At 42.4% G+C, this 72089-nt stretch overlaps 1 protein-coding gene across 2 annotated transcripts; it reads right to left on the minus strand.

Annotated features, from left to right (window-relative positions):
- Window positions 1–15328: 15328 nt before the first annotated feature.
- On the minus strand, window positions 15329–37159 carry CDC42EP3 (CDC42 effector protein 3). 2 transcript variants are annotated; one of them, XM_090280216.1, is made up of 3 exons: window positions 36872–37159; window positions 18060–18144; window positions 15329–17350 (listed from the first exon to the last, which is right to left on the minus strand). In XM_090280216.1, the coding sequence occupies exon 3, from the start codon at window positions 17109–17111 to the stop codon at window positions 16347–16349; it is 765 nt and encodes a 254-aa protein (XP_090136342.1). In that variant the 5' UTR covers window positions 17112–17350; window positions 18060–18144; window positions 36872–37159; the 3' UTR covers window positions 15329–16346. The 2 variants fall into 2 exon arrangements, with proteins under 2 accessions (XP_090136342.1, XP_090136341.1); XM_090280215.1 differs by lacking the exon at window positions 18060–18144.
- Between the last annotated feature and the right edge of the window lie 34930 nt (window positions 37160–72089).

Below are 72089 nucleotides of genomic sequence, written 5' to 3' on the forward strand. Positions count from 1 at the left end.
CTGCTCGATAGCTTGGCAGACTACAGCTAGCCTTGACCATAGCTTGCTAATTTTCTGGGTCAGGTGTGGCCGTGGTGGTAATGAGCTTCAGCCAGATAGGACCCTCTAATTCTGCTCCCTTTCTCCTTCCTCAGAGGCACTAATTATGAGGTGTGACAGAGATTTCTGCCTTTCTTCATGTCACAGAGGAAAGGACGGGAGCACAATGAGCTTCAAAGATCCAAGATCCCAGTCTCCAGAGCTAGTTTTTAGAACAGGAAGCTGAAATTTCATGACTAACAACTTCTTTTTCTTTCTCCTACATTTTGGGGGGTGGGGTGGGTGGGGGCCCTTTCCTCAGCACCACCCTGTTCCTCACTGCAGACAGATCCCTTTGTTCTAGTCCCTAATTGTCTTATTTAGCCTTCCTTTAGAATACCAGCAATGTCTTCTTTCCTTACTGCATGTACCCCAGCTTCCAAAACGTTGAACTCAGACCTCTGGCTCCAAGAGGCCTTGCTCATTGCCTCACACTCTGCTGCTTGAACAGCAGATGAAAATGTATTTGGATAGCTGATTCTTCTCAACATTTTAGAATAACTAATAGGTTAATCTCTAAATATCAACCATCTGCTATGGAAATGCAATGAACTAAATTGTATCTCCACCAAGCATATGTTGAAGCCCTATCCATTGTGATGGTATTTGGAGGTGGGGTCTTTGGAAGATAGCTTTAGATGAGGTCATGAGGGTAGGGCCCTCGTGACAGGATTAGTGCCCTTATGAGAAGAGATGCGAGACAGTTTACTCTCTTTCTCTCTCCAGGCCATGTGAGGACAGAGTACGAAGGCAAGCCAGGTGCCCTCCTGGTACCTTGATCTCAAACCTCCAGTCTCCAAAGCTATGAGAAAATAATTTTCTGTTGTTTAAACCACACAGTTTACCATATTTTGATATGGTAGCCCAGGCTGTCTAATACAGGAAACTGGACCATTGTGCCAATGTGTAGCCATATATGTTTACTTGCTAAATGCTCGCATGGTGAATCCAAGAAACCAGGGAAGAACTAGGAAAACACCAAAGAGCAAAAACTGAACCAGGGAGGTCTGGTTTTCCTAAAATTATGTTTTTCTACAAAGCCTTGAGTACAGACCTATAAGATAGATCATAATTTCTCTTAGCCTAGTACTATCAACTTAAAGTTTTCCTCCTTCCCCCACCCACTCAAATTAGACATTATGTTCTCAATTGTATTAGTTATAAAAAATAAATGCAAAACCATGACAAGTTATTTAAAGTCATTCTCTTCTTTACTTAGTCGGTTTTATCTGGTCTTCCAGATGAAAAAAAGTGCCTTTGAATGAGCTTTATTTAGTCTTTGGAAGTTACTTTCTATGATGTCAAAGCTACATATCTGGAGAGTGGCAGATGGTGAAGTGTCCATTGGGATAAGCCAAGTGGGGATGATTCACATCAATCAAGTAATGTCATAGTCCAAGATCAATTGAATGTGCTTAGGCATGAAGGAATTTATTATCTCTCATAACCAAGCCATAAAAGGATTTTGGGAGACTTGAGGGATAATTGAGATGAGAACTTGATCATCATAAGCCTCTGTCACGCCACCCCTGGCCTCTGCTGTTCTCTGCTTGGTTCTATTTGATCTGACAAACGTTCTTTCAACAGCTGGAAATAAGACCAGCAGAAGCAAACAACCCTTGCAGCTCACAGCCAGGGTCCAGTGCTCACCCCCAAGACCAGTTGACATTAACAATAGCTGTTTTAAACCGCATGAATGGAATGGGGGAAGGATTAATTTCTCAAACATAAGAAATGCTGTTCATAAAATAAGTACAGGAAGGGACAGTGTACATTCCAAATATACAATACCATAAATGGCTACGGAAACCACAACAGATAATGATAAAGTGGATTATTTATGCATTACATGTATCCTCAAATTGTACGTTTCAGAGAAAAATTTGATTTGTAGCATCTAAAATTCCCACTATTTTTAATATTACTGAAATAGAATTATGAATCAATGGAAAATTTCATTTTAAACACACAGTAAAGCTACACTTAATGGATGCCGGCTTCTTCTGACTCACATATTTCAAAGACAATGACAGTTTCATATGGAAAGTAGCTCTAAAATGAGGTTTTGAAAAATGATAATGAGGAAGAATTCAAGTAATGAAACGTGTATTTACCCATTATTTCCTCTCAGGTATGTATATTGTAACTGCAAAATAATGATACCAGAAAAATTTTAGAAGTGGCAGGCACACTAGAACCTTAAACCAACAATTTTAAAATGTAGTCATTTTGTTGGTATAATAATAACTAATACTTATTGAATACTTACTAAATACAAGTAACTATTATAAAACTTTTATTGGCAATTTCTGAATTAATACTCAAAACAAGTTGTTGGCAAACTAACACCTGTGGGCCAGATCCAGCCCACGCTCTGTTTTTGTATGGAGTTTTATTGGAGCACAGCAACACCCACTCATTTATGCATTGTCTGTGTCTACTTTCATGCCCCAGAATTAACGAGTTGCAACAGAGACTGTATGGACTGCCTAAAGAATTTATCATCTGGTCCTTTATAAAAACCATTAGCTGATCCATGCAAAACAATCCTATGAAGTACGTATATACTTATCCCCTCTTGATCCCAAGGTTACATACTGGTATTGTCAGGGTGGTAAGTGAAACCCATGTCTGTCTGACTATAAAGTCTATAATCTTTTTAGATATTTTCACAGTAGGGAACACAGGTCAAGAGCCAAACTGTACAGGTTCAGATCAGATTCCACCACTTAAAGGTGTGTATGAGACATCTTGCTTAACTGCTCCATGTCTCTCTCAGATTTCTCCCAACTCTTCCAGATATTAATTAATGTTGCTGGTCATTCCTGACATCAGTACAACCTTTGGACCAAGGGTGTCTGTCCCAGGCCCTACTTCTCAGGGCCTCCCACATTTTGGAGTACCTTCCTCAACATTCTCAAAGTTCCCCTCAGGTACCTGGGACCAACTGCGATGGCAGTCTTATCTGGGTAGGGTCCTAGGACCAATGTGCTTGGGGACCCTGGTTTCCATTTCTCTCGTTTAGGGTGTTCTTTGATCTCTATTCCCCATCCATCAGTGGACTCAGCCATACGCCCCCAAGAACTCCAGGACTCATATGTATAAGATCATTCTGGGGCCTCTGCCTTGGCCTTGCTTCCAGGAGGGGTAGCCAGACAAGCAATTGCTCCCCAGGATAGCCCAGTCATTCCTTGTTGACATTTCATGAGATTAAGCCATCATACAAGTGCAGACACACTGATTTTGATGACTCTCAGAGAGGAGATGCAAGTTCACGGCTCTGGGGTACCCATGGCCCACTGCCAACTCCTGGGCTGCCACATGTTGAGTCCATCTGTCAGCTCTCACCCTTCCACGTTTCATTATATGGCAGCCTCTAGTCCATAACACCCCAGGACAGCAGAAGGGGTATCACACATCCTTTACCTTACTCACCATCCATTACTGGCACCAGGATGGTCAAACACTGTCCCTAAGTAGTCCCCGAGAAATGGCTATGCCCTTCTCTGCAGAGAGCTCTCTACAGAGAGCTTTCGAGCATTGCTCTGTGAATGCCAGCAGACCCTTATGACTGATGAGCTCTCTAAGTATCAATCTGTGCTGACATTTAGCTCCATGTTTAAACCATGTTGGTAAGATATGGACATTTCTTGCATATGGGACTACTCTTTTTTGTTTACCCTCCACCCTCTGGTGGGGTTTGTGGAAGGCAGATGTGCTGTCAATGAGGAAAGAAATCACATTCTAGGAAGTCAGTGAATCCCTGAAGGAGTTCTATAGAAGATATGGTCAGAATATGTGCAGTTCTATGTTTATTCTAGAAAATTTCAAATAGTGCATTTCACATGATCAGGAAGTGAATTAATGTACGCATTTTCCTTCATGCTCTGGGTAATGCTTGCCTTTGTGATCATCGTCCATGAAGCCAGTAGCAATAGCAACCCTGGAGAGATCATAGGAACCTGGGATTCACGGTGGTAGGGTGGGTGAGGCATCATGAGTGTTGATATAAACACATTAAATAAATGGTGTTAGGGAAATGCAGAGACAAAAACACCTATGTTGTTTCGATCCACACATGCTCCGAAGAACCATTGTACTGTGTTAATTACAGTGCTGTTAGCCTTTTCTCCCAGTGGGAACGGTGGAATTGGCACATCTAACAACAAAGAACACAAAGAGATTGTCCTGGCACCTGCACAGGAAACCATGGTGCCTGGACACTATGACAGTCTTTACTTACACTCTTTGGACAATGAACAAATATGTAAATACCTCTTCTCTATCCATTATTCTAAATCTTCATTGATAAATTATTATACATCATGTAGGCACATGAATTTTGTAAAACATTAAAAAAATCAAATTGTTTATATAGTCAGGGACCTTACAACAAAATATTTGCCCAGGAAAATACACTCTAGGGACAGTTCTCCTTGAGGCCACCTTATTTTCTTTTCTAATAAGTTACTCTTACTTTCATTTGTAGTTTCGCCTACCTTTTCTCAGGTTGGAGCTTCCCTATATGTTTTCTGCTCATTAGGTTGCTCTTTCTTTGTTGTGTCCTTTTCAAAAACCAACTTATGCTTTGTAATATTGTGGACTCCTCAACTGGTTTCAAAGCAGATACTTGCTACACTTTCCCTCTGTCTCTTTGATCATCTGCCTGTCTTAGTCTGTCAGGGATTGTTTTCCTCTGTCTCTTTCACACACACACATACACACACACACACAACTATGCATGTACACACACAACCGATGAACATAAATCCTTAATATATAGGCAGCATGTTCACGTAGCATTTGTTTCTTGCTTTAAGAACTATGAAACTCATGAAATAAAGAGCCCAATATTGAATACAGAAAAAAAAAAAAAAAAAGAGTCCAGAATCACTCACCGTCATTCTCAGATCTAGCATTTGGACAATCAGGTCATAGTATGCTGAGAATGCCCAGATGCCCAGGGTGGCACAAGTGGAAATTCTTTTAGATGCCCTGTTGTGTGTGCTCCTGTCTATGGTTGGAACTTGGCTCTTTAAATCTTTACTTGCTTGTGGATCAAGTGTCCTGTGACTGGTGACAGCTGCAGTGTTGAATGAGATAATGGAGTGTTCTGTGTAACTCCTGGCTTTGTGTCTGTACTTTTACCATAGAAAGCTAGTAAACTAAAATCACATTTTTATATCATTTAAAAATATTTGGATAGCCTAAGATGCAATTTTTGCTTTCACCCAACCAAGAACCAAGATAGTCCATTTTTATATGTTGTTCCTCTTTTTTTTAATGAATAATTTATATGTCTTTATTTCTGATACTCTTTGGCTATCCTCAGAATGGCCAATGCCACCATTTAAGACATGAAATCAGTTGCTGCCAATGTACTGTCTTACTGTGTGTTCACACAGCAGCAAGGTAGGGCATTTGAAACATGTTTACTTCAGCTCATTTAGATAATGTATTGTAAAGGTGATGGGCTTGGGATTTTTTTTTTTTTTTTTTTTTTTTTACCAACTTGTATGTCAGTGTCTCTTAAGTGGCAGATTAAAAATTTCATAAAGCACTAACACTGATTAAAAATGCTGAGGCTTGTTCAGGACTCCAAGTGCTTATAGACTCCAAATCACATTCTTTTCCTTTGTTAATCCAATGGCATTTTAAAAATTGTAATGGCTGTATCTTATTGTAACAAACAATAGTAAATTCTTATAGCACTATATTCCTTTATAAGGAAAAAAAATGCGTAAACATGGAAAAACAGTCCTGATCCATGAAAACATTTGCAAGCATATACATATGTATATATATACTTAAAAAGTTTCAGTTCTATTATCTTCAAGATCTTTTCAATACACCAGAGACATGCATTATTCCTTGTTTTCTTTTCCTCAAAAATTCTTTTTCAGAATTCATGGCATGCAGTCAAGGCTCCTGAGATGTCTTAACTTCTTGTGGATTTAATATGCTGTGGACTAATAAAAAGTGTACTTCTTTGGTGAGTATTAACTTCAGTGTCTACTTTTTATCCTTGGTTCATTCTCTCATCCTTATCTTCCTTCGACAACAGCTCTGTGCCTGGCTGGGAGTCAGATCTGAGGACTGTGCTGTCTCATCAGGAGGATGGACCTGGTTATAACACCATGGGAGACTCGCTGTGCAAACTAATGGGGCCAAAAAGGGGACAACAACTGATTCTAACGCCAGCTTCCCAGAGGAGGCAGCAGTGGGTTAGGAATAAAGGAGAAGCTCCTGCAGAGACAGAGAAGGAACTGTAGACAGGCGTAAAGTAACCTGGCAAGGTTGAGAGAGGGTCAGGGGTTCAAGGCAGGGCTCTATGGTTTTCAGTGGGAGAGACTGGAGCACAGTCTTTGACCATGTTCTCCAAAAGTTGATGACACTGATAAACTGTTTCAGCTACAATGGTCAGAGGCCAAGCCACAGCTCTATACTTCCTGTCACATTGAAGGCTTTGGCTATTCAGATCTTTATCAACTCACTAGATGATTCCTGGGCCTCCCAGGCTCCCTGTCCTGAGTGCGCCTCCTGTCCACTGTCACAAGTGAAGGGTTTGCCCTCTTGTTGCCACTACTGCCACATGGCAGTCAGTCTTCACCTGGTGTGACATTCAGTATCCCCTCTAGGGGATTCAGGTTGCAGGACCCTGGGTCCTATGAAGTGCTCAGGGTGGTTCCATGAATAGTTAGAGGTCAATGAGATGAGGAGTACTCTGGGGTGGAACTTCCCACAATGCAATCCTTGGACATCAGATGCCTAACAAGGGCCTTGAGGCATTGAACCCCTGGGACAAGTAGGTGAGTCTTTGTCAGCTATAACAGCCCTTTCATTGGAGTCCTTCCAATGTCTCCATTTCCTGCACCCTGGCAGTCTCTGCCTGTCAGCTTCTGGAAGGACATTTACATTGCTCCCCACAGCACTCCTGGATCTCAGCGACCCTCTGGCCACTTTTTTGATTTGCCCTCTGCATCCTGGGAAGGCTGATTTCGCTTTGCCCGGCACTGCTGTGGGATGAGATGCTTTTGAGGCAAAAAGCTACTGAAGGATATCTCCCAAGCAACAGCTGAGCAACAGCCGAGCGCCCCTCTGCAGTCTTCTCTGCTTTCCTTCTGTTGTTATCTGGATGACAGGGATAAGCAGGCCCCTGCCCACATCAAATGCTGTCTGGGGCTGGAAACAAGCCTCTAAACATGTTTTAAATTTCTTATTTCTCCCCATCTCCTCCAAGTTTGCCCACCATGTAGGTACTTGACTTGTGTTACACCAGCAACAATCAATTGTGACTGACAGTGACAAGTTAGCCTGGAGGTAGCTGACTTCACTCCCGAGCTAAGGTATCACACCTGTGTCTGATTAGACACTGTTACCCCATCTGAACACAAGGCACATGGAAGCAGCTTTGTCTTGGGCACTTGCAGGGGATGCTTTCTGGAAATGCTACTGCAGAGCTAAGCTTTGCTCCTGCTGGTCTCCTGGCTGGAAGGTTCTCTCCTTCCTTGACACCAGCCAGAGCATCCCTGAATCAGTGTAAACTCCTCATCTAACAGCGGAGACTGAGGTTCAGGGAGGTGGGGTCATCCTGGGCTTATCTCTTTAAAGAACCTAACTCTCCAAGGGGGTCTTTTTTATTAACTCTCTGTATTAGCCTGCTTGAGCTGCCATAACAAAACACCATAGACTGGGTAGCTTAAACAATAGAAATTTATTTTCTCAGTTCTGAAGGCTCTGGGCTGGGTTTTCCTGAGGCCTCTCCCCTGGGCTTGCAAATGGCACCTTCTTGCTGTGTACTCATGGCCTGTTCTGTGTGCCTGTGCAGAGAGGGAGTGCGGGGGTGAGAAAGAGAATAGATATCTTCCTCATTCTCTTTTTGCAAGGCCACCAATCCTATGGGATTAGGGTCTACTCTTATGACCTAATCTTATTTAACCTTAATTACTTCTTTAAAGGCCCCATCTCCAGAAACAGTCACATTGGGGGTTAAGGCTTCAACATATGAATTTAAGGAGAACATAATTTAATCCATAGCATTTTCTATCCTTAAAACACTCCAGTTTTCTGCATTCTCTCCAATGCTTAGGTTTTGCATTAGTTTCCTATGGCTGCTTTAACAAATTGTGACAGATTTGGTGGCTTGAGACAACAGAAATTGATTCTCTCACAGTTTTAGAGACCAGAGCCCCAAGTCAGCATCACTGGACTGAAATCAAGCTGTCAGCAGGACTGCACTCCCTCCGGAAGCTCTAAGCTCTAAGGAAGGGTCTGTTCCTTATCTCTTCCAGGCTGACGTGTGGCCACATCACATTAATCTCTGCCTCTAGTTTGTTTCCTCCTCTTCTGTGTGTCCAATTTTCCTGCATCTCTCTCTGTCAAGAACTGCAATTGCATTTAAGGACCACCTGGATAATTCAAGATAACTCCCCATGTTAAGATCCTTAACTTAATCATATCTGTAAAGATCCCTTTTTCCAAATGAGGTAACATTTTTAGGTTCCAAGGATTAGGACCTGATATCTCTGGAGACTCTTATACTGCCTACCACGGGTATATTGTTCACACATATCATACGGTGTTAAAATAGTGACGTCAGCCTTTGCAAGGAGCCCTGTTGGAAGGGCAAGAAACCCAGAGATTCTTTCTTGGGCATGTCCAGGCAGGATCATACCCTCCAAGCCAGACAGTGGGCTCCTTCCTCTCCCATGGTCTTCTCCTATGACCTGAGGGAAGGTTAAGGGCTGGAAAGCTGAGGTCTCCCTGAGGGAAAAGACACTTGGATGGTCAGGGACAGAAAGAAAGGAGAGTGTCTAGTAGACATTCCTAGTTCGTGACACCTCACTCATGGAAGCTATTTCACTGGCAATTCTTGTTTATTTTGGGTTGGAACAATTTCCAGGAGTGGGGTCTGGGGTGGGAAGTCTTTCATCTCCTTCTCTATCACAACAATGACTGCTCCTCTCTGTGTTCTCTTGTTATGACACAATTTTTTCTCTAAATTAGCTAGGACATCTAATCAATGTTTTTTTAATTTTATTTTTTGATTTTTCAATTACAGTTGTCCCATTTTTCCCCCATTGCTCCCCCCCACCCAGCCCACCCCTTCTCCCACAATGATATCCTTCCCCCGTCTAATCAATTTTTAATGTGCTTAGGAAGTCCAGAGAGCCAACTGTGTTGAAAACAAGCAATTTAAATCAACAGTGAAGCCACCACTTAAAAATAAAAAAAGAAAGGAAAGAAAAAAAGAGAAGAAGAAGGGATTACTACAGAGTGAATCTTCACAAACAGTGCTTTATTTGGTCACAGGGCCTTGGTCTGCTTCAACGATGGGAGAACTTTATTGGATGCTAATCTAATATCTAAGATTATATTTGTCTGCTCTTCCTTCTTGCCATTTATGGTGAAAAATGTGAGGCCAGAAAACCATAAATGTTTTGCTTCTTGTTTCTAGTCCCATCCCAATTTGACTTTTATGCAATGAGAGTAGAGGTTACAAGATAATTAGAAATTTTCTCCTCCCATTGTTACCAACACCTCTGCTTACTTTACAAAGATATGCCTGAACATTACTGCTTACCCTGAAAAATTCAATATGCAATATTAATGTTGTCTCAGGCTTTTTAAAGTTTCATGTGTTTCTGGGACATCATTATTATTTACCTTAGAATGCAGAAAAACTATTAGAAAGAAGACTTCAGGATAAAATCATAATCTCTTCAAGGAAAGCATGTCGCAAGGATGCCATTGTTAAGGGGTGGGATGGAGGAGCAAAAGGGGAGGTTAGACAGTAGTTTAAAAATATCAACATCTGGCATCACACCATTAATAATGCATTGATACCTTGTGGCCTGAAGGGAGAGGGGAATCAAGTCAATCACTGAGAGTTTTATATTAATTAATCTTCTCCTGTACTATCTAATTTGTATTTATTCAAAAGTAGATTTGATTGCAATTGCCATAGTTGCATTCATCCCTTTGGCACCAGGGAGGCCAGCCAACTATAACTTTTATTATCTCCTCTGGTGAAGACCACATTTGGTGACAAGTAAGTCTCTTGGGAGAACCTCTCTCCCCACCCCCTCATATTTTGGGTCCCTGGCAAAATTTCGCATTAAGTGAACCCACTCTTCGTGCTTTCCCTGGTCTCTCTTACCATCTGTGTCTCCCTTGCCCCAGTCCAGTTGCTTGAGGCTTGTGCTTCTGGAGTAGACACTGGTGAGTTTACATCCTGTTGTTGATGGCTTCAGGATGCTGATACTCCTAGGACTGTTCTAAGGGGACTCCATGCCTAGCATAATACCAGATCCAAAGGTATTATGATCTCTAATGGTGAAATTTTGGCCCTGGGGCAGCTACATAAAGGAGAAATTGTTCTCAGCAGTTTTGTTTTTCCAGGGTCACTCAGTGACTCTGAAGACAGGGTCCCAACTCTTTCAGGCCTGGAACTGAAGTTCTACCTATTTCACTATAAACAAGGCTGGTCATAGGTATAGGGCACATCTTTGTGGGGAGTGGTATAACACACATTTATTGTGACTCATATTAAAGAAGGAATTTTCCAGGGAAGTGGTACCTCAAAGAACTTTTTGTTCAAGATCCAAATGCAATGGGAGGATCTTCCCACTTCTCACTGTGGCTATCTGTGGTATAAATGTTGGCGACTTTGTGCTTTTGTGGAGATGATTATTTTCCTGATGATCATGTAAGGTAAGGGCTCATCCTATGAGTGAATGTGGTCTTCCCTGAAGGGTGTCTGGCCTGGAAGTCACCCCTGGGAAGAAGCAGATCCTTGGACAGGAAACCAGAGTCTGAAAGTCCAGGACTTATGAACCTTTCTGGGCTTTGGTTTTGTGAGTTTGAACATCAAGGAATTTGAGAGAATGTCAGGGTCTTCTACTCCATTTAGTTTTCCTACTAGCTGAGACTTTTCCATGATCTTTGGACTTTGTATTTCCTGAGGAGCTTTCTCCTTTAATCCTGGGAATGCTCAATCAGAAATTACAACCCAGCCTGGGGAAAAGATGGTTTGAGAGGGGGGTGTGAGGAATCACAGGTGGGACAGGTGTCCAAGGCTGCTCAGTCTGGGACTGTAATATGAACTTGTTTCTTCTGGTGCTGCCTCAGGAGGTACTTAGCCCCTCTCTCTTCTTTCATCATCATAAATGACTTTCCCTGAATGCCCAATAGCCTCCCGGGAGTGTCCCCAGTCTGCCTTCAGGTTACAGTGTAGACACCACTGAATGTGTATGAGTTTTCACATCATGGTGGCTTATTGTAAAAATATTTATAACCCTCAGATTCCAGTCTCTTCTCATTCCACTTGGGGTCTTCTCAGGCATGGACCTAATTCTTTCAGGCCTGGAACAGGGCATTGTCTACTTCAATTCCTGTTCCTGGACTGTTTTAAGTAGAAACCCTACTAGAATGCAGTGTATCCTTTTGTTTGCTCATAATCTTCCCAAGTATGCCCTCCTCCCTAAAACAATAACAGCATTTCCTAGAGATCCCTTTTGGGTCCTCCTCTTCCAGGGAGTCACCCCAAGTCTTTCCCTCCCTGGAACTCATAGCACTTTTCTGCCAATGATCTTTTGGCAATGAATCACACACATGCCTCATGACTTACTCCAATAATCCTTTTATGGTGAGGGTAATACCGACTTCACTTACTCAGCCTTACTAATTTTTATGCAGGGCAGAAAACTCCATCTGCACGATAAGTTTCTGGGATAATAACTATATTCTGCATAGTGGCTTTGATATGGGCAGATGTTTTTTATCTATCACCCATGTCAATATCTTTCCAAGAAAGAAATCTGGCTGACCTTCAAAGGATGAAGATAACAGACCTCCCTGGGAAGCCAATGCAAGTGAATTCACTATCAGATTTTTTTTTAAGTAAAAATGGAAGATAATTAAATACAGTGTAGCTGTAAAACAGATTTCATTGTGTTCTATATCAGTTCGTAAAATAAGCATAATCCCCATTCTTCCATGACTTTTTTTTTTTTTTTTTTTGTAGCATTTTCACCACAGAATGACTCCCTGATAACTCCAGTAAGAAATGTTAGGCCTACTTCTTAATGAAGGACGCGTGGGACTCCAGCGGCCCTCTGTCTCGCTCAGCAAGAATCCCCACTGATTTTCGGAGCCAAAAGTTATGAGGACTTTTGTTCTGGCACCGGGACCTTGGGCTTGGGGTCTGGTGTGGGGCTGGAACCCCTTGGTCCTCAGGTGGGACCTCTTCAGTTACGATATCCCTTCCAATTTATAACTGCTACAAGTGGGTGTATCCCTGGCTGGTTTGGCTCAGTGGATTGAGCGTCGGCCTGCGAGCTAAGTGTCGCTGGTTCGATCTTCCAGTCAGGGCACATCAGAGAAGGAAAACTCTGATTCCAAAAAACCTCCGCTGCCTTGCGGCATACCTCTTCAGGGGAAAGGCTAAGGGAGTAAACCCCGACAGAAAATCCGGAGCCGGAGTCCCTAAGGCGGTTTGACGTTGTAGTCATCACCGGCAACTCCTGCGGCGCACCTGAAGCCAAGCTGTATTGACTCCGTCTTTCCCTTGGACCCTTCAGCTGCGAAGAGAGGGGGGGTCTGCTGCATGGGCAACAGCAGACCCTCCATATCACCCTGCCCAGGCTCTGTAGCTTCAGCTTCACTGGAGAGGACACTCCAGCGTCATCGCAAGATGTCGATTTAACACGGGAGGAGACAGATACCGTGTCACTCCCAAGTCGGACTGCACAGCCATTCTCGGCAGTGCAGATAGAGTCTTAAGAAGCTACACCATCGTCTCTCGAGACGGACGGCTGCTGACGACTTCTTAATAAGCACTTATTCTAAAAATAAGCTGCAAATTAAATATTCTGAGATGGAAGGTTGGTTGGATGAAACACTATGCTATGAGACTAAAGCATGACATTCTAGGTATCATCAGATAAAACAAATGTGCAAAGAAAAAAAAAAATCTGTCAGGGAGATTACTCAGAGCCAAAAAGTTAAGAGGGAATATAGTTTTGAGTACTGTGACATTCTGGAGGTCTGTACAACCAGACAGAAGTCTACCCATCTGAGTCAATAGTAATTTATCATTTGGCACCTGAAAATTTTTCATTTTGCTGGATCTGACCTCAAAGTATAGAAGACACAAGGCAGCACCCAATAACCCTATTTATCTAGCTTATTGATGTAGAACAAAGTAACAGTCAATCATTCGTATTAGTCTGGTGGACTAATTCTAAAGTCTGAGGATTTTGTTTATTAGAACTACTAAATTTGGGACCAGACTGGTAACATAATTTCTAGGGAGAAACACTTATTAGAGGAACGATTATGTTTATTCATTCTATTGTTTATATGTTTCCCAGTAAAACTGATTGTCTCTCCAGGTTCTGTATTAGGAAGATCAGAACCATTACTTAATATGTCATTTTGTCTGTTTTAAAATATTTATCAAGTTAATTCACAAACTCATGGGTTTCCTCCAGTCCACAATTTCAAGTGTTTTGTGGAGACTTCAGAAAAAAAATGGTAAGTTTCAGTAACATGAGAAAGAAATAGACTGTTTCTGGAACCTTGGGTTCTTTTCCATTCAATTAGGTTAATCTTTTTTGTTGACAGTGACTTTGACTCACTGAAACGTGATAATCAATGATACTATACTTGTGAAGAGCCAAAGAGATTTTAGGCAGAAATAATATATTTTGTCCTTTGTCCTTTATTAAGTCTCTGCCTAGGGATAAAGTCATCCACAAGAACCCTGCTTGCTACAACGCAAAGGGTCTCTGCTTACACAACTTGCATGGGTCACAGGTGGCTTGCCATTCTGAGTTTGCAGATAAAGTACATCTTGATAAGTTAGGTTAAAAGTAGAATGATCATAGGCTGAGAGCACCAATTCAGCTCTCAGAAGGTGCCAGTCAAGTGCCTTTTTGCAGGAGAAAGCCACCAGCAGCTCTGCACCTGCTCCCTGGAGGAGGGGCCAGGTACTAGAAGGGCTGCCACATAACTGACTCAACAAAACCATGCGTAAGCCGGATGTGGCTTTGTATCCTCTGTAACGGGGCATGTGTGTTGCCATCTCAACTATACCTAACCTAATAGTAGGAACTATATGTGAAAGGGCTCAGGAGCCCTACTTAATGGCTCAGTACCTGGAAGGGTGCATTATCACTTGAATTCTATTGAGCAAACCCAATAACAGCAGAACTGTTCTCCATATATCAGAGGGAACAGAGAAAATGCACAGACATTTCACATCATTTCATCTAATTGTTGAATCTTTTTCTTGGGGTCATGCTACCGATGAAAAGTTAAATGAGAGAATGAATATAATCAATCATAATTAAGATGCAGAACATGTTGAAAGAGTCTGGCAAAAAGATTACACATCAGTCTTCCTTATTCGCAAGATTTAGTAGTGGCTGGGAAGTCTATCTGTAAACTGTGAGGGGGTGTGCTGGACAGAAAAAGAACACTGGAAAATTGTGGGATAGAAATACAGCTGGGAAATTAATGTGGTGCTCAGTGCTCGGAGGGAACTGGTTTCCTCTTCCACGTAGTCGTCCTGACACTGGTTCCTGCAGTTCAAAGGTTATTGCAGATGAACAGAGAATTACAACGACTGCAAACCTGGTGAGAATCATTGAAGTAGTTGGGAGAGGAAGTCATTTCAGGGCTCTATTTCAAGGAGAAATGAAAGTTGTTGTGTGCAAGGGTTTGCCTTGGAGGGGGTAGGGGTGGTGAACAAGGGGACAGGAATCAGTGTGTACATTTCCTCTTCCTGTTTCCTTAACTGACACCCTCTGGGCATCTCTGGCTCCTTGGGAGGCAAGCACTCTCTACTGTGCTTCTTTATTTACCCTTCTTAATCATGGCTCTATGGCGACTGTCCTGTGCAGGAAACACCTGTCCTATAGGGACGGGATGGGGCCTCTAAGAGTTTGCTGTAGAGTGCGTTAAAGTAAGGGAGGAGAGTCACAGAAATGAGTTTTGAAAGGCTGGTCGGCATCAGTGTTGACTTAAAACAACATTTTAATCTCGCATGTTTATTTTGAGGTCCTTGTTTTGGGGGAATCTCAAACCTCTGGAAAATAATCAAAATTACAGAGTGGATGAAAATCAACTCTTACCTTATTTGAAAGACTCATGTACACTTTAGAGAAGCAATTTTTTCTAGCTCTGGACTATATAATAGAAAATGTTATTATTATTTTGTTTTTGTTTATTACTATAATCATGCAAGTTTATTTTAACATTTACTCTTTATTGTGTTGTATGAAGTACCTATGTAATGCAAGTATGTACTGTACTAAAATACCCATATTTCCAAAGAACAATATGTGGTGTAGCCCACAGTCTCTGCAGAAGCATCATGAGTAACCTGTGCCTTTTACACTTGACAATCCATTGATGGCTGCTATGAAAAGTTTAACAGGTGAAGAAAAAAGAAAATAAAGCTAAAGTATGAATACATTTTTCCAAACATACACATACACAGCTTACGATGGAACCACAATGGAAACAAGTCAAATGATATTTGCTGTAGTGTCTATAAAATGTAGACTCTGCAATAAAAAGCCAAAGGCACATAAAAATATATTTTAACTTTAAAAATAACTTAGTTACAGTAACATTTTGCCTGTGTCTTACCAACATGTTGCTGACAGTCAAAATTCCACAAAATCGACATATTATATAGAGATATATAAGAGCTACAAGAAAATCCCCCAAACCCATAAAGTTGTTCAAATGTGAAAACAGAGAAAAGTTTTAACACTGAAGAATCTGCTATGGTGAGCCCAAACATAATATAGAAAAGAGTATAGAAAAAAAGGCTTAGGTGTTAAATAAATTTTGACTTCCTCTTGCTCAGAAAATGCTGGAGTATTGTCAAGTTCCTCAGTGTGGCTCAGCAGCCCCTCGTAGCTAGTGCCCATCCTGGCTGAGCCAGATCCCTGTGTGTCTACAAACAAAACCTGTGAGCTGAGCATCAGCCATGCCTGCTGAAAATGGGTTCTGACCGACTCACTTCCTCTTTTTGCCAGGACAGGTCTTTTTTACCCCCCCCTTTAACTGTTTTTACAAATAGGGAATCGAAGGTAAAAAAATACTTCGTAGGAACATTTTAGAAAACCCATGACATAACTGCAAATATAGCCAGTGAAGCTCTTCTCTTTGACTGTGGTTCATCGTGGTTGGGTGGTTACTTTTTATTTATTTTTGATACCTTTTATCCCAAAGAAATTGCTGGAAGTGTACTGTTACTTATTTTTATCCATGACATTCAGCACCTCATCCAAAAAGGAGGGCCCTAGATCCAGCTGAAGGGAGAGGAGGGAGCCCGTGAGATCAGAGAGGGACTCCTCAGATTTAGTCTTTCCCTTGACGAGCTCGCACGGGGTGGGATGGTCAAACATGTCCTCCACCGGCCAGTCAGGGTACTGTTCGGAGAGGCTGGAGGAGTGGCTGTCCCTGCCCTGGCTGGACTGCGACGCCGACCCGCTGGAGCCCCACGAGACATCTCCTGGGTGGACTGTCCCATTCTCCAACAAACCACTTTTCTCAGGACCCTTTTCCTCCACGACAGGCTCACAACTGAGCCGGGGCAGCTTTGCTGGCCCGAAGGACTCCTGTTTGGAGTTAAATGTCACCGGTGACAATAAGGGCAGCATGAGTGCTTGGGACCCCCCGATGGTCGGGAGGGAGATGGCGTTTTTGAGCACAGGCGAGGGCGTTTCTGTGAACACAGAATCAGAGGTGCTATTGGCCCGGAAGAACTCGTTATGCCCAGGGCACTGGCCCAGGTGTGCCTTCTCCTGGTTTCCCGGTAAAAGCTCGTAGTTTCCTTGAAGGAAGGAGATGTCTCCAAAGACGTCGTGCTGGCCCTCTTTGCCGATGTGAATGGTGTGGCGAAAGTCTCCGAGGGGGGGACTGATCATATCAGGGGACAGAATGTCCCTCAGTTTAAATTTCTTTCCTTTCTTGTTATTGGCAGCTTTCAGGTAAATTGGGGTCTTGGCTGGCATTGTGGAACTTGAGAATGTCACTTCTACAAAAGGAAAAAAAGGCCACCTTCTTCACAGAGGTTATATGTTTCCAATAATCCTTCCCGATAGGACCTATCACACCATTTTCCTCAAGTAGCTTCAGAAGTGGCCGTGAAAGGAGGTGAAGCTTGGAGAGAGACCCTCCTGAAGTTACAGCCAAGTGGGGCTTTCTGAAGAGCCGGTTACAACATCCAAGCCCTTCCACAACACGGGGACACCTGGGAAAGAAACCAAAGCAGGTTAGGATCACCTGGCCCCTTCAAGACTCCCTCCGGCAGGGCCAGTTCCCATCGAAAGCTAAGTTTCATTGTGTTGTTTCCCTCCATGAAGCAGGATACAAACTTAAATCTTAACAAGGATCTACTACTCCTAGTCTTATTTCAGGACTTAAAGGAAAAAAAAAGAAGAAGAGAAAGAGAGAGATTACAAAGCCCCAAACCTATGTCCTCAGCACTTTTTAAAGATGGCCATAGGCAAATTTTCTAGGCATGCCTAAGGTTTCAGTCCTTTTCCTTTATTATAAGAACTCTGACAGCACATGACCAGGGTGATTTCAGCTCCTTACATACAACTGGACTTGTTTTGTTTTGTTTATTTATTTATTTAAGCTTTCCCCCCCCATTTTTTAAATTGTTGTTGTATTACATTTGTCCCCCCCCCCCATTTGGACTTGTTTTAAAATATATTTTCTCTTTTGTCTTCGCATTCACACGAGCAAGACCAATATTACATTGTTGAGTTTTGTAGATAAATAAAATTAATGCAATAAAATGAATATTCCTATAAGGAAAGGGGCTAGAAAAATAACTTACTAAGTGACAGTGACTATTATAGGCTAGCATCCAACAAAAACTTAATGAAATGCATTCTTACAACTACGAAAAAGACAACAGTTAAGAAAAACCACACTCTTTCTCAATGACATACAGGCAATAAGTGAAAGAGCAGGAGCTGGACCTGAGCTGTGGCAGGAAGAATCGTGCTGTCCAGAGCGCCAGGATTTGGAGGTATTCTGAGATGGAAGAAAAAGAAAAACAAAACAAGTCTGCTTCTTTTCAAAGAAAATAGTGTGATTGTACAGAATAGGTCGGGTCTTTACCTGGAAATACTTTTGGAACATTTACTGGTAAGTTTGTACCCTCTCCCCGTGGCAGGGAGAACTCCCAGGGAACCCAGTGATCTGCCCCCGGGTGTTAAGGCCTTTGTGGGTGGAACCTGTGATTTGTTTCTAACAACAGCTTATGGCAAAGGTGATGGGATGCCCCACCTTGATTAGGTTCCACTATAAAAGATCCCATCTCAGCAAACTGGAGAGGACTCCCTTTATTGGGTTTGAACCAGGCTGAGAGAATGCCTATGTAGATGAATTCTGCCGATAACCTGGGGGACCCTGGGACTGGATCTTTCCCCAGCCGAGCCTCCCATGAGACTACAGCTCTGACACCTGGTTCACACCCTGAGACCATGGAGCTAAGCCCTGCCCACTTTCCTCAGCTGCAGAAACTCTGAAACGTTAAATGGGTATTGTTGTAACCCACTACACTGATGGTAATCTGAAAACTAACCCAGCCTCCCTGCCGGGGCTACAGGAGGAGATTAGAGGTGATGAGTTAAGGAAGGTCTGGGGGCTCTCGCTTCACAGATGGGAAATCTTCATCCTTGAAAAGAACCCTCCACTCTTCCATCACATCAGCTGGCAAGGAAAAGCTGCAATCTCTCCTGCTGCAGGAATTCCTGCAATGGCTCCACTGCGGCCTCTCCCTGGCCACAGAGCAAGTAGAGAAATACTCTGAGGGGTGGGTTTGATGGTGGCTTGAAGAGGGCCACACTTGCTTTGTAGCAGCTGGAGGCTGGCCTACGTCTGGCCCATCATTCTTTCCTTTCAGCAAGAGTTTTAAATTCATTTCCCTGTAGCAGGTGGCAAGAACCATGCTCCAGCACCCATGGGCAAGGTGACAACTGGTTCTATTGGGGAAGCCACTTACACCCAAGCCTCAGAGGACAGAGGACGATAAGCTAGAGTGACATACCTGACAGGCAGCAGGCTTGGGGAGGAGGCCAAGCCAGCATAAGAGGTTTTACACCCAGAGTGAGCCAACCTCGAAGCTGCCAAATAGAACCCTACAGCCACCGTCTTCTGATTTCTCTTTAGTCCCAACTACGGCCCTGGCTCAACCTCCCTGAAGCACTGTGTTGTGGCCACATGGACAGGCCGGGGGGTCTACTTGCCCATTTCAGGTTAGAGATGCACCAAGACAATGTTATTCAGAGACACTTGATACAGAGCGAGAAGACGGGGAAGCCAGTCCCAGGAAGACATTCTGTTTCATAGTTGTAACTCTCATCTGGGTCTTGCAGCAATAACACTGGGTCTTCCTGCTTCAACCTCAGAAGTTCCTTCCCCTGTACGTGCAGGGGTGGCTGGCATAGCCCTCCTGCCAGCTGGGCCCAGGGCCACAACTGCCTGCAGGGGCCGCTGTGGTGCCTCCTGAAGAAGTTGGGGGCAGCCCTGAGGGACAGCAGCCCACTGGGATGTCCTCCCACACATGGCCAGGAGGGCAGCTTCCATTGAAAGATACAGTATGTCCACCACCACGCAAGGGCATGCATGCAAGGGCTGGCTGGCAGGGTGATGCAAGGCCAGAAACTGAGGCAGGCCACATCACATTATTTAGGCAAATGAAAGGCCATAACGTTGTCACAGCCAGAGTGCAATCTCTGCCTCTCTCACATTCACCTGTTATTTGAAAAACTGGCGACTAGGGGCTTTGAGAAGGAAAATGGCGGCAGTGGTGGTGGGGGGTTGGGGTGGGGATGCTTGCTTTACTCAGGAGGCTCCAGGAGGAAGGCCCGGTCCGCTGTCCCTGCCTGGCCACAGCTGTGGGCATGGGCACTGCGGGCCCCTTGGCAGAGGCTCGCTCTGTCTGGTAGAAGCTGGGCTTTAGGTCAGTGGCGTGGACCCAAAGGTGGTGAGGAGGTGACAAAATATAGGGGAAAAAAGTAAGAAAAGGGCTGGTAAGTGCTGGCTCAATAAGCTGCTGGCAATGGGATTCTGGAGAGTGGGAGAGGAAAGAAGACACCTTAAAAGGCATTTGTCCTTCTTTCCACAAATATTTGCGTAGTATTTACAGCATAATAGGGACAGAGGCTTCTAGACTTTGAAAACAGTAATTTGTATTGAAGTTCTGCTCTGTGCCAGTGGGAAGAGCTCTCAAATGCATTGGATGTTTTTTAAAAAAGGAATTGGGGCAAAACATCAGTTTTGCAAGTTTAGACGAGTTGATATTTTCGAGGTGGTATGGGGGAAATATCTCAGAGCTCTGACCCTAACCCCTGAATCCTATCTGTTACCCTTCTCCTCCAGCTCAGGGCCAGCCATGCTTGATCCCAGGAGACACAATCTAGTGATGTCTTATGCTGACTGCTTCCACGCCTCCGTTCTGAACATTCTGGGCTCCCTCACTTACCAGCCAGTGCACTGCCGTTCCTGCTTTCTTCCCAGGCTGACTGCTCTCTCAATATCTTCCCTGCCATCACTCATGCGAAACCCAAGGGGCAGTTCCTTCCCTGGTGACGAAGTGGCTGGTCCTAGAGAGGGTTATCTGTGCCTCTCCTGGGAATCGCCAACACTGAATACCACAGTAAGTGTTTACATATTGGGCCCTGTTCCAACCTTTGACAGGTACTCACTCACAGGCACTCGGGAGGCTGCTACTGTTCATATCTCCATTTTACAGTGGATGCACTGAGGCACAGCCATTGAGTCGTTGTGCCAAGGCCAACACGGCAACTTGACACTAAGCCCAATGGCCAGGCTCTCGAACTTGAAGTCTTGACACTTACTGACTACACTCCCTGGGAATTCAGTCAGCTCCCACATTGCGAGGGGGATGCATTGCAAAGTCTGTTTAATACACAAATATGTGATAGGACACTGGGTGATGACGGTGAGGAGCAGGCTTTGCATACAGTGACGGCAAAGGTCCAACAGGTCTAACCTCCGTGGAAGGCAGTTAAGCGGTATCTATCAAAACTGCAAATCTCATGCGTGGGTCCTGGAGTTCCACTTATGGACATTTATGGAGATTTATTCAACGTACGTATAGGGGAAATCATATGTGTACAAAGTTATTGATCCAGCACAGTTTATAACAGCCTAGAGCTGGAAAGAACCTAATTGTGTACCAATATATAAATTAAGGTGAATCCGTACAGAAGAATATCACACAGGTCTATAAAATGATCAGATAGCTCTTTCTAGGCTGACACAGAAAAAGCTTCAAAGATATGTATCTTCAAGGGATAAAAAGGGGGCGCACAAGTGTGCTGACACAGGTCTGTGAAAGACCCCTGGAAGCACACAAGTAATGCGACTGCCTACAGGGGCAGGAAGTAGATGGGAGGGGATGAGGGTGAGAGAGAAGCTTGTCACTGTGTAACCTTTTATGTTTTTGGATTTTCCAGTGAATTATGAAGTAGTTAGTTTTAAAAAAAAAGATAAACAAATGGGTTGCTTAGGGCTCAGATGGCACTTTTTTGCAGAGCCTATTTTATAAACAGGTCCTGAAAAGCCTATTGAACCTATAGGAGTCACTGGCACAATGACACTGGAGGAATGGCCCCCACAGGGTGTCCACATGGAGGGAAGCACAGGCGGTTGGCGGCACTGGGGCTCGGGCACACAGCTCTTTTTGGGGGAGGTGGCCAGTGACACAGATAGGCAACATTTTATGGTGGGTTGGTCCTAAATGCCATGATACAAAATCCTGTCCCTCTTAGCTCTTTTCAGAAAAGGAGACTTGGGCTCCAGATTCATGGTGGGTGGCCGCCATGCCAGTAGACGGGAGTGAAGGATGAAGCACAGCGGGACAGCCTGAGTCAGGGGGACACTCCAACTCTTTGATCCTTGCCCCCAACAAAGCAAGGAAAGAAAGAGCTAAATTCCAAGGACTTACAGGACAGAAGTGAATTGTTAGAGCAGAACTGGTGAGCGAGCCCTCGTGGGTATTTCGTGAGCCAAATAAAGTGAATCTCTAGCCTTTGTGTTTCAGTTGGATTTGGCCCCATCAGTAACTATCAGGTACTGAGCCACCCCAGGGTGCTGCCTGCCCACACTCGGTCTCTCCTGTTCTCCAGCTTTCTCTTGTTGCCACAAATCCCCTACCCTACTACTTCCTCAAATTGAAAGAAAAAAATTTAAAAAAGGAAGGAGGGGGAGGGAGAGAGGAAGGGAGGGAAGAAGAGAGGGAGAGGGAGAGAAGAGAAAGAAATCTTCCGATGTGTAGCCTTTACTCAAAGCCCCCCATCCTTGACCTTGAAATCTGAACTCTCCACAATCATTAATTCCTTTCTCAGAGTTCTTGGATCACTGTTTGCTCCTTTTTCTCCCCCTAAAATGACACTCAAGATAATATTCACCTGGGAAATTAGATGCCTCTGAAAACAAAGGTGTCAGTTCTTGGCACTGGAGAGAAGAGATTCCCCAACATAAGGGTTCAATTCCCCAGTCACTTGCTTGTCACCTTCTATCAAGGCCAGAGGGAATGTCCAGCAGATGTGTGGGCATGGAGTCCAACTGCAAACGCAGACTCCCACTTACAGGAATTTGTGAGAAATCCAAGATTTCCAAGACACAAAAGGGCTGGAGAGGAAGTTGAAGCCACAGTTTTGATAAAAAAAAAAAAAAGTGTTCAGTAGTCATTACTGCCCTAGGCTAGCCAGTTCGTTTCTTCCTGGTGACTGATTTAAGCATAAGTGATTCCTCAGAGAAATCACTTCAGCAATAATAATTCAATGAAGGAAAAACAGAAGTAGCCCCTTGTTTCATTTCTTTGTCACCCTTTTGATAAACAGAGCCTTGCTGAAAAGACCAAAACAGGTCAGGGGCCAGGAGGTGGGGGAAAAAACAAGGGGATGTGACAAAGTGACACACCAAAAAATCAGTTCCTCAATTACTTAAGAGTTGACTGTATTGGCAAATCACAGGAGTCTGAAAAAGAACAAAGAGATTGAAGTTGTCTTAAAAATTCCATTTATTTTAAGAAAGGAATGTTTGGTTTATCTACTATTTTGTTTTTAGATCATTCTTAGTGGAGAAAGATGATGAAAAATGTTCTGCATCCTGCAAAATAGGTTGCAATGTTAATTTAAAATACACGTGTTAAAAACAGGGGCAGGTGTGTGTGTGGTTGGGTGGGTGGGTGTGGGGTATGATCATCCTGAGGGACCTGCAGGCCTTTGCCTTTCTTCTGCTTGCAGGAAGTGAGCCTGCACCGGACTTCCCCTTTCTTGCTTAGCTGTTACATCCTTCAAGGACATCCTAGCTTTGGGTCCCTTTTCACTGTCTCAGTGTTGTATAGTGTGCCCTTCTTCCTAGCACCTGGAAACAGCACCACTGTACCATCTGGGCCCCAAGCAAAAATACTAAATTATTCCTCCCAATAGTCCCAGGGAAGGATGACAAGGTGGCCAAGAACCCTCCATCCCCGCCCCACCCCCCAGCATCTTTGGAGTATTTCTCTCTGCTGCCAACAAGGAGAAGACAATGCCACTGTGATAAGCCCCAGAAAACTGCATTTGACTCTGGGCACCCCACTTTGAAAGGAACAGAGGCAACCTGGAACACATTCTGACATGTTCTAAGGGGTCCCAGGAACTTGGTTGTGACACATGAGAAACAGCTGAAGGAGTGTAGAAGCTTCAAGAAAACCCAGATACGGAGGGGACACGAAGCTTCAGGGATCTAAAAGATTCACTTCCCTGGGCGGGGGAAAGGCCTCAGCATGACCAAGAAGAAGCTACAGGGAAACCGACTTTGGCTCCCCCAAAGGAGAGCCCAGGTTTCTGGAAAGATGGGATGGTTTGCTGTGGGGAGGGGACATGAATGAAGATGAGGGTCTCGCAGGAGGCAGCAGCCTTGACTGACCCTGATGGTGCACTGCAGGTGGCACCTACATACCTGGTCACTCTGAGTCTCCCATAAGGGAACACTATCACCGCTTATTTCCTTATGTCTCATTCACCTATAAAAATGTTCAGAGACTTTCCCTAGAAGACTTCGCCTGTGAAGGTAGCTGTGTTTTTCCTAATATAAGGATGACCACCAGCCGACCTCAGGTATCAGAAACAGTCAACTATCACCAAATAAAGGCACTCGTGCCAACCCTTTGCAAACCTCTCTGGGAGACCTTCTCTGAGTCATCGAAAGAATTTTAAAATTCAAGAAACAAAATCATAGTATTAGAAATTCAACATTGAACTTCAGTGAAAATCTAAGATAGAAATAAATGTAACTAGAAAACAGCCAGTGAATAGCATCCTGAAGATGCTTTTCATATTTTCAGTCTGTTTTACTCCACCCATGAGAAGATAAGAAGATGCCTTTTCTATTTTTAGCTTCTCATTCTTTCCTCATATTATCTAAACTGAAGACAGAACTACATGCCCTAAGACTGTAAAACTCCATTAGCTCAGGTCCCAGCTGCCTAACCGTCATGCAAATGAACTTGCAGCCTGACCCAGCAGACTATATTTTATAGACCCACTCAGAAAGTCTATGATATATCTCATCTTCAATTATTTATATTTAGGCTTCTCATTTATGATTCAGCTCCAGCTTGTATTTATTTTCCTTTTACAACCCTGATTATATAGAAACCCACAAATACTATATGGGAGATTCACTGCTAATTTGCATACATTCTTTACATTTATAGGATCTGGTTGTACTACTTGAAAGACCTTTTAGAAGCAAAATTGGAAGACAGAACATCCACCTCACAAAATACCAAATTTGTACTTTTGCAGAGAGGTTCATTACACCCTTTCTCCCTATTAAAGTGAGTTATTGGGGAAGGACTCAATGTGGACACTGATCCCTGGCAGGAGGGCAGGTTCTCTCAAAGTGCCTGGCTCATTCATCACGACTAGTTTTACATGGACTCGGTCAGAAGGAGCAAGGCAGGCACTCTAGTTTGGTGGATATGAATCAAATAAGGCCATGACTGTGAATTGCTCCCATGCTTCCATAACTAATGGATCCCACTTGATTTGTGAAGCTCCAAGGACTGTATCAATACAGGAAGGGAACGTGCAGTTTTTAGCAATATTCAGCCAGGATACTCCTTCTAAACTCTGCTCAAAAGAAAGTAACTTGTAAAGTTGCTTAGTTGCTCATAAAAAAATAAAATAAAATAAAATCGAAGCCAGCAATTATTCTCTGAAAACTCCAGCTTCAGCAACAGTAGTACCAAAGGATCCAAAATAACAGGTTTGACAGGTGTCCAGAAATTCAGGCTACGGTCACTTGGCCCATACCACCACAGAAAGTGAAGTTCCTCGTCCTTCGCAAGTTAGGCTCCTTCTATACTCCATTTCCCTAGTGGGGTGAACAGAGGCAGATACAGGATTTCCATGCTATTCTCCCACCGTCCTACGCCCTTGACAATCATCCACGTTTGTTCGATGGGCTGAAACATGGCGTCTCCACCTCACACCAGCCACTGAGTATGTTTGGAAACTGGCGGTGGCCATTCCACTCTCAAAACACCTCCATCGCAGGCTCCCCCCTGTGTCCTAAGTACATAAGTATTTGTCCAGTGAGTGAATGACTGTTCTCTCAGACTAGGCTGAGAGCTCTTCTATGAACACGAAATGGGCCTTATCCATCTCTTTGCCTCCCACAACACATGACTCACAGGGCACTTAAGAAGTGTTTGAATCCCTAACCCCTGCTTGACCTTCCATCATGAGAGAAGAGTTGGTTTGTCCCCAGGTACTAAGTCCAAGTCCACCGGGGCTCCTCTAGAAAGCGGCAAATTTGAAATGCCTGATTCTCTAGGAACTTATACTTGTGAATAGTAATGGCTAACATTTCAGTGCTTGCTGTGGGCCAGGCAGTAAGTAATAGAATACACCTCTTGGGAAGCAGTCTTAGATTAAGTCTTAGGTCAATCAGCCCAAATGTGGAGAAGCTGGGATTTCAGCCACAGCTGGACTCCAGTCTGCTCTTAAGTGCTGCTGACTGGCTAACGTGAGGGCTGCCATGAAGCCATGAAGTTCGTTGAGAATACAATGGCCATTCCAGACTCTGTCTAGAGGGCTGACCACACCATAGGAAATAATACACCATGATCTCAACATGAACGAGAGGCAGTGGTGATAAAATGACCTTGTCAGGAACCAAGAATGAGTAAAATGGTCCCAGACACCAGCTCCTCCAACTCTAACTCGGGAAATCTTTTCCATTTTTTTGCTCTTGTCAAAAAGAATCTCAAAGGAATTTGACCTGATGGAAAAGAAAAGCCAGGAGATTAAAATTTTGAAGTAACAAAAGCCCCCTAAAGTCTCAAAGAGAAAAACAAACATCCTGTTCTTAGAAAAGAGCCTTAGTGCCCTTAATTCCTTCCCCAGAGGAAGCCCGCGCAGGGGCTGCATACAACCACAGGGCTTTCACAGGGGACAATGGCTCCCTTTCCTCACCATGGACACTTCCCTTCCCTCCTACCTTTCTGAAACTCAGAACCCCGTGTTCCTTACACAGATCACACTCCTGCCTTCTTACTATTGACCCCTATTCAAAACATCCGCAAGGCTGCTCCAGTCCCTTCCTTCCTGAAGGAACCCTCTGACTCACCTCGGGAAATGCAGGCTCCCTACTGCCTTGCTTGCAGGTTTTCTGAGGGCTCCTGGGGAGCTGATATTTTCCTGTTACTTCCCTATCCTCTGTTTTTCTCATTGTATGTCTGACATCTCCACGGAGGTGGTGAGCTCAGTAAGAATAAGTAGGCAAAGGTGCTCTACATAAGGCTGTTGATAAAAATCACTTACAGAGCCTCCTCTTGGGCTGTGAACACAAGAGCCCCTTAAGTTGTATTGAGTAAATAAACCCTTTTAGTTTTTCCTCTGCCCATCCCTTAGAACAAGGGTCTGCGATTACAGTAGGTGGGCCCTGCGTATGCTTCCTGTGCTCCCCTCCTCTCGGTAAATGGCCGAAGCCACCCCAAACCAAACCCCGTTGTCATCACCAACTCCTCGCCCCGCCTTATTTTCCAAGCCAAGTCCCTTCATTACGTCTCCTTCTCCATCCACTGCCTCAGCCTCGCTAGCAGCCCTTGTGGTCTTTCTCCTGCACAAGGGCCTTTGCCTCCCCACCTGTCTCCCAGTCTCCAACCTCAGCTCCTTCCACTGTATCTTCCACTCTGTCTCAGGGTGGGCCATCTAGCGGTTTTGAACGGCAGGCCCACCCTACAGACATAAGATAGCTGATGAGGTTCACTTTAACCACTTTGGACCCAGCTCCCCCGACAACTTTATCCCGGCCAGTTCCCCCAAACCTGCCAACATCACACCTGACAGCAATCACTGCTTGTCTCCCCCACTATACTGCCTTCTTCAGGACACAGACAATGGCATTTAATTCATAGCTGGTACTGAAAAAAATGTTTGTTGAATGAACATGTGAGAATGAGACTGTCTTGACTTCCTTCCTCTTCAACCCTACCTGTCCTCCTGGGAACACCAGATGGAGTCTTTTTATGACTGCTACAGGAAAAAAACAAACTAAATAACAAGGAGTTGTAGCGTCTTTTCTCTAATTTTTCCATCTGTAAGACACTTTAATCTTTCTCTATCCATGCAAGGTAAGAATTTAACAGCCTATCAATGCAAGCAACAGTAATTTTATAGGCTCTTACAGATCTTTGTATTAAGGCAAAGAATATTTATTGATTTGAAAGACAAATACTTCTATCCACGACTGCAAAGTGCAAATTGAGTCTTAGAAAGACAGGCAAGACTCAAGAAATACTTCACAATACATTCCCCTGAATGCAGACTCACTAAGTTATGTGTAAGTCACTCTTAGAGAATGAGGTCCTGGAGAAACAATCAGCTTGCTCTCTTGACCTTTCCTTTCAAAAGGAAGTGAGTTAAGAGGGGAACTTGGATTATTTGGCACAAGATGTACAAGGGAAACTCAAGAAACTCTAATGGACATTCTATAGAAAGGGTTGCTTTCAATATTAATGTATGACTAACACAGATTAGGTACTTTTCAACAGCATGGGCAAAGGAAACTGTTCTAGGCCTCAGGGAAGAAAGGACTGGGCAAAAACTTTGACCAGCTGTGTTAAGATCCTTGTAGAACTCCACACATGCACAAAGATATCATTTATCTTCTGTGTAAATAGAGAAAATTATTACCCCAAACCTGCTTATCTCACAGGTGATTATAAGAGCTGAGAGTGCAAATCTTCCTACCAATAAAATGCTATGCAAACACGAAGTATTATCTTTATCCCAAATGAAGCACTAGAACATCTACTGAGATATACTAGAAAAGGAGAACCATTTTAATTGCCTAAATAACCACTTCCATTTTCTCTTTAAATGTTGTCAATCAATAAAGTGCTTGTAGGCGGGGCTAAAATGGTTTATGTCTGCCCTGTGAACAATTTCCACAGTTTTAAGGGATTACTACCCTCCAGCTTGATCAGAGGATAATTCCTCTGTCAACAGAACCCAGGGCTAACTTCTATACAGTGTATACAAGCTTCCTTTATCTCCAGGTGTGCAATTCTTCCAGGCTTGAGAACAAATGGGACTTTTTTGCGTTAGGAAAATTACAATCAACCATCATTGGTCAGATAAAGAAAAGTTTAAGGGCATATGGTTAAGGTTCATGGGAGTGGGGGGAGACCGGGCTAGATATGAGAAAGAAGTCTAAAGCAACTCAGAGTTAATCAACTTGAAGGATGGGAGAGGTCCATCACAGGAAGTTTTCCCACTGAGTCTGAGACTGGTGTAGGAATTCCATAGGGAAGAGAAGGAGGGAAAGAAAGCAAGTATCCTGCATTAGAAGAGGAGTTCAGGTAATAAATATCTTCTATTCCATGTCCCTAATTTAAGGTAGCATCCCCTGGTAAGTGCATGTAAGCTACATGTACACACAGAAAGGTGACATAGTCATAGACCTGTGCTTAAGATTTATTTTAACTTAATATTACAAAGTATTTTAGGACAGTGGTTACTCACACTGTGTTCCCCAGAACCCTAAAGGGTCAAGGAAGGCACCTCTGAAACACTGGTGAAGGGCAGGGAGACTTAGAGAAGTAATGCCAATCTCTCTACCCTTCCCCTCCCTCCTCTTAACCAAAGAAATCTGCTAGTATCTGTTAATATATTGGGATTAAAATTTTCATTCTTTTCCTTGGCCAACAAAGAAAAAGAAAATGAAGGAGAACTAGGCCAAGAAGGAAAAATCATTCATTCACTCTCATTCTCTCTCTCTGTCACTCAGACTTTAGGGCCTCGGTTCTGTCATGTCAGAATGAGAGAGTGTGGCTGAGATAAGGACCTGTCTGTCCATCAGGAAATGTCAGGGGTCTATGACTGTACACGTTTGCAGAAACATCAGCTTCTAGGGAATTTTAAGGAAAAAATATAATACTTTTTAATAAAGTTAGAATCAAAATATGTTTTGCCAGCCTTTTTCATCATCTCTGTTCATCCTTCCTGGTATTAAATTAAGGTCACAGGGCAAGGCCAGTGACTCTCTTTGGGGGGGCCTCAGTTTCCTCATCTGTAGAAGAGTGTCTTCTTAGGAGGAGACAACATACATAAAGCCCTATTGGGCACTGAGTTTACAATCAAGAGAATGGGTGATTATTACCAATAACTCTAAAAATCCAAAGCTGCGTAAGGAACAGGACAAGCTGAAAGTTCACAGTGGGTATTACTTCCACCTTTATTTCTTTTAGAAACTGGGATCTGAACACCTAAACTGATTATTTTACATAGAGTGTGACAATCCCCCAAATGTTCTGGTTCCAAGCATAATTTCCATTTTGAGGGGGAAAAAAAAAGAAACAGAAACAAAGTCACTGTTTTATATCACATGCCACACCTGAGCTATTTGGCTGTGGAACTCCACCCAGCTGGCAGGTGAAGTACTCATTGGCCCCTCAGGTGAGCCCAAAGCTTCAAGGCATCTTCACGAGGAAGGCAGAATAAAACCCACCCATGAGCATTAACTTTCACTCAGTGAGAAGCAGGCTTTGGAGACAGACTTCCACGTGCCTTCATCTGGCCCCCAGCTTGTCGCTCACACTCCACAATAAGTATCTACTGAGGGCCTACTAAATGCTAGATACTATGCTTGAATTGAGGCTACAGCTATGATGCACCTATAGAGCTCACATCCAGTGTAGACAAATGATCAAAAAGTATATCAATAAGTGACTCATATAGTCATGGCTGAGGAGTCTAGGCAATCCCCAGGAAGCACAATGACCCTTATTCTCTTTCGCACCTGGGCTGCCCGGACTGTGCTCTAAGGGGGCACGTGGTACCAGGCAGCCACAATCACACCTGGACACGCGACAGCTGCTGTGGCGGTTGCAAGTGCCCAGCAAAGACTTTGAGGAAGTTCTGGTGGCGGCTTGATCTTCAGAGAACCTTAGACAACCATTATCAAGAGTGTCAAACCACTGGAGGTGCCTCCCCTTGAATTTGAATGTCTTGTAGCCTGGGAAGAAAGAATTTTACTATGACAGAACTTAAATAAGTGAGGTAAGTGATAACAGTTTCTGGCTTGACAACACTTGAGAAGACGTTGCCATAGGCAGAATCAGATGATAAGACTAGGACTAGATTGTCCCCTTTTTCATTGACTCTTGCTACAAAAAAGACGAATGACAAGATTAACTAGGTTTACCCTACTCTCAGGGAGCCACAAGTGTCAATAGACAATAATTTAAATGCAATATGTGTTACAGGAGAGGTAGGTACAAGACACTATAGAAAGGCCTTGGGTACAAGGACACAGTCAAGGAATTAAAGAAGTACAGATCCTGGAGAAACTCTGTCACCTTTCTCTGAATCCCCACCCCTCTTTTCCCCCCAGATTTCTTCACTGAGGAGGGGACAGAGCCTGCCCAGAGAAGGGCAGGGATTTGCCTGGTCACATAGCTGGCGGGTTAAGGGATTAGAGCCTCATCTCCAGCTGTGTTAAAAATCACTGTTATATGTCTGAACTGACCCCTGGCAGAAAAAGGTTTTTTAAAATAAATAAATAAAAAGGAAAAGAAAGCAAATATATTCCAAAATGGCAAAGCCACATTTCACCAAAAATGCCTTTGCTTGTTTAAAAATGTGTGTAGCCTAAGTGATTATAATGGATTTGAACAGAACAGGTCTTTTTCAATTAAACACACAGCGATCTATCATGGGCATGATGTGTCTACAAATAGGACCTTCAAGTTGTCACCAGGACATGATGGATTCCCAAATGTGTAAGCTGTCTAAACAGAGTCCTGACTTTGAAGTTTCCTGCCTTCCATGCTGGCTCTGGCTGCTCTGCCAGAGATCTGCACTGGTCTGTTTTTTCAACCCAGGGTTTTACATTATTATTATTGAGGTTGCTATGCTAATAGGTGCCACTGTTCCTGGCTCACTGGATTCTAGAGCTAAAGATGATCTGAAATCATCTAGGGCCAAACACCTCATCTTAGAAATGAGACAGTGACCCCAGGAGTTCAGTCACAACTTGGATCTGAGCTAAGGCCAGTCCCTCTGTGACTGTCTCCATTTAATTTTACATTAATTTTATCAAAGAGCAAGATGGTGGGGTATTTGCTGGCATCTTCTAGTGCATTCTGCATACCCGGTGGTTCTCTAAAATGTCCTTGGGAGGCCTCTGCTCTGTGGGGCAGACTGCAGTGCGTGGCTTCTGCCTCCAGCTCGTGGTTCCTGGAGTGTTTGCTGACAGACTCGTCCTGCCAGCTGCTCTGTAGGCAAAATGACTTGAGTCTGGACACTATCTCCCTGTGAAGATTCTCTGTACACAGTGACACACTAATGCTCTAAAATGTCCTGCAGGGACCTTAATCCAACCGGTTTCCCAAAGAATCCTCTTCTGATGTTTCAGGGCATATGTTAGGCGGTGCTGTATTAGCTAATTGCAGGTGTGTTATCTGACAAAGAACCAGAGGCTAGAAGGCTAATGATGACTTTCTCAAATATGCAAGTAAATCCCAAGTCACTGAAAATCCGGGAGTTTTTAAGTTTGCAATTTCAGGATTCTGCTATTAATTCAAGAGTCGGGCAAGCACTAAAGATCAAACAAATATTAATTTGGAACTTATCAGCTTTCAAATTCATCAGTGCACTACTCAGAAATAGTAAATATCTCCTAATGTCATTATGCTTTGTATTATAAAAGAGTATGGTTTAATTTTAAAAACTGCTTTTCCACCAGAGGTACCATCCATCATCACGAGACTGGTACAACTTGGCAGTGAAGAAGTATATCAAGGCCAGGAAGCCTTTTTTTTTTTTAAGGAAAGAAACATACATGATTAGGTCTATCAAACTATTTGGCTACTTATTTATTCTGTTTCGTGGGGTGCCGTTTTGTTTTGTAGCCTTTAAAGGGTGAAGGCAGAAGGAAGGGAGGTGTGTGAATGGACAGCTCTAATGTTACTGCCCTTGGCTTTGAGGCACCCGGGTTATTTCAAAACATCCTTTCCAGAGCCCCAACTTCAGTCTGAACATAGTCACCTGAGCAGCCTCCCACAGTTCATCACAAACCCGCAGTAGCAAAGACAGTGGAGGCCGGGTAGGTCCCCCACCAGTTATCCAGAGCACCCCTTTAGGTTTTGAAGGCCTCCTCACTCTGTCTCCCATACCAGAAGCTTATCTGGCAGGGCCTGGGTTATGAGCAGAACTGCAATGAGGCCTGATTTTTCCCAAGGACAGAGCTTTCCTGCCCAGCTTCCATAGGGCTCCCGCCTCTTGCTTTCACTTATCTTGAAGCAACATCATTATGAAACATATAGAAAATGTCACCTGAGTGTCAGGGACTGAAGAGCCATGCAGTGTGGATGCGGCCACTAGGTTCAAGGAGACAGCCATCCAGACTGCTTGCTGAACCCCGCCACCTGACTTTCTAGAACTTTGAAGCAAGGATACTATCTATACTAAGCTCCACTTCATCCCTGGCCCCTGAAATTCCCTGTTCTTGGCTGTGGCACAGTTTTCTTGCGTGTTCCAGAGTCCTACATTTTCACCCAGAGAAACACCTTGGTACAAATTAAACTGCTCATGTTAACCCTAGCAGTTTGAGGCTGGATCCTCTGCAGGAGGAGACTGCTGCCACACCCAATTGGACAGAACTAGCTTCCATAATAAAGCCATTCTAATGGCATTTCCTAAGGCTGGAAATTACTGTTACCTTCCTTTGGGCCTGGTATTGTGAGATACAGAGTAGTATGAAAGGAGTTCTCTGCCAGAGGCCAAAGGCCCTAGCAAGTCAAATGCAGTAAGCTTCCCTGTCTCTCCTGTGGGGTGTGGTATTTGCACAAGCTCAGAGATCTTAATTTAAAAACCTGATTCTGCTACTCACTTAGCTGTGTGACCTTGGCCAAGTTACTCAACCTTTCTGAGCCTGTGTTGTCACCTGGAAAATAAGAACAATACTATGTACCTCAAAGAGTACTTATGAATATTAGTGATGAGCCAGTATCAAGCACCTAGGAAAACAAAAGCATCCACCTTTTATTGTGCCTATTCTGAGCCAGGTACTACTGTTCTGAGTGCATTATACTTTTAACTCATTCAATCCTCAAGAGTAATATTAGTATCTCCATTTTATAGTTGCTAAATTGAGTTACATGGGCGAAGTAACTTGCCCCAAATCATGCAAGTATTAAGTGCCAGTGGTAGGACATGAGCCCAGGCAGCCTGACTCAGAGAGGTTTCTTAACCTTAAGATGTTTGCCCACCTCCTTACTCCAAAGAGATGCTGACTTTCATGCAGGATTAACCACTCGTGTTTGCACCTATTGGGTTGTTACATTGCATACAGGGTGGGGCAAAAGTAGCCTTACAGTTGTTATGAGAACCAGTTTATTCTTGTATTATTATTCATTAATTATTGTATTATTTTCCACATGAACAACTGTAAACCTACTTTTGCCCCACCCTGTATGTGTTTAGGTATGTTCCTTACTGTGTACTTTGGGGCAAGTTATATAACAGGTCTGCCCTCAGTTTCCACACTTGTAAAATGCAGAGATATTAACAGTTCTTCCTACACAGGATTGTTAGAAATAAATGAGTTCATCAAGATAAAGGGATAAGGGTGCTTGGTACTTCGGACAGGCTCCATATAGGAAGGCCCTTTAATGCCCAAAGTCACAAACAGTGTGATGCATTAGAATTCTTGGGTGTCATTGCTTGGTAAAGGAGATTTTGTGGTTGGCTGAATCAAGTAGTTTCAAATGACACTACTTGTTCTCTGGCAAACACACTGTGTTTAAAAATAGATTTAAGTTCTGATTCAATCAATAAATAAACAGGTCCACAGGCTTCTGGTTAGAAAGAAATTAGGCCAGGCATAAATGAAATCAGACCAAAAGCAAGAATTTGAAAAATTAAAATGATCAGAAGAGTTCAGACATTTGCTGGAGGTTTTTCAGGTTATGAATTGTCCTACCTACTGGACAAATGTTATGAGTACTGGCCAAGGAGTTTAAAATTTTTTTTTTGTCCTGCTGAAAACCTTCGGGTATCATAGATTAAAACCACTTTATTCCTGATGCTGTTGAATAGCACGGGTTTTAGAAATGAAAAAGGGAAGCTTTTGTGAACATGTTAGTCATAAAACCACATTAAAGGAAAAGCTGCAGAGCAGATAGCACAAACTAGCTCATGTGAGCACTTCTGCAATAAATTTTATGGCTTTGTATTTATTCAACTTGTACCACATTTAAATTTACAATAAAAGGCAAAAAATGTGCAATACTCATTATTCTAACTGTCTTTACATGTTCCATTGGGATACAAAACAGAATTTCGCTGCTCAGATTTTGAGGGAAGGAGGAGCTCATCTCATTTCATGTCTATAGCTGCTTCCACAGCTGCAGCACCATGTTCCAATCATGGAATTCATAATATAAACCTCTTGCAGATGATACTACTGGAAAGCTGAAACTGCCATGGATCCAGACATGCTTCCAAAGGTCCTATCTGTGAACCCAGAGGCTGGTACTGAGTGTTTCATTCAATGAGAGTGGCCTGTTGGAAAACCTACATTCTTTGGGAGACTTTATGAAGAACTTTCAACTCTTCCTCAACGATATTGTCTTTACAATGATTTCACATGTGACAATGCCAAACATGTCACAACTACCAACTTACAACCGAGTGTTTAAATCTATTCTGAAAAGCATATGTCACACATATATATACCTGTGTGGCTTACTCTTAATGCCAATTCATACAAATTATAGGTGGTATCAAAGAACTGTCCAGAAAAGAAACTGTGTTTCCTAGTAGTTAGATGAAATATATTTTCCAAATTAGAACACTACGGAAATCTTTTAAAGTGCCTTAGGGATACACGAAGGACATCATCAGAACTTCAACGTGAGTCTTTTGTCTCCCTGGGCTGTAAAGGTAAGTCTACAAAACTGCGTTTGCTATTCAGATTCAACATCTGCTGCTCACCTAATTTTTGTTCTTTTTTTAAAGCCAACGCCCCCAAGAAACTCTTGCATCTTATGAAGCCTAAGAGCTGGGGGATGGGAGGAGAAAAAATCTTTCTCTTCCGAACACATTCATCAGTTCCCTCCCCCTACTCAGCACCGCCCTCCCTAGAACGCTTTACACCCTCAGCAGCGACTCTCCAAATATACCAGGGTTGAAACCATTCCTATTGCAATACCCTCCTGACATTCCCATTCTCGCCCTCATTTTAATTCACTCACCTTTTTTTTTTTTTTTTAAATTTAAACAAAATGTAATTACTTGACTGTCAGCCTGGGCAGCACTCTGGGGCTTTTTTACTCTTTTCAACACAGCTGCGCTCCGGGCTTTGATGCTGCTCTCCATTGCAGCTTGTCCCAGCCACAGCCTGCCTCTCGGTAATGTAACGTTCAAGTGCATATTTATTTTTAAACTGACCTCTCTTAGACTGTACAGTATAAAGGAGGTCCTGCCAAAAAATATGCTACTTTCTATTTATAAGATGAAACACATGCCTTCCCAAAGTCGAGAGGGGGATGGAGTATAATAATTCATAACGAAGAACTGACTGGCCAGATCCATTCTTCCTCACATGTCTTATACTTGTCTGTGTCAAGACACTTACTTTCAAGAAGAAGAAAAAAAATCTTGAAAACGCTTTAGCTGTTTGGAAACCACCAACCCCCACCCCCCCCAAAAAATCAACTGCCAGATCTGCAGGTTGGAGCTCAGGCCACAATGACCCCGCAACGGTAAAAAAAAAAACAAAAAAAAAAACGGCAGTACTCTCGGCGGGTACTGCCACCGCAGATCTGCGCGGCGCACCCGTGTGCGGCCCTGGTGCCAGTCCCCGAAGGGAGGGGAGCGGTAGCCAGCCATGTGCGGCTTGTTCTCAGACGGAAAAAAGCAAGACGCTCCCAGAATGGCTGTCAATAGCTCAGAGGGTGCAGTAAACGTGCAGCCCCACCCTGAAAAGTGGTGGGCACAAACAGTGAACGTCTGCATCCTAGCTGTGGCGCCCGGACCCCTCTCCGTGAACGTTATGTCCCCTTTTGTCCTTTGGACACCAGCTGGAAGGTGATGCCCTGGTATCCTCAGTCCCTAAACGTTTCCAAGTCTAGCACCCCGCGCGCGCCGGAAGCGGCCAGGGCCGCAGGTCAGACGGACTCAGAGACAAACAGCGAGGAAGGGTCCGTGGGCAAGCAGCAACTCACCAGCAGCCCTCAAGGATCGCAGCCGCTGGCCCCAGCCCCGGCCCCGGCGCCTTGCACCGACGCCTCCAAGGGCGCACGCAGTCCTAGTCCGTAACGCGTAGATCCAGCGGGAGGGCTGGCGCGACGCCTCCTCACAGCGTTATCCGCTCCCAGACAGCGTGAAGGCGCCCGAGGCCGCTGGTCCCCAGGATCGCCCGCTGCTCGCACCCCACCACTACACTGCCACGCGCTGGAGAAGCAGCCGTGAATGAAGGTGCGAGGAAGACTGAACGCGCGCCTGCCGGACTCCCGGACAGAACCTGCGAAGGGCGGGGCGGGGCGGGGCTGCTGCTCTGTGGGCGGACCGGGGCGGGGCGGAGGGCGCGGGCCACAGAGCAGACCCACCCCAAAGCAGTACCTGCGTGGGGCCTTGGGCTACGTGGACCTGCGATGATCACCGGCGGCTGGGCCTACGGGCCCACGGAGGACAATGAGCACATATTTTTACCTCCCCAGCGCCACCTCTAGGGATGTGGCTTCCCTTGGAGAAGCTGAGTTTAGCTCCATCCTCACAAAGAGAGACTGCAGAACTCTCCGTTCAAAAAGGGACCCGGAGTTCCGTAGCCAAGGACAAAGGGACTCCGCCTGCAATCCAAACACCTGCACTAAACCTAGCGCGCCCACCTCTCCTCATTTCAGCAAGCCGACCTAGCCCACCGAGGTTCCAGCGCTGCTGGCGTGTGACTCGGAGAAGTGGCGCCACCTGACTGCCCTGCCCTGGCCTGGCTGCAGGTTCCGGGACCACTAGGATCCCGGGCTAGTGGGGGAGGGTCTTCTTGGGCCAGTTTCCAGCTCGCTCCCCTTCGGAGCTGTCGCCAAAACCCGGAGAGTGGATTTTGCAGACTGGAGACGCCGAAGCTGCAGGCTAAGCGAGTGGGCACGGGAACAGCCAATGCTGCAGGCTTTTCCAGTCCACGAGTAGGTTTTTCCTCCCGCGGGTCCCTAAAAGAGATTTGCCTTAAGCTGGGGCACGCGGGTAGCGGCTGACCTGACGCGCGACAAGGCGCAAGTGGTGCAGCTGCCGGCGGGGAGCGTAAAATTTCTCCCTTCGCTACACCTGTGCCAGCCGGTCATTCCGGCGACCGCTGCTGCACGCCCCGCCCTGCTGCCCGGGGGCCCAGCGAGGACCCGGTTAATTAATTTTCTTAAGCTGTCCCCCTCTCTTCCTCCTCGAGTCAGCGTCCTGGGGAATGAGTAGGCGACAGGAAAGGGCGGTGTTTTCCGGCTGTGAAGTTCCAGCCCTCACTGTAGGCCTGGGAAGGACACTGGAACCCAGGAGACTCGGGCACTCGGGGCCCGGCCCCAGCCCAGGGACGCCCAGGTTGGATGGAAATCCTGGCACAAAGCACAGACCTTCCAGGAGACCCTTGACTTTCCGGTGCTGTATCAGCTGCGGGTAGTCACCGCAACGCCCTTGGGTCTGTCTGAAACCTTAGAGGACCGTCGTTAAGCCGATGTTGTAAACCACCGCTGACGTTAAGGTGAAGTGAGAAGGAAACGGACACAACTGCTCTGGAAAGCAAAATACTTGGGTGGAGCGTTAACAGCCTTCAAGAAAATAATAGTTGGCAGGTCAAATGGCCAGGAGGTTGGAAGTCAAATACAAGACTCAGCTGAAGTGATGTTAGAAATCTGACAAGCAAAACAGTCCATGGAGATAAGAGACCGGGCAATTGCTCAGAAGTTTCCTTTGGCAGATACCTGGTTTTACTCCAGATTCCTTAGAGTTTTACTTGGGGTTCATATTTCAAAATATATGTTCCATTTGGCACTAATATATATATATATATATATATATATATATATATATATATATATGTGTGTGTGTGTGTGTGTGTGTGTGTGTATGTATATATAAAATGTATGAATTTACTGGAAATTATTAAATGTTACTGGCCCACTTAGAGGTATTTTTATAAATATGCATAGCTTTCATTGCGTATGGTATTTTCCTGAGTACAAATAGTATGTATATATTAAATACCACATGAAAAAAATTTTTGCACACACAAAAACATTCTTTACACATGTCTTATGTGCAGAATTGTTTTCGTTTGCTCTGTTGTTAACTGCTGTTAACAACACTGAATTTCCACAAGACTAAGTAACTTCTTTCATAGCTTCTGCAAACATGGAGTGGCAGATTCTTTGAGGTAGCAATTTTATTCCAAAACCCTGTTTTTCACTTTTCAGCACCATTCCTCACTTTCTAGAAACTCGCTTTCTGCCCTTCCTTTAGGAGACTTCACATCTGGGCTCTAAACAATGTATCTAGAACCTGCCCTTTCAAGGGCCTGGTGATGCTGATTCGATTTATCCTGGCTCCTTTGATGTTCTATGTTATTTATTTGTCCTGAACATCTTTCTTGGTACTGAACACCTCCATTGAGGTAGACTGCCCTTATATAGTGAGTTATCCTTTCACACGAGTGCATTTCCTGTACTGTGATGACTTTTTAGGCTTAAGAGATTCTGATTTCAATAAGGAAGTGAGAGAACAGCTTTGCTTTAGAAAGATTTTCAGGGTTCTGAGGTCCTATGAATTACAGAAAGGTTTAGCCTTGAAAAATGGGTGGTAACCTTAGAAGCCTAAGTGAGACTAAGACATGGACATTGAGAAGGTATTTTAATCAGGTTCAATTAATGTACTAATGTATCTGTAGAGGAAGTATCCATCAGGCCCAAAGTTGGACTGTTTTTGTTGCTGTTGTTAGTTCCCTACTGTGGAGAAGAGCCAAGAAGTGTCAGCATTAAGTACCCTTGATGTCCAGAAACCTGCAATCTACTTAAGGGGCAGAGAGAATGTGCCAGTGCATGCAGGCAAGTGCTGACTGGAAATATTCTAGCCTCTTGCCACCAAATGTGGTCCTGAGACAAGCAGCACCAAAGCTCACTCTAGAGCTACTGGATTGGAGTCTTCATTTTAGTGAAATGTAGTTGGTTCATGTACACCTTTGATGTTTGAGAACCCCTGGTCAAGAGCAGCCATTCTCAATCTTTTTAAAATCACAGACTCGTTTTAAAATCTCTTGGGACTTATGAACACTTTTGTCAGGAAAACACCAAGAATTACACATAAACTCTTTTGCATTCAGTTTCAGAGTTTTTCTGAACACCAATCTATTGATGGTGAGGAAGTCTTCTGTAAAAGCCTTTGGTTACAGAGCCTCTTGGTGTCTGCCAGAGGATTTAGGGAAGGTTTCTTGCAGAGCTTAAGTTAAGCTTTGAAATACAGGAGAAATTGAACAGGGAGATGAGTCAAGAAGTGCAGGAGAAATTCATAGGTAAATGGGCCCATGAGGCCTTGGCCAGTAGGGCTCAGTTGGTTGGAACATCCTCCTGTGAACCAAAAGGTAGCAGGTTCGATTCCTGATTGCAGGGTCAGTCCCTAGTCAGGGCAAGTGCAGGAAGCAAAACCAACTGATGTTTCTCTTTTATATCCTTGTTTCACTCCTTTCTCTCCCTCCTTTCCCCTCTCTAAAATCAATAAGCATGCCCTCAGGTGAGTGTTTAAAAAATAATAAATAATAAACGGGCCCAGGAGAAACAACAACAAATATGCTTTTGCTTTTTCTTTTCAAATATGCGTCTGGAGTAAGGTGACTATAGTTTGATAGGAAGCTTCCTTGCAATTCATTATCATTGTTTGAACCTCCAAGAAATGAAGCTGGATTGTGGATTCAGTGGGTCTTCCACTTCAGGGGCACCGGGAACCCTTTGACATATGTTTTTTTATGTAAGACCTCATTTCTGACTACTAGATTTCCCTCTCTCTTTCTGTCCTGGCCACATGGCCTTCAGGCCTTTCCAGGAACTCCAGCAGTGCCCGTGGCACTCCATCTGCTTGGCCACTTCTTCCCCCAGGTAACCAAAAGAATTCATTGTCTTTATTCAAATAAGACTTGAGGAGAGTGACTGTTCCTCTAAAATAGCAGCCCTTTTCATGTTCCTTTTCCCAACTTAAAGCAGGAAGAATATAATGTAGCTGACATTACATTATATTTATTAATAAATTTATTTATGACCTGTTTTCTGTAAAATGGGGACTTTGTGTACTGTTGTATCTTCCATACCTACAATAAAACTGGGCCTGGTACATTGTAGGCAATCAGTAAATATTTATTGAATAAATGGGACCCCTTGGCTACAACTTGCAATGAGTGTAAAAGCTCTGTTTGCAAACTCCATCGCTCCAGAAATAATAATATATTAAACATTCCTGAAACATACCACATGTATGCTGAGACTGAATTTTCAACCACTTTTCTTTAGTCTAGCTGAACAAGAAATACTAAACACATGGAACATTTTAAGTTCTAAAACTCAAACATTTTAAAGTAAAGCTTACAAAAAAAGTCTTTATAGTCCATGTATAATGCATAACCATTTCTCTTCTGGCAAAGCTGAAACACACTCATATGTACTCAGCTGGGGTTTTCCTCCAAAATGCCATATTCAGACTGAATTTGTGTGTGCATGTTCTCGATTATCCCCCAAAGTTAGATTTAAGGAAAAATGTAAGAAAAGCTGAAAGGTTAGAACATTTTGAAGGAGAATGTCCTTGTAGTTGGAGGATTCCCATCCTTGCTACCCAATTAGGATTTCACCACTCCTGGAAATAAAGTCAACCCATTCTAATGAATTTGGTTGATCAATTGCCAAAACCTAAGGAATTTTCTAAGCAGTAACTTTTATAAATAAAGGACTTCAGGTCACATCTTGGTTAGGAGATTTCAGTTTCACCTAATCAAGGGCAACAGGAAATGGTATATATGTGACTATGTGAGCATGTGGATTGCAGGCCTAGCATGTAGTTCTAAGTAGGTTAGCCAAGTGCCCAGAGTAACCACCAAATCCTAGCACTCTTGGCATTTGAATCAGCTTTTGAACTCAGGCAGTACCAGTTTCATTTGTGGCCTTCAAATGGGAATGCATACTTGATCCTGATTGTTGACTGGAAACCGGTGACTAATAAATAACATTACCTTATGTTTATATAGCCTTAAAAAACCCTTTACATTCATTTCATTTCTTATCTCTTTGGTTGTTGGTCCATGTTTGGTAGATAAGGCCCTATTGAGTGATTCACTCTTTGCCTCTTTCTGAAAGGGATTTGAGTCAACTTTTGTGTATTAGTACTTCCTCATTACTCTTTCCCCCAGATACCTGTACGTCTTCCTCCTTACCTTTTTTCAGGCCTCTGCTGAAATGTTAGCTCCCCAGAGACCTTCCCAGAAAACCTATATAAAATATCATCCATGGCCCCTTTTATCTCTTTATCCCCTTTATTTTTTATAACATTTTTCACCCAGAATACTGTATATTTATTTCTTTATTATCTCCTCCACCGCCACATCACAGGAACTGTGAGGGCAGAAACTTTGCCTATTTTATTCATTGCTGCATTCCAACTTGATCGATGTCTGGCACATAGTAAAGACTGAATATTTGATGAATGAGCGAATGAACAAATCTCAGTGCTTAGTATAAATCAGCAAGTTTCAGCTTTTTTCACCCCATGGCACACATAAACTAATGGCTAAAATTCTGTGACACAATAAAAAATACATTTTTTGCTGGTATGACCAAAAAATAGGTATAATTTCGATTCATTCACACCGAATGGCTATTGTATTGGCTGTTGTCTTTCTTTTATTTGACAATCTAAGGGAAAAGAAAGAGGTCAGGTATTGCACATTTTAAAAATTCTTGCAGCACACTGGTTGAAAATCGCTGGTATGGATACCTGGCACATGATAAATATTTGTTGAATTTTATGATGTTTTAATAAATGAACCAGAGGAAAAGGTCTGATTCATTCAAGGTCAGACAGATAGTAATACCTTGGTTTACATAGATTTCAATCTCTACTAATTCTTTCTCTGAAGCTTCTTCATTTGTATCGTCGTCGTCGGCAGCCGTCCGTCTCGAGAGACGATGGTGTAGCTTCTTAAGAGTCTATCTGCACCGTCGAGAATGGCTGTGCGGTCCGACTCGGGAGTGACACGGTATCTGTCTCCTCCCGTGTTAAATCGACATCTTGCGATGACGCTGGAGTGTCCTCTCCAGTGAAGCTGAAGCTACAGAGCCTGGGCAGGGTGATATGGAGGGTCTGCTGTTGCCCATGCAGCAGACCCCCCCTCTCTTCGCAGCTGAAGGGTCCAAGGGAAAGACGGAGTCAATACAGCTTGGCTTCAGGTGCGCCGCAGGAGTTGCCGGTATTGACTACAACGTCAAACCGCCTTAGGGACTCCGGCTCCGGATTTTCTGTCGGGGTTTACTCCCTTAGCCTTTCCCCTGAAGAGGTATGCCGCAAGGCAGCGGAGGTTTTTTGGAGTCAGAGTTTTCCTTCTCTGATGTGCCCTGACTGGAAGATCGAACCAGCGACACTTAGCTCGCAGGCCAACGCTCAATCCACTGAGCCAAACCAGCCAGGGTACTACAAATTCAGACTGTTTTTTTGTCCAAGTTTCTTTGTTCATCCAATTTAGTACCTGTCAAAATGAACATTATAGAACTATGTGGGAAATTCGATTATTTAAGTTAATGTTTTAGGTTAGAGAGAAACAATGTAAAAAAGAGAAGAGAGAGGTCTGCAATGACAACCTCTGTCCCCCTATTTCTTCTGTTCCCTTCATACAATCATATACATATGGAAGGAAAGACTAGTACCCATACACCTCCCCTGAACACATGCACAGAACATACTCATAGCCTCCAGGTACATGTCTTTGCTGTCTCTGCTTTTCTTGTGTCGTCTTTATTATGTTACCCAGTGTTGGAAATCTCTGTGCACAAATGCCAGACCATCTTCTCAGAAGTTTACCACTTAATTGGGACTCCCACAAAGAAAACCAGCAAATGCGCAGTGGGGGATACCCAGAGCTGACCATACATTTACTTCCCAGAGAGTATTCCATAGGGATGTTTGAAAACCACATATGACAATAGTCTCCCCAAGGTCACTGAATTTCCAGGCCAGGATCTTTTGCTGCCCCTCCTCCTGATGATGTACCAGACTCTCAAGTGCACCTCTCCCAGCAGGCATAGTGGAGTCCCCCAAGCCCAGTTATCGGCCTTTGTTGTCAACTCTCTAGAAACAGTGGTTGTGGTATTTTCCTCGGGAAGAAGAATAAATAGGTAGGTATACGGCCTTGAGAGTGCTTTGAACTGCCTGCCTACCGACTGAACAAGTTGGAGCAGGAGGGCAGGGGAGCCATTTCACGCATTCAGTGCATATTTATTGAATGCCCATTCTGTGCCAAAGAATTGGGCCAATAATGTTGGCACTCCTCTCGGGCTGACCTATATTTCTCTAATCTTTCCAAATCTGCTTGGCTGAATGTGGAAACTGTTCCCAAAGCTTTCATCTTAACCCTCCAAGGCTATCTGGTGCCCCTGACAGTGCTCAGGCCACCTGTCTGAGCAGGAGAACATGTTATGCAAACCAGGCACACACAGAAGAGGCAACACTTGGTAACGCTAAGGTTTGCGCCTTCACCTGGAAATGCTGTGAGATTTACACAAATAAACACTGAACGTTGAGCTTGTTCAAAGGTAGTTGTCTCCTTTGTGGCCCTGTATTAAAATCTTTGTTCCTACAAAGATTTGTAAAGTCTTTTGCTTTCGTAAAGTCCTACCTTTACATTATTCCTCATTGTGGGTCTGCCTAGAAAGCAAAGGTAAGAATTTTGTACATTCATTCCAGTATGTTGTAAATCTTAGGACCTGCTGCACAAACCTGCTTGCTGGTGAATATGACCTAACATTCATATTGTCACTCATCTTATATTTGTTCAACAGCAGAGTGTAAAGCACCATAACAAGTACTCTAAAAGATGCAAAGAAGAATATGCTTCTTACATTTAAGTAGTTTAAAATTTTTAGAGATCATAAAACAAGCACACGAGTATTATTACAAGACAGTATATGATAAATGTCATCAACTCCATGATGTTTTCCAAATGTCAAACAGGGACATATATTCTGATATGTTCTCTGACAGTGAAACAGCATGTATCTAAATTGAGACCATCTGTACTATCTGGGATAAATGGTCCAGTAACAGTGATATTTCACTACACATTATTGGTTTTGCAGTTTTCCCCTTTTTAAATGGAATTGTAAGGTGGTCCCTGATATATGTTAGGGGCACAAGTACAGTTGCTCTGGCTGAGTTGTTCTGGCCAAGCTGTAGTGGGGAGCCCTTTCCTTCTAAGCCCTCCACCCTTTCAACAAGGAGTTTCTTGAAACTCCTTTCTGACTCTCATAGGCCCCAAGACACATACTTCAAACCATGGTGAAATGATCAGTAAGTGGAGAGATTGCTTCTGGTTAGGGTGATCAGGACGGCCGGATGGCGGCTGCAGCATTTGAAAAAGGCTTCCATGGAGGGTGATCATTGAACGTTTTATTGTGTGGGGCTGGGGCATGTGGTCTGTGGCCACCTATACGAGGCACAGACCTTCATAAGCAGTAAATGGTCTCTATAGAGGGTGTCAGTGAGGAGCCAGCACTTGATTAATGAGTTTCATGGTGGTGAAGGATCTGAGGTTTATCTCTGGCCTCCTCTGGCCTTCTTCACTCCTTTCCTCTTCCTTCCTATTCCACCATAAGGGACTTTCTGCTGTCCATTTGTCAACTCAGAGCTCCAGCAACTCTGGATATTTGTCCTTTGACAGCAGCAACACGCACAGTGGATGCTAACATTTATTTCTTCAGCCATGGACTCGGGAAGTGCACCCCTAAGTCACAGTAACAATGGATAAGTGCTGCCATTCTCAGGGAATGCTGTGCTTTCTTCCAAGGAGAGCAGGCTTGGGAGGGAGGATACATTCAGGAGCCATAAAACCAATGAACTAGGGTCTTAGTCCTTAAGCATAGCATTCTGGCTAATCAAAGTTTTATACCACCTTGGGGTATAGTTAACATTGCTTGGGAGGTGGGCGGCCTACTCTGAGGTTCATCTCCTGCAATATCCAAATATCAGGATTAAGATAAAGGACAAGTATAATGACATGTATCCATCATTATAGTATCATACAAATAGTTTCACTGCCCTAAATATCCTCTGTGCTCTGCCTATTTATCCCTTCCTCCCTCGTTATTTCTGGTAACCCCTGATCTTTTCACTGTCTCCATAGTTTTACCTTTTCCAGACAGTATTATAGTTGGAATTGGCTTCTTTTACTTAGTAATAAGCATTTAAGATTCCTCCATGTCTTTTCATGGTTTGATAGCTCATTCCCTTATTGCATATGTCTTCAGTGTTTATTCTGAATAAAGCATTAAGCTATATGCAATTAATGTAAAATATAGTTTTTTACGTAGTGTAAAATATAATTTATTAAAAGAAGACATTGTTCAGTCATTCAAAGGACTTATACTACATTAGGACCTTCTGTTAAGTGGCAGATGGGGGAAAATGCATTACAAGAAAAGAGAGATTCCAACCGCTTAAATTTCAGGCTTCTTGAAGAGAAAACATATTGGAAGAATGGATGAAATTCCAACATTGTTTTGGACTGAATTGTATCCCCCATGAAATTCATATGTTAATGTTATAACCCCTAACACCTTAGAATATGACTGTATTTGAAGAGAAGGCCTTAAAAAAAGCAGTTAAAGTTAAATAAGGTCATGTGGAGCCTAATCCAATATGACTGGAGTCCCGATAAGGTTATCATTGAATGCATCTTGAACGTAGGTATGAATATTTAGCACAAGAGTTCTTGTGACTGTGACTGGTACATATTCAAACCTCAAAAAGCATGTTCAGATCACTTTTCCTATTCCAGAGGGGTAGTCTTATGGGTCTCTCTGTTCCTGGGACCTGGCAGAATTACTGTCACAATGTCCATGTGCAACAGATGCATGCTGAATGAATGAAGCATCAGGAGAGGCCTAACAAACAATCAAGACTGGGAAAAGAAAAAGGGAAACAGAAGATAATATATGGATAATGGATAGGAGGGAAGTATATATTTATATTCTCAGGCAAGCAGAAAGATTTAAGCAGTGTTAAAGGGCAGTGAAAAAAAAGAGGAATCCCTGCCTCCAGAGGGTCACATGGGACCACACAAAAGGTGCACTTGATATTCCTTGCAGAGCATGAAGCATAAAACAGGTGTGCAGAAGCTATCTGCCGCCTCATCTTACTAGGATTTGAAGAAGAAAAGGTCACCTCAGGTATTCGGGGATGATCACATTGCTCAGACCTCAGGAACTAGGGAGGTCAAGGGGGAAGATACAGAAGACAGTCTCAGGTGGTGCCCATGACAAGAGACTCAACAATAAAAACCACACAAGGTGGAGTGTATTAAGCGTGTCTTTTTATTCTGGTGCTTTGATATCTTGGGGCCTTGCTAATACTTAGAGGGACTGGCCCTCCTAGGGTCAGAAATAGCAACCAACTTGCCTGGAAGCCCACCTTTAATATGTAAAGCAGCCAACCCGAAGGCCATACCCCAGCCACCTCCTTTATGGAATCTCAGAGGGCTCTACACACAAGGTCACAAAATTGTTTTGAATGAAATTAAAGACAACTAAGTGCTACTGGAACCATCTTATGGAAAAAACCAAACAAACTTTTTGGTCTATCCAATATCTAAAACATGTTCTGTCACCTCTTTGTGTAGGCAGCGGTGCCTCCTCTTTCTAGAATGCTCTTCTCTCCGCCTTCCATCTGATTACCACCTCCATATCCTGCAAAGCTTACTTTTCCTGGGAGGAAGTGAGGCTCTGTCTGCAGGGCTACTGTCCCTCCTCTGTGTTATTCTAGCTCCTTGACCTTGGCTCTATCCCATTTTTTATCTTCTGGAATGTACCCCACCTCCTTCATATACTCTTACTCATCCTCCAAGACTCCCCTTTGGTAGCCCTCCTCCCTTTAGTTGGAGTTCATCTTTTATCCCTCTATTATAGCCCTGAGTTGCATCTGACTTGTGTTAGTTGCTGGCATGTTTTGTCTGGCTTTTTGCCTGATTGTTAACCATTGCAGAATAGGCAGCTTATCTCCACCTTTTACTTGAACACAATGTCTGGCACAACACCTGTTATTAAGTTAATTACTCTTTCTGTGGTTCCTTGGACCTGAAGGTAACCAAACATTTCAAGGCAGATGCAGAGGGTGCCCAGTTGGCCCCATTTCTGGACATTCTAACAGGCAGGCAGCACCAGTCTTTATATGACTTAATGAGACTCAAACAACCAGAGGTGTAACTTACAGCAAGTTCATTTCTCTTCTCCAGATACCTGTTCTACAATCATGAGCAAACAGAAAGAATAAATCCAGACCAGAATCTGAAATGTAAAAAGGCTACTTGTCAGCTGCCCCATTGTTTTCTGCTAAAGCCAGCAGAGCAGCCTGGGCCGCACATTCCTGGGACATGAATAATATCAGTTTTGATTACACTTCAGTATCTCATCCATCACCAGCCTGCGAGCATCAAATATAACCTAATTAGGAAATTGAAGGTTCCTTTGCTGGGGATGAGTGCTGGGGAAGCACAGGTCCACGTGCCGGTCCGCATGCCTCTCCTGAGATGGGAACTCATTGAGGTTCACATGTAGGTTTGGATCCTGCAGGCCTGAAGGGCAGACCTCACTAGACTGGTTCACATTCCTTACATAATTATCAGTAAACCAAGATTGACACCTTGGATTTCATCCTGTATTACACTCCTCTGTAAATGCATCACAAAGGAGATATGTCGGGACTGATAAATCAGTTATTTAAGGTATTAACTAAGTGATTAGCTCTCTACCTAACACACTTTTTTCGTTGTTGTTTACTAGTTTTGACTGGCCTAAATAGGAATTCTGAATTTTTGACAATTGGCTTCTTAGCTTTTTTCTAAACTTCTTTGTCTTTTCCTACACAGCTCTTAAAATGCTCTTGAGGACTGCATTTTATCTTCCAAAGTGCAGCCAGCACAGGACTAAGGATGTCTGCAGGCACAATTTTAAAGAATGAGACAACATCCTTACAGTTCCTTTGCATGGGAAAAAATCACAGGCTTTTCTTTGTACAAAATGCTACTGTGTTTGAATGGCCACTTGTCACGTGTAGACTTGAACTTGTTGCATTCATCATTCAATCCTCTGTCCACTCCCTCATCTGACATTTGTTGAGTACCTGCTGTGTGCTGAACTGCCTCATCCCCTGGCACCCATCATTTACAGAGTAACTGGCAGGAGCAAAGGGGCCTGAGGTAGTGAAGCAATGAGAAGGACTTAGCTGCCCTTGGAGTGAGTGCCTGGTAGAGCACACAGAGCCCCAACAGACTGAGCTAACTGATCAGTCAAACTTGATTCTATTGGAAAAAAACACTGGGGTCCAACTGTTACTGGTGGAAGTGGGATTCTTGCAATGTCTAAAGGAAAAGAATTTTCTGATACCCATGCAGGAGGATGTGGCTCTGTGATACGATTTACTGATGATATACAATTAAGGGGGTTCCCCTCCTGACTTTCCAAATGTCCCATCTTGGTCTCACTCGCCACGGAAAAAGTCCAATCTTGTCATCAGTAGGGCCAGGATGAAGGCCACTGCCCAGAGTTGAAGCTCCATATTAAAGTCCAGTCCAGTCCAGCACCCCACTAGCTTAGTGTGTGTTTCCAGCTATAATTCATTTCAGGCTTCCTCCTGGAGGCCACGGAGAGAGCAGGTGCATGACCCCTGTCAGTATAGGTCACAAGTACGAAAGAGAGTGCTTCTTGTTACCCTGGGGTTGTAACCAGGAGGCTGGGTTTGGGACAGACCAGGTACTTTCTCAAAATGACCAATCAACTTCCCAGACTTTCATGTTCTTTGGATGGGTTCACACCGCCTAGTTAGATCAACAGGCCTCTATGGTCCAGCACCTCCTCCTGTACCCCACCAACAACATGGTACCCAAGAGGGGAAGGGAAGAATGTTAATCTCCGTGACAGAACAATGATATAATCCCCTGGAGCGTAAAAAGCTGTAGTTTTCTGGTTCAGCAAACAAGCTCCTGTTTCCTGGTTTATTAAGCTCAATGTCTAGTCTCTTTGCTTCCCTTTCTGAGCTAAATATCCATAGTAACAAAACTAACCTCTGCCACCCAACATACATTCCCATAACCTATACCTTGCCTTGATAATGTGTGAGCTTCAATGACATGCTCCAAGGTTCTTTAGGTGCTGGGCATGGAATCTCAAAGGTGACCACTAGAATTATTGATTTGTCTTAAATCATGGTTAAGTCACCCTAGAGTGTTATGATAGTTGGCCACTTTTTCCCCAGGGCTTCCCTGGATTCCCATTCTAGGTATATAGTTTATCTTCCTATAATTTAATGCTATTCTCTAACCAAGGGGTGGAACCTGGCTTTGTCAAAGACCCTCATGCAGTAGTGGGTTAGAGGGTACCACCCACTCCATTCTTTCACCAGAATCTGGCCATGACTGGGACATCCTGCTACTTTTGCCTTTGACCTGATGTTTGCCTGCTTTATGTGTTGACATTACTTACTTCCCTTGGTTACCAGGCCTTACGTGCTTGTTGGAATTTTTGTTGTCACCGTAATACAACTGGTCTTAGGAGCTCCACTTTGCTCATGCCTCATTTAAGAATCATGATATTTGATAGGAATGGTATTGTCATTGTTACTACTCTTGTTTTACTGTTAGGGAAACTGAGGCCTAGAAAGATTAAGTGACTTGGCCAACTAGTTGTCTAATACACAGGAGAACCAGGCCTTAAACAAGGTACCCGTTCTCTAAATAGTTTGCTCCTTGCCCAAATCTATGCTATTCACTCTAAAAATCTTAAGGGAGATTTTGGAACTTAGATGTGATTTTAAAAAATGAAAATATACAGAAATAAATCTTTTTCTGTCATTATCATCAACAAGTGGGCTTCACCATTTTGCAGCAATGTGATTCTTCTGCATCTGTCTAAGTCTCTGAAACAGAAAAGCTGCTCCTTCCTGCATCAGATGCAGTCTGCCTGTGAGTAGGAAATTATGACAATGTCTACAGATGCCAGGTGTGAACCAATTACCTTTCAAAAGATTTTTGTGGTTATTTAGAATGGAGATCTCATATTTCCAAACAGAGAATGATACAAAGGGCGGTTGGATTCTTGGGTTATCCCACAAAGATTGTTTGCTCAATAATGCAGCTGGTGTACATATTTCTAGTTCATAAGGTAGCTGTTGTAATGCATATATTATTCCATTGCAACATAACCATCAAGACCATGACCAGTGAAGTAATGTTTATTTTGAGCCTGTAGAACTGTCTCCTGACAACAGTGATGCTGTAACTATTGACTATATAGAGTGCATAGGGGTGGTGGTTAAAAACTATCTCAAATTTTAATAGCTGAGAGCTGGTTTGTCAGATGAGAAGTGAGGAGGTATTCTAGACAGAGGTCAAGTGAAAAAAAAAAGTGCAGATATGGAGTAGAAAAAGGGCAAGAAAAAAGAAATTCCAGGAACAACAACAATAAAAAGGTATAAGCAGAAGAGTTGGAAAAAATCAGAGTTATCCTAGGATGAGAAATAAAATTTGACAAGGAAATAGGAACTAATAGAGAGACTTAAAGAATATGGATTTAGAAGGTTAAGGATTTATAATGTGACAGAAGATGATTTTGGCAGAAGATAATATTAAATGGCTTTGGATAGAGCAAGCCCAGCTTTGGAGAAATATATTAAAGAAAAAGCTATATAATAAAGCTTATGTCATCAAACCCTAACTAGGTGCAACCAATGGGCTGCCAGGTCAGCCATGGATTCTCATTGATGGGGTTCAGGGTACAACCCAGAAGGGACATGCAGTCTGAAGACTGATGGGTAAGTGCCCTGTGGGGAAGCTATATCCAGTAAGGTAGGGAAAAAGCAATTCTGCAGAGGATGGCCTTGTTGGAATGTGCACCTCTCTGTTAGCCTTTGCCCTATTTCCAACATTAGAATGGGAAGAAATCTTGACTAGAATGGAATTTGGACCAAGACAAAGAAAAGCAAGGTAAAGAGTAGCAATTATGTTGATGGTACTGCTATTCTCAAAGATGCCATAATGGGCTTTTTTGTTGGTTTGTTTGCAAAAACCTGAATAAGGTCTGGAAATAAAAGAATAGGAAAGGGAGCTTGATATCTCTTTGTCAATATTGTAACATTGCTATCTCCTTTGTGACCTGGGGCAAGCTCTGCAGATCAAGTTACAATTAGGGAAATGTTTCTCTTCTTTAAAAGGGATTTTGAGTGTTTTTGTTTGGGGAAGGTTTTGTGCCTGTTGTTTAGATGAAAGTCCAAAGTGTTGTTCCACACTGAACAACTCCAGTCTTTGGAGGAGGATACTGCTGTGCGCTCTCATGTCTCCTGGATGGCCCTAATTGGAGGTGGAGAATTATATTTCAGGATAAGACCAACCCCCTTAAGTGAAAAGATAAAGTTTCCTAGAAGGAGATAGAGCTTCGCAACACAATGGATTGAAAAATATTCTTTATTTCTGAGGAGGGACAGGGCAGCAAGGCTAGGAACCAGGGAACCCAATGACAACATCTATGTGAAAGATTTTACTTGCTCTTCCATTTTTTTCACAGATCCTGGGAATAGTGATATTTAGGGTCATTGTTAATATTAAAAATTATAATTATCTCTATCTTCAAACCCTTTGTCAAATACAACAGCTTTGTATTGTTGATAGAATGGGGTGAATTTAAGGGAAGTGATTGATAATAGAGGAAAATGTTACCTTCTGCTGAGGTCACTGTGACAACACCAGCGTTCTGAGGAGGGGACAGTGCCCCTGGAGATCTAAGTGGGGAACTAGCAGTGAGTTGCCAGAGCTCAAGTGATAGGGGAGCTCGATAATTAAATATTTTAATTTCAGTTATAGTTGATAGGTTTAAGTGACTAATGCATGTGGAAAGCTATTGTTCAAGGAACTGGAATATATGACCTATGTGACCCCAGGAGATCTACAGGAATTCAGCCTTTGTGCCCCAGGGGGTCTGAAAGATAATATCTGAGTCATTGTGTTCCAGGGAGTGAACCTCCTAAGGCAGATAAAGAATTGGTAATCAGGACTTCCGGCCAAGATGGAGGCTTAGACGGACACGCTAGGTCTCCCTCTACAACTATAGAGGAACACAACTACTTCAAAACAAAGGATAACTAGAAATTCCAGAAAATAAAGCTACACGGAAGCCCAACATATGAAGTTATAAACCAGCGGTGCCATTTGGGCAGGTAAGAGTTAAAGAAGGCAAAGCTGTTTGCGGAGCGGCGGGGCGGGGCGGCGAAAAATCCCAGCGGCAGTCAAGCCCCTGGCGTGCGCGACTCCAATCAAGCCCCTGGCGTGCGCGACTCCGGCGCTGGGGAGCAGCCGCAGCATCGCCTTGAACAGTGAGGCCCAGGGGGGCGGGAGGACGGATCCCGGTCTCCTAGCTGAATAACTGTGTGAATCCATCTTGGACCCCCGCCCCCACAGAAAGCACCACGGGGCTGCGAAATAGGTCGCGGACAGGCAGGCGCCGGCTGGTCGCTGATTTGTGACGTGTACGCAGGCACTGCCCCCTGCCCCCGACAGCCGGCCCAGGAAAACAAAACGCATCTGTCAAAATGTGGCAGACAAATATAGAGATCCCGGTGGCACAACTCACCAGACAGCAGATAGAGAACCTGACAGATGAACAGATAAGAAACCTGTCAGAGGCTCAGTTCTGGGCCATTGTTATCAGGTGGCTTACAGAATTCACAAAAGAGCAGGAAAAAGATATGAAAGAAGCGAAAAACCTTCATAACGAAAGGAACAAAACCACATACGAGACAGATGGTGAGGAATCCAGAGTCCATTTCAACAAACTGGAATATGGAGAAGGAACAAGCAGTCAACCAATGCAGCGAGAGGAAATAGGAAGCAACAATGAGAGGATCAGAAACCTCTGGGACAGCTATAAAAGGCCCAACATAAGAATCATTGGTTTGCCAGAGAATGAGGAAGATGAACTAGAACTTGAAAAATTGAGTGAAAATATAATAAAGGAGAACTTCCCGGACTTGGGGAAGGGAATAGACTTGCAGGTCCAGGAAGCAAGGAGAGTTCCCAAGAGACTGGACCCAGGGAGAACCACTCCAAGACACATTATAATCAAAATGTCAAAAATTAAAGATAAAGAGAGAATCTTAAAAGCAGCAAGAGAGAAGAAAAGAATTATGTACAAAGGGGTCCCAATTAGACTATCAGCTGACTTCTCAAGGGAGACCCTACAGGCAAGAAGAGACTGGCAAGAAATATTCAAAGTAATGAAAATCCAAAACCTACAACCACGAATACTCTATCCAGCGAAATTGTCATTCAGAATAGAAGGACAGAGAAAGTGTTTCCAGGACAAAATAAAACTGAAAGAGTTCATTAGATCCAAACCACTGTTATATGAGAAGTTAAAGGGACTGGTTTAAAAAACAGAAGCTAGGGAGATGAAACAAAGGCAAACGAAACAGGCAACGAGAGTGGAAAAGGAACTGTGGGTAAGGGAAACATAGTGGGGGGAGGTCAACAGGGAGGGGGAGTGGGGAGAGGGCGGGAGATGATATAGGAATTGGGGATCATGGTAGGAGGGAATGGAATAGACGGAGAGAGGTTGGGAGGAACTGTAAGCACAACTAATGGACATAATCTAAAAGGGGGGGACAACTGGAGGGAGGGGGCCACCGGGTGGAGGGGAGCAGAGGGAAGGGAAAGTGGCACAAATGTAATATTTTAATCAATAAAACACATTAAATCTGAAAAAAAAAAAAGAATTGGTAATCAGTAGATAAAGAAATACTAAGAAAAGACCACAACTCTTACCCGATAAACCTTTTCCAAACCCCTTACCTACTTTTTTCATCTCCTTATAAAAAGGTCAAATTGAGATGAGATGTTAAGACAGTTTTCAGGGTGCATAACCCACTGTCTTATCAGATCACTGGCATCTGACTGAAGCACCCATAAAGATTCAATCCTTGTCTCTACTTATTCGTTCTGGTAGTGACAGGCAGCATGAATGCCTACTTTTTTGGTTTCACAAGGTGGAGCTGGCAGAGGCAAAGCATGGTGCTGGGCTAGTTCAAGAGCAGACAAGAATTGGAGCGACCTTTAGTGGGGAAAGTGTCCATTGAGATTACACAATCAAAGAATGGAGGCTTTTCTGTCTGTCTTTCCGTTAAGATGTAGAAAGAGCAAATTTCTCAGCATCCTGGGTAGTTGAGCACATATATGGCTGAGGCTTTCTCAGAAATGCTATTCATGTATTCTAGAAAGGTTAAAAATGAATGGAGAAGGTGGGAGCCAGGAGGGATTCCTCAGAGGAACCCTAACAAAAGTTAGAGGGGATGCCAAGTCAGAAAATCTTTTTTACCTCATCTGTCACTATGGTGAAGTAAAAAAAAAAGAAAGAAAGAAAGAAAAATGCATCTATAAAGGTGTGGAATTTCAGCAGGTCTAGGAATTACCATTTCCATTTGCCATTTACGGGTATTATTTATTGTGTGTTGCTTCCTATTAATTAAACTTATATTAAAATAATCTTGTGGTGAGAGGATTGGCAAGAAAAACACCTGTTCTTTATTTCATTTCTAGGCAAGTTGGGGCTGTTGGCAGAATATTCCAGCAAAAGCAGTATTTTATGAAACTAATTACCTGGAGAACTTGTGGAAGGATTTACTGTGGTGGGTGTTACACTTAGATGAGGAATTTCTCAGTAGCTATGGAAATCTCAAAGGACTTATTTTTGAAATGAGGTACCTGAAGAAGTAAGAGTTAACAGTTTGGGGTGTGGGAAGAGGAAACAGAGCCTGAGATATTATTGTTGCTGCAAAATTAGAAGAAGGCTTTGGCAATGCTTCCAATTATATCATGTAATTAGGCAGGAGGCTTGGTGAGGGGAAAGACTGGGAATTTGGCCTTAATTTTATTCCATTTGAAATGTTGATTTAAATTTCTGTTGGGTTTGCTCCATCTATTCCTCTAACCTTTGAAAATGGAGTAATTTAGCTTCACACATGAGTTTAGCTCCATCAAAATCTCCTCTTCTTGTTGGGTAGGGGGACAGGACCCTAATGTAGTCTCACAGACCCCATATCTGGGATGATGATTCATTGTTTTGGGGAGCTTGTCCTTACCTCTAGCACCCACTAATACCACTGTGTAAGTGGCTTTTATCTCACATCCTCTCTCTAACCCTACATCTCTATTTGTCTGCAGGACAATCTTACTTGAAAGTCTTTATATATCATATTTAATTTATTAAATAAACTTATATAGTGCTTTTCTAACAGACACCTTTCATAGTTTTCTTTTTTCTTTTTTTCATTACTGTCAGGAGAACTCCTTGGCTTTTTTTGGTTCCCAGAATAAAAATTTAGTGCCTTTTTAACATCCAGCATTCAATCCTTTATCAATTTGGCTAATTCCTTTTAACATAATGTCTTGTTCGCATATCATAGCTCAAATTTTAGAGTTTAGTCAAGCAAATGTTTTTCCTATTTCCTCAATAGAGCTTTTATCTTCTTGTTTTTGCTCATGTCATTTCTTTAATCAGAAATACTATTTTCCCCTCTGAGGCCATTCATGTTCACTGAGTCTCTCTACATTAAAGACAAACCTTAACTTTTGTAGCCAGTTCTTATTAAATTCACCCAGTTCTGACCTTTTTTTTTCTCTCTCAGTTCTCTAGACATTTAGACATTCAGTTTGTGTTTTATTAATTTATACTTGCTGAAAGGTTTTTTAAAAACTCTGTACTGCCAAATATTGCAGATGTGTATAGTCAGGTGGTAACCAGACAGGGGATCTGGCCCTGAGCAGGTCTGCCTAGGGCCAGCCAGTAGTGTGTGGGTGCTTGACTTTGTGTGGGAAAGATTTTACAACTCGAGTCCAGGTGACTATGAAGGTACGTTTATTAAAGCTAAGTACAGTGAGGCAAGGAAGGGCTTAGCATAGAAAAAGCCACAGGAAGGCCCAGGCAAGGCTACTTTAGCTCACTGGTAAGTCAGAGAAAAGGGGGCCTTGGAGACAGGCTCAGGGGTTTAGCTTGAGATGAACTGCTGCTGCCCACTGCTTGCCTGGTTGCAGGTCTCATGGGGACCTTTGGAGTGTGGGAGATGCATGCCTGTGGAGGAAGAAGAGAGTGATGGGAGAATGGGCATGCTGGGTCCTTTGTCTTGAGTTTTTATTTCTCTCTTACAGTCAGGAATCTTAGGGGAGGTCTTAAGTGAGGGTTTCAGCAGAATAGTCATCAGTGGTCCAGGTGTGCTCTTACAGGGTCATGGTCTCTACTGATTGGTCAGTGACAGGGCAGGGGGTTGTTAGGCACTGCAGTTGGTACTGGTGTCACCCATCTGGTTTTGCTGCTTTTCTGGGCCTGGAGCTGAAATACTACTGAGGCCTCGATGTTATTTCTAGTGATGTGACCTTCTGTATCTGGCTATAGATTGCTCAGCCATGTTCTTCGGCTGTCTCAGTTTTTTTATTCCACTTGTCTTGGCTTACTGGCCTGTCTCAAGATCAGATTATAAATTCATGGGGACATACGCTACCCTGGCTTTGCCTCTTTCCAAATCACCTATATCAGTTATTTTGCACAAGCCAGATTCTATAGTTCTGAAGACAGTGCTGAATGAGCCTGAATTTGAGGTATTTCAAGAAGTTACAGTATATCTAAAAGGCAGAGAGGTCAAGGATGCTAGATAAATAGGATATAAATATTTAGTATGTGTTCTATTGCTGAATAAGTAAATGAATGTCTGAAGGTCACTAGGACTTGGTAAATCCATTTTCAGTGGAAATTACTCTGATGCATCAAATATTTATTAAGCACCTCATATGTTCCTGTCACTTCGCTGGACCCACAGATGGGAATTTAAGAAAAAAGAAAAAAGAAAAAATTCAGAGTCTCTGACCTGTAGGAAATACAGGGAAAGATGCACACACACTCATACGGTTAATACAAACCAAGCAGAGGATACGAGGAGAGCACAGGGAGGCTTACTGAGCTTATAATCACTTAGGAAGGATGAGGTAGTAACCAATCAAAGCTTAATGTGCACAAGACAACCAGGTGAAGAATGGGGTAAAATTAAGAAGGGCATTTCAGGCAAGGGGAGCTTCATGAAGAAAGGCAGAGTATAATAAAGGACAAGTTGTTTAAAGCATAAAGTGGGAGGCATCAATTTGGGGGAGGTAAGAATGGAGAGATAAACTATAACAGATGGAAGAGGGCTTCTTTTTCCAGAAAGGGAGCTCAACCAGGCTTGGGAGAGTCACTGAACTAGTCCAGGAAGAGGAATAACATGGCGAGCTTGGTGTTAGAGAGGCATCTTTGACAGCCAGGTCAAGGATGGACTTCTGGAGTGAATTAAAAGCAGAAAAAGAGTATAACCATCTAGGTAGAAGATAACTGAGGCCTTGAACTGAACTTTAATAATGGAAGCATAGGGGAAGAAATGGGTTAGAGAAATATTTAGCAGGACAAATGGTCATGGTTTGGTCAATGATAGAATGTGGAAGGTAAAAGAGAAAAATGACTGTAGGTTGATCCTCAGATTCCTGTTTGAGTGTTTAGGTAATTTCCATGTCATTGTGTCATGGTGGCAGGGTGAAGACAATGAATTACATAGGGACAATGACTGTTTCAATATTGCCCTTGCTGAGTTTGAGGGACTCATTGAAATATTCAAGTGGATATAAGAACTCCTTCAATTAAAGAAGGATGCTTAGGAGGGCCAGATTCTCAAGGGAGAGTCAGGTCCTCAAGGGAGAGCCCAGTTTCCATTAAGATCAGGAAGTGGAGGGAACATTTTTGAAGAGGCTGAAAGACATCAATGGTTGAGTTACCATGGAAATGGAATTCCAGAAGGCATAGTTGGTGCTATGGGGCAGGTAGGGGGAGAAGAGGTTAGAAAGAGACAGGAGGCTTTAAGTCCTATGAAATGATGTGTGGGAAGGTCAGGGGAGCATTGGTGAACATTTGGTTTGGTGACCAAATTGAATTCCTGCACCCAATTCCAACTGTCTACTAAGAGCATCATATTCCACAGGTGAAAGATTCAGTCCTTGAAGACTTACCCCTGAACACCCACACTTTATATGCTAGATGCAAGCCCAAGTAATCTGTGCTTCTGACAAATAGACCACAGACTGGAGGTTCCACTGACCCCTTCCACCTTGGAATGCCAATCTCAGATCCAGGTTGTTACCTGAACTTCTGACTTACTGGCTATAAAGAAAGGAGGTTCTTTCTGAGTTCAATTAATTTGCTATAACAACTTACAGAACTAAGAGAAACATGTTACTTACTAGGTCACCAGTTTATTGTAAAAGGCTATAACTCAGGAAGAGTGAGGTGGAAGGGATTCACAGGGAAAGGTAAGTGGGAAGGGGCTCAAAGCTTCCATGTCCACTTCAGAGACTCTACTCTCTCTGAATCTCCATGTATTCACCAACCAGAATGATTCAATCATTCATCATTTACCATTAATTTGACCTTCAGTCCCTCTCCCCTCCCCTGAGGTTGAGAAATGGAATTGTGCAAGAGTGAAAGTCTAGACAGAAACAGGGACTAGAGAAAGCTATCCAAATCATTCCTCAAGATAAAGAGAGACAAGACAGATAATGAAAGCTGGAACATGGGAATTGAATTCAGGAGGCCTGGTAGATCAGGTTGAAGAATAAAGAGTGGACCACCACCTGGAACAGGCATTATCGACCAGCTGCTTCTACAAGTCTCCATGGTTTGGGGTATGCTGCAGGCCTCATTCAAAGGGCCAGGGATGGGGCAGTCACTCTCCGCTACTCAGAAAAAACCTTCACTGACTTCCATCTGTGGAGAAAGTCCAAACTCTTTAACCTGGTGTAACCATTGTGTTCAGGTCTCACTAGCTTGGGGATCAGCATGGTCACATTCCCTTTAGCAATCAATTGTGATGACATGCTTAATGGCAGGTAGTTTTGCTTGCTCTCGGCTTCTCTGCCCCTTGGAACCATGCCCACTCTTCTCTCTACCTTCAGCCCACTCGTCAAATCCTCATTTTTCTGTCTCTACCCCTTCTCAGAGTAAATTATAGTGGGAATGGCCTCAAAAGATATAGTCCTGCTTTCCTCTGAATTCAGTTTCATTCCAGAGATGCTTTGCATTACAATTTAGCTTCAATTTGGCCATGGAGCGGAAGACTTCACAGTAATACTTTCTGCCTCTCTCATACCCATTTCTTTAAACCCACATGTAATCATAGACTCCAAGAACTGGAAAGTACCTTAGAAATTATTCAGTCAAATTTCCTGGTATTTTTAAATAAGGAAACAGGAAAGTTAATTGACGCGCCTAAATGGCAATTCCCTAGGAACAGAGTAAGTATTTGTGCTCACGTTTCCTACTTTTTAGTTTGAAACACTTCATTTATACAGCCCAGTGTCTTATTAATTAGGCAACAGGTAATTTAAAAGAAATTTATTGGTAAACGAAAGATCCAGTTTTATGAACTAATTGCTTCCTTCATTCATCCCCATATCTGACAGAGATAGAGTATAACATTTTTAAATGAGCTTAAGCAAATATAACTTGTTTGGCTAGTCTCTCTACTGCCTACTGGTGTGAGTCTCAGAAACTTGGGGAATGAACTTCAGAGTCAGTAGTATAGAATTGGGGAGTTACAGGCTGGGAGGGGGCAGTTATGAATGAGAAGTTTCACTTTTTTGCGCATGTCTCCTCACTGATCTAAAGTTCATGTAATGCAGGGACTGTGTTCTAGTCACCTCCATGTTGCCAAAGGCTCACACAGTGCCCAGCTCAGACTAAAGACTTGGGAGGTATGTGTTGGACAAAGAAGAATGGTTGAAACAGTGTTCCCTTTTCCACAAACAGAAATGATGGTATAGAAAACAAGCATAAGAGATGGTCCAGGATATACTGAGTTGGTAAAGTGGGGAGGGAGGAGAGTGAAGAAAAGGGGTATTTCATGTTTTAATTCTTTATTACTGTATAACAAATTACCGCAAAACTTAGTTGCTTAAAACAACAGTAATTTATTATTTCTTATTCTCTTGTGGGTGATTGGGCTCAGCTGGTGGTCCTGTTAGTACAAGACTGCATTCAATGGGGAGCTCCTTCCAAGATGGCCTCATCCTTCAGGGACTCTTGGTGGGGCCTCATATCTGATGTTTCAGTCTGAGTTCCTTAAGTGGAGGCTTAAAGATCAAACTGACTGCTCTTGGGACCCACACCTAGAATGGGCAAGATATTGCTCCCACGATATTCTATTGATCAAAGCAAATCACAAGGCTGGCCCAGCTCAAAAGAAGAGAAAATAGACTCCACCTCTTGATGGAGGCAGTGGTATGTGCATACAGGGGTGCGAGGAATTGTTGCAGCTATATTTGCAGACAAACTACAGCAGAAAGAAGAAAGGCTATCTATACTTAGTGCTTCGACTGCCTAAGGTACCAGTAGCTACATGCAATGTAGATACACAGGCAGGTGTCTATCTTTTTTTTTTTTTTTAATTTTTTTATTTTGGTTTTTCAATTACAGTTGTCCCCTTTTCCCCCAATTTCTCTCCCCCACCCAACCCACCCCCTCTCCCACAATCATATCCCTCCCCGTTGTCCATGTCCATGAGTCTTTCATACAGGCTCTTTAATTAAACCCTTCCCTTACTTATCCCCCTTCTCTCCCTCTCCCCTCCCCCCTATTGACTGCTATTCTGCTCTTTGTTCTATTTAGTTCCTTTGTTTGTGTTGTTCTTTAGTTTCCTGTATTAGGTGATATCATATGGTATTTTTCTTTCTTTGCCTGGCTTATTTCACTAAGCATAATTCTCTCTAGTTCCATCCATGTTGTTGCAAATAGCAGGAGTTCCTTCTTTCTTTCTGCTACATAGTATTCCATTGTGTAAATGTACCACAGTTTTTTGATCCACTCATCTACAGATGGGCACTTAGGTTGTTTCCAGCACTTAGCTATTGTAAACAGTGCTGCAATGAACATAGGGGTGCATAAGTTCTTTTGAATTGGGGTTTCAAGATTCTTCAGGTATAATCCTAGTAGTGGAGTCATTGGTTCAAAAGGCAGTTCCATTTTTAATCTTTTGAGGTAATTCCATACTGTTCTCCATAGTGGCTGCACCAGTCTGCATTCCCACCAACAGTGCAGTAGGGTTCCCGTTTCTCCATATCCTCGCCAGCACTTGTTGCTTGTTGATTTGTTGATGATGGCCATTCTGACTGGTGTAAAATGGTATCTCATTGTGGTTTTTATTTGCATCTCCCTGATGGCTAATGATGTTGAGCATTTTTTCATGTGTCTATGGACCTTCTGTATGTCCTCTTCGGAGAAGTGTTTGTTCAGGTCCCTTGCCCATTTTTTAATTGGGTTGTTTGTTTTCTTGATGTTGAGTCGTATCAGCTCTTTATATATTTTGGAAATCAGTCCCCTGTCTGTGATGTCATTGGGAAATATGTTTTCCCATATGGTTGGTTTCCTTTTCATCTTGCTGATGTTTTCTTTTGCTGAGCAGAAACTCTTCAGTTTGATGTAATCCCATTTATTTATTTTTTCCTTTATTTCTCTTGCTTTAGGAGATGTATCCGTGAAGAGATTGTTACGTGAGATATCTGATATTTTCTTGCCTATGTTTTCCTCTAGGACTTTTTTGGCGTCACGGCTTACATTTAAGTCTTTGATCCATCTTGAGTTTATTCTCGTGTGTGGTGTAAGTTGGTGGTCTAGTTTCATTTTTTTGCAGGTCCCTATCCAGTTCTCCCAGCACCATTTGTTAAAGAGGCTCTTCTCACTCCATTTTATGTTCCTTCCTCCTTTATCAAAGATTAGTTGACCATAGAGGCCTGGGTTTATTTCTGGACTCTCTATTCTGTTCCACTGATCTATATGTCTGTTCTTATGCCAGTACCATACTGTTTTGATTACAGTGGCTTTGTAGTATTGTTTGATATCTGGTGTTGTGATTCCTCCTGCTGTGTTCTTCTGTCTCAAGATTGCTTTTGCTATTCGGGGTCTTTTTTGGTTCCATATGAATTTATGGAGTATTTGTTCTAGGTCTGTGAAATATGTCATTGGTATTTTAATAGGGATTGCATTGAATTTGTAAATTGCTTTGGGTAGTATGGCCATTTTGATGATGTTGATTCTTCCCATCCAAGAACATGGTATTTGCTTCCATTTATTTGTTTCTTCCTTAATTTCTTTCTTCAATGTTATGTAATTTTCAGAGTACAGGTCTTTTATCTCTTTGGTTAAGTTTACTCCTAGGTACTTTATTTTTCTTGTTGCTATAGTAAATGGTATTTTCTTTTTTGTCTCTGTCTCTGCTATTTTATTGTTGGTGTACAGAAATGCCTTAGATTTCTGTATATTTATTTTGTACCCTGCGATTTTGCCAAATTCAGGCAGGTGTCTATCTTGAAGATGAATACAGCTACCCAAGATTATTAAGGAAACAAATAAGCTGAAATATAATTTTCTCAGATTGCTTTATCACCAGATCAAGAATTGCCTTATCCTGAACACTATTGTCTGCACCCAGTTGAGTTTTTCAAGACATCAGCTCTGAGGGCAAGAGTATACTAAAGGTACTCAGCTACTGCAACTTTTCTTTAAAGAGTACTGGGGCTTTAAATGAAAGTAGTAAATCTTCCTCTTCTGCAATCATGAGAAACCCTCAAACCATTTATGTAGCATAATTCAGAAGTTATAGGACAGTTGACAATGAAGCATTTTTATGAGCACTCAAATGCAGTGGTCAAAAGATTTTTCCCTTTTCAGCTTTAAAATGAATGTTATTTGATCTCATTAAATGAGTAAGGTACGTATATAAAAAAATGTTTATGTAGAATATTATTGCTTTCTTCGTAGAGGTATTATTATTATTATTATTAATTCTAAAGGCCATACATGAATTTAAGCTAATTGTAAAAAATTCAGACATATACCAGGTCTGTCCAGAAAGTATCCATTCAGTAAATAGAGACATTTATTCAAGATACAAGATACAAAAAACATTGTACATAGGACAATGACACCTCAGTCCCCTTCAAAGTATGCACCTTGGAACCTCACACAGTTCTCCCAACTGCAGCATGATGTCCTTTCTGCTTTGGTAGCAGAGGCCTTGGAACAGATTTTTGCCATGAAACATTTCATGCCAAGATCCTGCATCAAAATCTAGGACACAGTAGTGTTTAGAATCCCCAGATCAGCTTCTAGTTCCTGCACCATCAGTCATGGATCTTTGTTGATTACAGCCTGTACATGTTGAACATTTTGAGGTGTTCTGCTTGTTGCAGGCCTTCCAGAACATGGATCACTTTCAACAGATTCTTGATCATCTTTGAAGTGTTTGTGCCATACTTTTATTTGCACTGCACTCATTGCATTGTCCCCGAAAGCTTACTGAATCATCCGAATAGTTTCTGTGGAGGAATGTTCAAGCTCAACGCAAAATTTGATGGAGATTGTTGCTCTATTTGCTCTGTCATTTTGAATGCAAGGGTCACACAGTGCACATGCTCACTCAATGGCATCTACCGCCTCCACTGACTAGTACAGTGAAGTCATCCTTGTTCATGCATGTGCATTCCAGTCCACTCTCTTTGGCTGCCAGGTTACATCAATGTTGCACAAACCATTCTTGTTAAATTAACAATAGCTGAAATTTTTCTGGACAGATCTCATATAAGGCAAAAAGAAACCTCTTTTATATCTCAATTTTTGTCCCATCTCTCTCTCTCCTCAGAAGTAACCACATTTATATTTGGTGTATATCCTTTCAGATCATTCCCATACTTTTAAAATACACACATAGATACCTACAGTTTTCACCAAAATGCTATCTGTTAATGTGGATTTCCAAACAGTTTATAGACACCTTCTTTGGGAATCAATGACACATTTTTCATGTTTCCAAATTAAAGTATTGGCTAAAGGTTTTATAACTTTCCTAAGACAGTTTTTGCAAATCTCATGCATATAAACTGTTTTTCTCACTTATTTGAATCATTAAAGAGAAAACCAGAGGCCCAAAATGGCATCCCTCATGCTAAAAGCCTTTGGTACAAAACCTCTTCCACAACATAATCTTAATCAACAGCCTGGAATCTTCTGGTCACCAGTGAGCTAATCTATCATGTGAGTCCTCTCTACTCACCCCTGTCGAATAGAAAGAATATAAAAGTCCCTCCCTCTTCTCTTGTCTCACCCTCCAAAAGGAAGATCTCCAGGCCCCCAAATAATCCTTTATTTTGTTAATAACTTCTTTGCCCCCTCTTTCTTCCTATGAAAACCTTCAGTTTTGTACAAACCCTTAGAGGCCCTGCTAAGCTGCTAGATGGGGTGCTGTCTCACTCACGAACCACTTAATAAAGCCAATTAAATCTTCAATAAGAATATATTTTATTTTACTACTTTGCATGTATCTTTGTAAGAGTTCTTTAAAAACACTGAAAACAAGATTTTAGTTACATAAAAAATCTTATCAAATGTTGGTCACTTCTGCTTCCTCTTTCCTTCCCTTGATCGCTTTGCTTTTTCTAAACAAGCTATGAAACTGATAGCAGCAAGCACTATCCCCTCCCTTTGCCTTTCGTAATTTTCCAGGTCATTCCAAGTTCAGACACTGACTTTTACCTCCGCTAATGCCTTTCTGATACACGAATCTAAATCTACCTTTGAATTCCTTTAACATTCTTTCGTAGTTACTTCAGGGAAATCTTCACTCTGGCTCCTACTGAATTCACTGACTTAGCTAAAAAATATGGCCTCATGTCTGACTTGCTAACAATAAATCTGTATCAATAAAAAAGTCCATCTGCTAATTGACCTGTGCTAAAATGTTTCTCACGTGCCTACTCCATGCTAGACACCATGGACCACCCAGTTATGGGAACGGGTGTCAGGGGGCTCAGCCCACTTTAGGGATCATGGAAGGTTTCTTTGAGGAAGTGTTAACCTGAGGTCTGAGAGAGGAGGAGGAAGAGGTAACCAGGTGATCTGTGTGCCCTTGGGATGGATTAGGAGGAAAGATCTGATGAGATTTGCACTTTGATACAATAATGCTGACTTCAGTATTAAAAAAACAAACAACTTGAAGGGGTGCAAACATGTTGCAGAGAGACCAGTTCCAAAGGATTCAAGTAAAAATAGATAGTAATTTGTGAGGATGAACAGCTTCTGATAATCAAGAAATGACACACATATTCTCTTTAAATTCTTAAATGTTTGTTTATCACCTAATCCTCTGATAATTAAATCTATTTCAAGCATTAAGTATTAAGAACCTACTTACATGAAGAACCTACTAATATGAAGAACTTACTTCTCAATAGAACCAGAACACTTCTATTTTTGCTATAAACCTGTGATGGTCCTGCTAACGGTCTCCGCTGTGGAAGGAGAGGGAAAGAGGAAGGGGTAGAAAGGCTGAGTGAAGCAAGGCAGGGAGGCCAGGATGTAGTCTCAGTCTTGATTCATTACCTTCCAGCCCCTCCTGCTCTAGTTTTTCCCAATGTCATTCAAAATCATTTATTCATGATCTACATATTTAATACAATCATAGTTATCAATAAATACTAAGGAACCATCTGTTGAAAAGGCAGTAATAATAAAAAAAAAAAAATCTGTGTATTATGAGCCAGAATCCCAGAATCCCCAAGACCTTGTCAGAGGCACATAAAACCCAGGAGCATATTTCATCCTTGTCTCCAACCAAAGGCTCACCAGAGCGATGTTAACTATCGCGGAGTCGAACAGACTCTCACAAACACAGACCAGCTATTACCATTTAAGGATTGTCTCTGAGAAGATAATTCTGTCTTCTAAAAATTTGCTGATTCTGATTTAATCCACACTTTAAAACACTTGGACATAAACCCCACCGAAGAGCATTGAGAACGAGTGCTTTCCCGGTGACACTATTAAAGAAGTCATTTCCTTTTGCTTCATAGGGTACTGGTTTCTGGGTATTTTTTATTTTTTATTTTTAAAATATGGTTTGATGTGTTTTTATTTTTCAACTCTTACTTTTGTGTCTTTTGCTGTCATATTTCTTAGCATCATCTTCCAGGATGCTTGAATAATTTGTGACTTTTTTAATAAGTGAATTTCAAAAATGATAAGAAGACTTTAAGTTGGTGAATGATTCTGCTTGGAAGCACATCTTCTGTTGAAGCAGGACAATGATAAGAAAAAGTAAAAACACTGAGGAAGGTAAAACAAGAACTAAAAACAAGACATGGATGAGTAGCAAACAGTTTCATTTACAAGAGAGAGAGACAGATAATTTTATGTGCATTCTGCAATGTGGCCAACTGGGTGGAAATTAATTCATTTCTAGTCTTCCCAATCACACATGTGACTAATCCTAACTGGAGAGAAAAAGCTTGAAGGTATTACACACAGATCATAGTCTGAGTTTTTGTTAAACCATGGAACATAAATGGGAGAAAGTGGGGTAAAGAGCATTGGCTTTGGAAACTAGATTAATATGTCCATATTGTAAAAATATATAAAATTATTTATCAATCTTAACAGACAAGTACAGATCTATGATCTTTATTGATATCCATGTCTACATTTATATGATATAATAAACACTCAATGTCTAGATGTCTTTTGTTATTACTATGGTTCTCCAGGAAACATTGGTTGAGAACTGTTTGTGGCAGGCTGAATAACAATCTACAAAGATATCTACATCCTAATCCTTGGAACCTGTGGACGTTACCTTATATGGCAAAATGAGCTTTGCAGATGTGATCAAGTTAAAGCTTTTGAGATTATTCTGGATGACCAGGTGGGCTCTAAGAAAGCACAAGAATCTTTTTAGAAGAGATGCAGAAGGAGTCAAAGTCAGAGAGAAAGCTATGTGACAACAGAGTAGAGGGACAGATCGAGAAGAGTAGATGGTGCTAGTTTGAAGACAGAGGAAGGGGGTCTTGACCCAAAAGATGTAGGCCACCTTTGAAAGCTGGAAAGGGCAAGGAAACCCATTCTCTCCCGGAGCTTCCAGAAGTATTGCAGCCCTGTGGGCTCATTTTAACTTGTGACCTTCAGAACTGTAAGATAATAAATTTGTGTTGTTTTAAGCCTCTAAGTTTGTGGTAATTCATTATAGCAGCAATAGGGAACTAATACAGTTGTGGTTGAAAAGGATGGGTTGGAGTTTTCCCCACAGCCACCTCTCTCTGGGTGGTCCATCTGTAAAGACTCATAGCCCCAGTCCTACAGGAGCTGGATCTTTGAAGGGAAACTCTGAAGACACTCTAAGGAAGGCTCCCCAGGGCTGACTTTGGAGACTTGAAGGCACGTGCCTTGTCTTTGACATCACCAGCAAGCAAATTGTACCTGGACTTGCACCTTTTTTTGAGCAGAGCTGGTATTTAGTGGGAGCTCAGAGGAGCCGAGGAAGAGAGGGAAAAGCAGGAGCCCACCCACACACATGGCAAGTGGTGGCTGGCTGGCTGTGGTTTTCCTGAAAGGCTCTTAAATGGCTTTCAGAACATTCTTTGTTGGGGCCCTACATTCTTTGGCAGGGCTGTCATGACCCAAGGGGTGTGGCCAGCAACCCACATCCTCTGAGGTGTTTTGTAGGCTGCTCTGCAGCGTGGCAAAGGGACCCTGGCTTGAGAGACCTGCTTCCTTTTCAACCTGTCACTCAGAAAATCTTTAGCCCTTTTCTGTTTATCCTTGAGATGAAAAAGTCTTTCCAGTCTCCCATTGTGAAAAGGACATTGTCCTTAAGTTTTGGCAAACTGTTATTTAAAGTCCTTACACCTGTAAAAATACCACCCCAACTCCCAAAAGCCAAAAATAAGAGGCAACCTCTCACTCTCTCTGCAAGCAATGATCAGCCACCACAGTCAGACAAGAGGCAATTATCCTGTTCTGTAACATCTGCCTTGCCTCTCTCTGCTCCCATACGCAGCCCTAGTCAATAGCTGTATTAAAACACTTGAGCCAACATTTTGGAATCATTTGCTCCTCCCTCCCCCAAATCCATTCATTCTTCAGTGCTGAAATCATGTCTAACATAAATTAGCATGGTGCTTGGCACGTAATAATTTATTGACTTTTTTTTTTTTTTGATGATCAAACTTTACCTTATGTAATTGATACCCACCAGAAATGGTTGCTTTTTAAAAACTGAAACACAATTTATGTACAATCTGTCAAAAACTTCAGTATTCAACGATTTTGACAATCAAATAAAACATGACATTAAGCAAGAGGCAATTGCTATTCATGTGGTTTTTTTTTCACCATGAATTAATCTTGCCTATTTTTGGATGACATACAAATAGAATAATACAGTATATACTTTTTTGCTTAGCTTCTATTACTTAGCCTAAACAGAAGTCTTAAGAGTCATCTGTATTGTTGCATCACCTGTATTTTTTCTTTTGATTTATGACTAGTAAATTTATGACTAGTTTATGAATATACTACAATATGTTTATCTGTTTTCCTGTCGATAAATATTTGTACTGGTTCCAGTTTAGGGTTATTATGAATAAAGCTTCTCTAAATATTCTGATATAAGTCTCTTTGTGGTCATGTTTTTATTTCTTCTGGGAAATATTGAGTATGAAATTCCTGTGTCATTGAATAGATGTGGAAGTTAATTTTGTTGAAAACTATAAAAGTGTTTCTTACATTTTTGTACCATTCTTCATTCCTGCTAGCAATATTTGAGTGTTCCAGGTTCTCTATATCTTCATCAACTTCTGGTATTGTCATACTTTATATTGTACCCACTTTATTGAGTATAAGATGATATTTCATTGTGGTTTTAATTTACAGATATGTGATGACTAATGATGTTGGAAATTTATACACATATTGTTTAACTTTAAAATATGTGTATATGTTTTCAGATGCCTATTGATTTCTATTTAATACCATTATGGTCATGAAATGTACTCTGTGATTTTAAACTTTTTAATTGTAATGAGTCTTGTTTTATAGCTCAGCATACTTCATCTATCTTGATTAATGGTCCATGTGCAGTTAAGACAACTGTTTATGCTGCTGCTGTTGTTGGGAGTAGTTTTCTAAAATGTTAATTAGGTTAAGTCGATTGATAGTGTGTTCCAATCTTTTATAATTTTACTCTCTTTTTTCTACCAGTTACTGAGAAAATGATGTAAAATATTTAATTAGAATTAGAGTCTTGCCTTTTTCTCCCATTTCTACTATTTTCTATCTGAGTTTGCATTATATATTTTACAGCTTTTTTCCTTCCTTCCATCTCTTTCCATCTCTTTATTCTGCCTTCTTTTGGGTGAATCAGTTTTTTAAATACATATTTCATTTAATCTCTTGTATTGACCTTTTAGTTCTATCTTTTGTAATACCACTATGTGATTTTTGGAAGTTATTTTAGATATTACAATATACATCTTTAAATTATCATAATCTATCTTCAATAACATACTACTTTATAATCAATGGAAGTCACCTTTGATAGCTTCTCTAAAGTTTTTAATGCTTCACTTCCATGTTCAGTCCCTACATGGAGCTGTACTCTCTCAATCTATCCACATACGTTATTTCTATGCTTCCTTCACATTTTCTCTAAAGTTATAGTCCATATGTCAGAGGACAGAAAATAGTTCCCAGCGATGCTCTGAGCATCTGTGACCAAGAAAGATGTCTCCTTATGTGACCCAAGCATTATACTATTGTTCTTTTTTTACGCACAAGGAGGAGCCTTGCTCAGTCCTGATATCATCAAGAAGATATCCTTTTCATTAAATCGAGCAGAGCCCAGAGCAGCAGGCTGTAGGGGGGTACACAGAGCGAGAGGGAAAGCTGTAGGACAGACCACACACATTAATAGGGAAGTTAGCCCATTGAGCCCTGAAACTGGAGAAGCATTTTGCAGGCACATAGGAGGGCAGCAATATTCCCCACCAATGTGATTGACCAATACTCTAAACTTTAAGCAAAGTTCAAATCTGAGCTCAAAAGCTGAGGTTAGGATATTTTACCAATACTAACAAAGGCCCTGGTGTAAAGATAGAGTAAGACTGGTGTGAGAAAAGAAATTTGTGGAGGATTCAGACAAGCAACAGTGGACTTGAAACATCCCAGGAAGATGCCAAAATGGAGAGTTCTTTGTATCTCACCAATTCTTAGTCATGGGAAATTGGAAGTACAGGTACCTCCCATATAACACAGTACTTCTATAACATGGTTTCGCTCTAACATGGTTAGAGAATTGGGGAAAACTCCTGTATAACACAAAATTAGGGAAATCCCCATACAATACTGAATGTGATAAAAGCTTTAAGAGCAAAAGATAACTTATTTAAATTTTTTCATTCAAGCATGTACGTTATATCAGTTTAATAAGCATAAAGAAAGGCCTTGACTTAGCCAAATAGAGTCATATTTCTTAAATCAATATCCTTGCCCTGAAAGGAGCACAAAGTTTAAGAGAACTTCAGAAGTGATTGGTGCCATATAACGAAATTTACAAAGATCTCTCAGCTAAAAGCAAGCAATCTAAAATAACAGATTTTTTGCAAAAAGTAGAGCATAGAAATCAAGATAATGCTGAAGAAAGTTCAGAGGATGAGGATGTCTTGTCAAAAAGAAAACACATTTGGTTAATGGAGCTTAGTAGTGATGACAAAGACAACATTACTTAATTCATATTAATATGTAATATTTCTGATTAAAATTGCTTTAATAAAGATATTTCTCTTAATTATAAACATATAATAGTATGTTTTCTCAATTTTTGGAACCTAACCCCCCTTTTTGTACTAGTTCTTTGTTTCGTATAACACAAATTTGCATAACAATGCATTTTTTTAGGAACCTAACAACTGTGTTATACAGGGGTTACCTATATATACCAGGAAGCCATTAAAGATTTAGAGTTTGCTTGAAAAAAATCATGCCTCAATTTAACTAAATAACATAGTTCTCATCCTAGAGTGGAGGTTGAGGCATTTTTTACTATCCTTTCTATTACTTTCATAGATTCCCAACTTATAGATTTTCCATGTAGTGATATACACAGGTGTTTGGGCTTAGGGTGCCGGGCATGACCCTGGCAAGCAACATTGCATTGCCCAGAGATGGAAAACCTGCTCTCTTTGTCCTTGCATGATGATTAGTCTGGAAAGAGAGTCAAGCGTAGGAACCACCT

Source organism: Furipterus horrens, unplaced genomic scaffold, assembly GCF_987537825.1.
Source record: "Furipterus horrens unplaced genomic scaffold, mFurHor1.1.pri manual_scaffold_6, whole genome shotgun sequence".
In the NCBI taxonomy this organism is placed as follows: domain Eukaryota; kingdom Metazoa; phylum Chordata; class Mammalia; order Chiroptera; family Furipteridae; genus Furipterus; species Furipterus horrens.

Bases quoted from the DNA above. Each gene is read 5' to 3' on its own strand.
- CDC42EP3 (XM_090280215.1), bottom strand. From the start codon at position 17,111: ATGCCAGCCAAGACCCCAATTTACCTGAAAGCTGCCAATAACAAGAAA.